This window comes from Peromyscus eremicus, unplaced genomic scaffold (assembly GCF_949786415.1).
Source record: "Peromyscus eremicus unplaced genomic scaffold, PerEre_H2_v1 PerEre#2#chr22_unloc_1, whole genome shotgun sequence".
Lineage (NCBI taxonomy): Eukaryota > Metazoa > Chordata > Mammalia > Rodentia > Cricetidae > Peromyscus > Peromyscus eremicus.
Window position 1 is genome coordinate 9,574,446 of NW_026734286.1, and position 72,089 is coordinate 9,646,534.

The 72,089-nt window shown below is 38.4% G+C and overlaps 1 protein-coding gene across 1 annotated transcript; it reads left to right on the forward strand.

Annotated features, from left to right (window-relative positions):
* The first annotated feature begins 5,720 nt into the window (after window positions 1-5,720).
* LOC131900453 (zinc finger protein 844-like) lies at window positions 5,721-48,685 on the forward strand. Its single transcript, XM_059251662.1, has 3 exons — window positions 5,721-5,846; window positions 45,837-45,963; window positions 47,384-48,685. Exons 1-3 carry the CDS (start codon window positions 5,721-5,723, stop codon window positions 48,568-48,570), a joined length of 1,440 nt encoding a protein of 479 aa, XP_059107645.1. The 3' UTR covers window positions 48,571-48,685.
* Window positions 48,686-72,089: the final 23,404 nt, after the last annotated feature.

Genomic DNA, 72,089 nt, shown 5'->3' on the forward strand with positions numbered 1-72,089 from the left:
CAATGTCTTTCAAATTTATAAACTTTATACCTCTTTAGTGCGTTTCTTTTCTGAATTTGTTAACAAGGAAATGTATAACCATAACCTTCTACTCTTCAGCTCCCTCAGAGACCTAAGAAGGAAATAAATAATATTACCTAGTTAAACAGGAAGTGCAAACAAGCAGCTTCTAAAAAAAATGTGAGTTATGACAGAAACAGCTAGCTGCCTGGATAGTCCCTGAGGTTTCTCTGCAATGTTGGGGCATCCATCTTTGGCCCACAGGCTTAGCATATCTGACAGACTCATCTGTAAAGCAGGATTTTTCTAAAGAGCTTTCCTACTTTGTCTTGGCAAGGATCAGCAGTTCTTTCTTTTCTGTCCTGCTTGTCCATTTTGGATGGCATACTGTCAGCAGTCAAAGCAAGGGCATTTTCTTGCCCAGTGGTTAACTTTTACCACAGTGAAAGTTAACTCCATAAGGAGTTTCTTTGGTGCCCATCATCTTCTCTGAAGTAGATTGGTGCTGCCAGGAACAGACATGTCTCATTGTCATAAAAAAAGAAAAAAAAATCCATGTTACTAAAACATCTTAAATGCCATATTCTGCCAATCTCTGAAATGTTTGAAGATGACCCGTCTATCTAAAATATATCTCTGCTTGACCTTGAAAACATACCTAATATGACTGACTACAAGTTTGATTGTAATGACTAACTACTAACCTGCATTTCTTTATTATCCTAAATAGTTGGTAATAACTTTCAAGGATTAGAAAATTGCATTATATTGTTAAATGAACTGTATAGGCACAATACCTTGAACAATATTAGAAATATTTGTTTAGTATTTTCTGACAAAAATCAATCTCAAATTTATATCAATATATATATAATTTGTATGCAATATACAAAAATACAATCCAATGTAAAATATTTAAAACTAGTAGTTGCATATTAAATGTAGGTTCTACCTTTTTACCTTATATCTGTATCTTCCCCTTTTTCCTTTTCAGAATAGATTCAATTTATTCTTTTAATTTATAATTTCTATATCTTTTTTTTTCAGAGTAGATTTAATAATCTACCTCTCATCTATATCCTCTTTTTTCTTTTCTTTCAGACAAGAACCTTAATCTATTCTTCTTTGTAATCAAATACCCTAAACAATAACAATTATCCACAACCCATTGAATGACCAAAAAAGCCACCCACTCCACCTCTTGAGAATGTGGGCTTCATTTTCTTAAAAGTACTTCCTGCTCTTTGGAGGTGACGGCATCTTTAGGGGATCCTGAAAAGAAAAATTTGGGGTTAGTTGTCAAGTCTTGGGAGAGTTAGCTGTATCATTTTTTGTCCATTCTATGCATAATTCGAAAGTGCAGAGCTTGTCTCAAGTCCTTGCTCAAGTAGTCTGTGAAGCTGGATCATCTCAGCTAGCCATCTCAAAATTGTTCTGAGTGGCTTGTATTCCACAGCCAATCTTTGGGTGTTGTTTTTCGGCTTGGTGGTATTATCATCATCCTGAGAGGATCATCATTGTGGGGCCCCATCATCTTTTTGGAGACTTCAAAGTTGTTGCTGTTAGGGGTGGTTATGGTTCTCTGCAGAAAAATGATAAAAACTCCTACATGAAATCATGTACAGGCAGCTAGATGAAGCCTTTTTTCTAGGATTAGTTAGTACTCTATATGACTAGTCATATCATTATCAAAGTTTAAAATATATATATATATAAATCTTATAAATTTTAATATAAAATTTATACCTTAAGAAAAGTTTTAAAGAGTCAAAATGAAACCAAAGAATTATGAGATTAGTGGCAATAGAATAGTCCCTAAATTTTGGTTTTCTTCTGTCCCATATCAGATGGCTCTTCTGACATGATACAGAGATTTTGGGTTTTCCTTTTAACAAGCATGCTTGGGTTTAGGGAAGGAGACAGCCATGCTCCAACTCCAAAGCCAGCTTTAACTTTTAATTGAACTGGGACTACATAAAGACCATTTATTTGTGTATGTGTCTGTAGAGAACAGCAAAAACAAACATGTAGGAAAACTTATGAAATTTTATCCTATTAGATATGTGATATACCAATAGGCCAACTTACTCTATTTTTTGGGACATTTTTTTTTCTTGGGTGATTTGTCCTTTTTCTTCAGCTTTCGTTCCCAGGGACCTCACTGACCTTGTCTGGAAACGGGAGAATATTCTCCCCTTCTGTCCATCTAAACACATTAGAATAGCCTCCAAGAATGATTAAACCACTTAGATGATCAGTTTATACCAGCTTGGTACTTTTAACTACTACATATTATTTCAATAGCCAGACATAACACAATAAAATTTGCTTGACATTTTTAGCCAGTCCTTGAAGTAGTTGATATCTGATCTTGCCAACTTTAATAAATACATTATCTCTAAATCTCATCCTTTATGTACCTTAAACAACTTGCTCAGACCTTCATAACTTGCAAAACCTTTCCAGTCTTCTTTTTGCTGGAGATTTCCATGCATTATCATCTTCATATAACTACATTCTTCTTTACTAAGGTCATTTCCACATTTATATTCTTTTAACATTTTCTTTTATGTATTGCTTCTTTTTTAAAATACCATGAGACATAGGAACATTAAAAAATATGTTTACAATCTGTTGTGTGAATTTTCTCCCCTGTGGAGGGGGAAGAAACCATGTCTATCCCATCCCTATAAGTGCCAATGATGATGCAAAGTACAATTTCACCATCCTAGGGAACCAATGAGTTTATTGAGCTTACTTACTGAACATTGTTGAAAAGGTACTTACAAAAGTTTTAATACTGTAGTGGTTTAAATCAAAATGGCTCCCAAAGTCCCATAGGGAGTAGCACTAAAGAGGTGGGGCCTTGTTGGAGGAAGTATGTCAAGTCACTTTTTCTTTTCTTTTTTTTTTTTTTCCTTTTTGGTTTTTCGAGACAGGGTTTCTCTGTGTAGCTTTGCACCTTTCCTGGAACTTGCTTTGTAGACCAGGCTAGCCTTGAACTCACAGAGATCCACCTGCCTCTGCCTCCTGAGTGCTTGGATTAAAGGCATGCCCCATGACCGCCGGCCACAGTCACTTTCTGATGCCTGCTGATCTAGATGTAGAACTTTCAGCTCTTTCTCTAGCACTGTGTCTGCCTACATGATGCTGTGTTTTCTGCCATGATGATAATGGACTAAACCCTCTTAAACTGTAAGCCAGCCCCAATGAAATGTTTTCCTTTATAAGTGTTACTGTAGTCATGGTGTCTCTTCACAGCAATAGAAACTCTAAGTAAAATACCCAAAAGCAGCCACCCCAGGAATGTCTCCACCAGTATGTACAATGGCTCTCCCATAGCTGCGAATGTGGAGCTCACCTTCTCTCTACTCTTCCACTGCCCATATACTGTCCATCATATTACATTTCTTAGTGGACATGGCAAGTAAGCCTGATAGCACTCAAGGTAAATTCCCACTTTTAAATTTGGCTTCCTCATAGGTGCATATACAGAATCTACCTCCTCCCAAGACTTTCCCAGGCTATGCACTCTAGCTCCTCCCTAAAACCACAAGGTCCCATGTCATTAGGGATGCATTGCATGGAGTTGCCTGAAAAAGAGGCTGTATACTCAGAAGGAGGGACTCCCTCCTTCCATGATGGAATAGCAATAGTCAGCAAACCTGGTGGTGGTCATCCTTTAGTAAGCAGGCACAGTTGATCATAGGAAGGTGAGAATTGTGTGCTGTGGGATGGTCTGTATGTCAAATGTGTTGCTGATTGGTCAATAAATAAATCACTGATTGGCCAGTGGCCAGGCTGGAAGTATAGACGGGACAAGGAGGAGAATAAAGCTGGGAAGTAGAAGGCTGAGTCAGAGAGACACTGCCAGCCGCCATGATGACACACAGCATGTGAAGATGCCGGTAAGCCACGAGCCATGTGTCAAGGTATAGATTTATAGAAATGGATTAATTTAAGCTGTAAGAACAGTTAGCAAGAAGCCTGGTACGGTCATACAGTTTGTAACCAATATAAGTCTCTGTGTTTACTTGGTTGGGTCTGAGCAGCTGTGGGACTGGCAGGTAAGAGAGATTTGCCCTGACTGTGGGCCAGGCAGGAAAACTCTAGCTACAATTGTGTGCCTCAAGACAGTGCTGAGCAACAACAATTAAATAAAAGGATGCTTAATAGAAACTGTGTATAAGATAATGTGATAAATTCACATTTCTTAGGCACAATCTGTTAAACTAAACCTTAGAGAAGACACAAGACAGTCTTTATATAATACATGGCATCAGTAATATAGCCATGCTCTTGGATTTTAATACAAGTATGTAGTCGATACTAAGAAACAGCAAATAGATAACAAAATATCATGAAATTGGTGTTTGCAGCATCCTGTACAACACAACTAAGAAATTCCTCCTAAAAGTATGATGACCCACCAGGCGGTGGTGGCACACGCCTTTAATCCCAGCACTTGAGTTCGAAGCAAGCCTGCTCTATAGAGTGAGTTCCAGGAAAAGCACAAAACTACACAGAGAAACAATGTCTCGAAAAACAAAACAAAAAAAAATATATATGATGACCCAGCTTACTATAGAGAGATCTTTACACAGATGGTCTCTTTATCCTCTCTGTGGATGAGCAACCCATTCACTGTTTTTACTACAGACATATGACCATACATAAAAGGTGAATAAATATTTCCAACCTAGCATCCAAATCTCTAACAGCCCTGGTTAACATACTATTTATCTTTGGGATATTTTAGAGGCAACCGTCCCTTAGCCAAATTCTACTTTGTGTGAATTACTATTTCCTAAGCATTGGTAAATCCTTTATATCACCAATTGCAGTTTAGTAGTGGAGTGTTACCCAGTACATGAGATGCCATTTACAACCTCCACAAATTAACTCTAAATGGATCTTACACCTAAATGTCAAATGAAAAATGTAGAACTTCAAGAAGATATTTGAGGGCTGGAGAGATGGCTCAGAGGTTAAAAGCACTGGCTGCTCTTCCAGAGATCCTGAGCTCAATTCCCAGCAACTACATGGTGGCTCACAATCATCTGTAATGAGATCTTGTGCCCTCTTCTGGCATGCATATATGCATGCAGGCAAAACACTGTATATATAATAAATAAATTTAAAAAAAGAGGCATTGATAAGAAAGAAAGAAGGAAAGAAAAGAAAGAAAAAAAGAAAGAAGATACTTAAAACTAGGTCTCTCTGAGTTTGGCAACCGGCATGAGCTTTGAGAGGTTTCTTTAAGAACCTGATGTATAGAGCAAAAACTGAGCTCCATCTCCAATACTAGGAATATGCTTGGAAGAGCTGGTGATAATGTGGGCAAGGGCCTTTTGAAAGGGTTTCTTCAGATCCTCAGAACCCAACACTTTCCACACAAGGGTCTGTGGTTATCAGTCCCAACACTAATGTGGATTTTGTTTATAATGTTCTTCAGTTACCCCATGTTCCTCTTGTGCAACGTTGTCTGATCAGCTTCCTTCTGAATTTTGTACACTTCCTTTTAAAACTGAATCCATTGATTTACACTACAAGAGACTTGCTGTTGAATTTGGCACAAATCTCCAGGCAATCTGGAATAGGTCTGTCCTTAGATTGGAAGCCAGGGCTGGGAACCACTGTGCTTTGTCCCTTCTGTTCACCTGGTCCTGTCACTCAGACCTCACTAGCCAATCAGAGCCTCCAAAAGACCCGCCAGTCAGATGGGTGGGTTCTTCCGGGAGCCAGGCTCCTGGCTCAGCTCTTCTCCAGAGGAAGTCGGAAGTTGCCAGGAGTTCTGTGCCTTGGCCTCCGCTGTGAAGAGAGCAAGTCAGCTCAGCAGCACCATGGTGAGTGAGGGGTTGCTCTCCAAATATGAGGAGAAGCAGTGAGCCAAGATGAGTGAGGGGCTGCTGTCCCCATGCAGGGAGGAGTGGCTGGTCTTGGTGAGTGGGGTGCCGCTTTCTGCAGACTAGGTGGAGCTGCCGACTGAGGCTGAGGAGCTGGTTTGGTGGGTCCTCCCTTAGCTGGGTGGGAGCCAGGCACAGAGTTCAGCTGGGCAGTGGTGGCGCACGCCTTTAATCCCAGCACTCGGGAGGCAGAGCCAGGCGGATCTCTGTGAGTTCCAGGCCAGCCTGGGCTACAGCGTGAGATCCAGGTCAGGCACCAAAACAACACAGAGAAACCCTGTCTCGAAAAAACTAAGACAGAGTTCATCGTTTTCCTGCCTGGTCCAGCCTGGTCCTATGTGGTCCTTGCAAGTCCCTGGGCTGAATTGGCATCCTCTGAATAACTTCACTCCCAGGGCTGTATCTTCACAGAGCATTGGGAGCAGATCTGTGCTTAAAACTCTCTTTGTTGTTAACATCACTGTGAAATTCTGGTGCCTGTGTTGCTTATATTGCATGTGGAGAAACATCACCAGATTTGCCAAACTCAGAGAATACTGGTCTCTCTAATACCTTCCAAAAGTTCTGAACTTTTATTTCTTAACTATTAGGCTTAGGATTCATCTGGAGTTAATGTTGTGGATCTTGTGAATGGTATCTCCTGTGTAGAGTAGCATTCCACGGCTAAACTGTGATGTAGAAGGGTAGAATTGATGGTAGTAGAATTGATGGTATAAGGATTTACCAGTTCTTAGGAGACATTAAGTCACACAAAGTAGAATGTAGGTAAGGGAGGACTGGATCCCAAATACCCCAAAGATAAGTAGTATGCTGACCATGCCTGTTAGAAATTAGTGTGATAAGATGTAAATGTTTGTTCACTGGGATTAATCATCTGTTAAGCTACACTCTGGTAACAAATGAACAACCCTGTTTTACAACTAGCCAAAAGGCCCACCTCCCCATCTAAGGGCTCTAACATGCTGCTCAAGGGGCCATTACAGGGTCACAACCAACATTAAATCCCCGTGTGCCATGAAGATATAATAATTAATTCTACAACAGCTGCATCTCCAGCCTTTTAAAAAGGAGTTTTGAGTCAAGGACTTCCATATTGACAGAGGTGAACTTGGACCCTGTCGGCAGCCTCATAGGACATAGCCCCTGACTAACAATCCTAAATTCTTGGATTACAGGCCAGCAATACCACAGAGCTCTAAAATACAAGTTTGAGTCATATAGTGGGCTGTCCATATCAGTAATAGAAAAAGGATTTGTGTGTGCAGCATGGCTTCTCCCTTCTGACCAGAAGAATAGGAACAGTGTACTTTGTACACTTCAGGGGGAAACAAACTAGTCAATACCTAGCTCAGAGAGTGATGTTTAAGGCAGTGAGCTGCAGGGGTCTCCTGTACAGAGGACTCATGGGGCATGGTGAGTGACTTTCTCTGTAATTTCCCTGCATGTATTAATTCCTTCCATGTGAATGAAGACAGACAGAATTGGTTGGTGTACGGTTTAGGGAGAATAGCTTGAACTACTGGTAGAAAGGAGGTGATGGGCATCATCCTTCAGCAATACATGATTAGAATGTATTCAACTTTCTGCTACTCCCAACCACCAAGGTGTGATTCTGTGAAATTCAGTTCCAGGGCACAAATGCTACAGAGGAATCTCAGGGTTACGTGATATTGGGCAGGTGAATAGGGCAGATGCCACACATCTAGTGACATAATCTATGTGTCAGGAAGCAGACATTATGTTAAATTATTGTTCAACATTGTTTTGTGATTGGGAATCACTGGGGCTGGGTTTGCCCGAAACCACAGCATCTTGAGGGCTGTGGAGCCATAGCAGACTCTGGAGGAGATCAGCGCCATCTGCAGAGTGGGCTCTGGAGGAGGTCAGCGCCGTCTGCAGAGTGGGCTCTGGAGGAGGTCAGCGCCGTCTACAGAGTGGGCTCTGGAGGAGATCAGCGCCGTCTGCAGAGTGGGCTCTGGAGCTTGGGGCCTATCTGGAAGAAATCTCCATAGCTGGAAGGTCAGAAAGTTAACAGTTTAAGGGTCACTTTGAGTTAATCTATTGGAGTTGTGAAATCAGTGTTCATTTAATATCTGTACACATAGAATCGTAGGTAGCTGGGTGATACTGGTCAAGAGCACACTTTTTCTTAGCTGAGTTTCCTTTGGTCTTTTGAATAAAAGTTAGTACTGTTTTCCTGCTTTTGTTCTTAGCATTTTCTCTCCATCCTCTTTATTCTTTCACAAATATTGTACATTCTATTGATGGCTGAAGTTTGTGGTAAGTACAGAAGTCACAATTTGTCAATATGTGTACTGTTTTTTCGTAATCCTATTGAGCTTTCTGAGAGTTACCACTTTGCATGTGGCTTTGGAATCAGGTATCCTATTATAAACTGTTGGAAATTTTCTTTGGGTTATATTGAATTCATGCTGCAAATTTACATACTATTATCTTAATATTGATGCATCATATTCCCAAAGATCATTTATTAACTTTTGTATTTATTCATGTTTTGTTGTTCTTGTTGTTAATGTGTGAAAGACTTTTAGTTTATTAGTTAAAAGGTACTATGGGGCTTGGCCAGGGACTCAACACATATTCTTCTTGGGGATGATGTGAGTTCATATCATAACACCCAAGTTGGGAGGTTCATAAGCATCTGCTGCTCCAGATCCAAGGGGTCTGACATTCTCTTCTCTGGTGTGTCACCTGTACATGATTGGAAGATATTCTTTCTTTCACATATAAGCATACATATAAACATGGGGATAAACTTGTTTTCAAAAGTTCTTGTGACTTATAAAGCAATTAGAGCAAAACAACTTACTTGAAGTGTATAATAGAAATCATACACTGTTTATTTAAAAGTCTGTTACCTTGCATTTGGTTTGGATAAGTTTGCATTTCCTCGCTGATTCAGACTTACATCTAATCATCAATCAAAGGAACTAAATTGGTGTCTCCCTGCAAATATCCTTTTCTTTATCATAAGACAATGAGATCTTCTTAGTAGTCAAAACTGTTTCCAAAAGTTAAAATATCAGAAGGTTTCAAGCAAATCTCTCCAATTTTGGTGGAACAGCCCTCCTCACCTAACCCATTTTTCTATTATTAGTAAAGGAGAGAACTGGGATGCACAGGAGGAGTGATGGGCTGTGATTTCTTGGAGTTTGACTTTGGTATAATCTTGTAGGTCTTGTTAAAGGACTATGATATATATTTGTAAATATGTCTTTGTGTCTTATTTTTTTTCTAGTGGTTCCATCAATGTTGCTTGTTTTACTGCCATCTCTTTATATTGTTGTTTCTCTGGAAAATGATAAACCTTCACCAATTTTGTAGTCAGAAAATTTCTTGTTAGGAGTTCCTTGAGTTTTTGTTGGTTTTGAAAGCTTCTGTGGAGAGACCGTTTTAAATTTCTTTTCTTGATCTTACAGGCTTGCCTGTCCTTAATTCTGGACATATCTGTGTTTTCCCATTGTTGCTACTTCGTGTTATTTTTTTCTGCTTACGTGATTGATGTTGTAAATACTTTGTTTTTGAGTTTCTAAAACCTTCTGATATATTATTGCCTCTTTGTCTTAATTATCTTCAACTGTCAACATGATGTGGCCTAGAGTCATATGAAGGAATATAAATTGAGGGTTTGCTCAATTCAGAATTGCCTGTTACTATGTCTGTGAGAGATTGTGTTGATTGATGATTAATGTGGGAAGGCTCTTCCACTGAGCATGGCAGTATCCCTACGCAAGTATGACTGGGCTGGATAAGAAAGCTAACTGAGCACAAGACAGTGACCAAGCAAGAAAAAAAGCCAGTAATAAAGTTTCTGCATGGATTTTGCCTTCAGTTGCTAGCTTGAGTTTATCCTAAGCTCTCACAATGATGGGTTGAGATACAGCAATATCAGCAAATAAACCTGTTTGTTTATGTTCATTTATAATGCAGATAGTGGAGTTCAAGGTCATAGGATTTCAGCAGGAAATAGACTCCATGAGAAATTTATTTAGCCTGATGTCATAGTGTAATGGCCCCAAATCATTCTTACTTTCTCCATTCCCTGAGAGATTGAGTAAGGCAGAATTAAAAGGTAATGGGCTGATTTCTTAGACAATACATTGATTTTGTTGGATGGTTATTACTGATTACTCATTTAGGTCTCCAGTGAAAACAAACAAGAAAAAAATGAAAAAAGAAATCTGTTTTGTAGAGAAAAGCACTACGGAGATTCTGATGGCAGTCCAATGTTGAAAAAGGCAGGAACTTTTTAGGAGATTGTCAACAATAAAGAGAAGCACTTGATCTACAATAGAAGCCTATAAAGGTGTCCTAAGGGTAAGACACCTCCCATATAAACCTTCAATTTGTTGAAGGAGTAAGCAAAGCAATTCCTAGTCTCAGGAATAAACTTCATACAGAACCTGCTGCAACTTTGGTCCAAGCATTGTAGGATCCATCACAACTTAGAATTTAGGAGCCAAATGGGGGAGTTTGAGGGGATCACCCTTTTTGTCCTTGTTCTCTAAATAAAAAAGATGCAAAATGTAAAGGTCATGGATTCTTTCTCTGTGGTTTCAGTTCAGCACTCTTTAGCATCAGTCAGAAACCCAGTGAGGAGACTCTTGAGAGTCCATTGCATGAAGATGTGAAGATGAAACCTGTGTGTATTTTGAGACCATTTGATATTAAGATGCACAAGCTATGAGACATCTGCCATGGATAACTGAATATAGCAGTGGAAGCAAAGGAGAAAAAATGTATGAAAATTTTCAGGGATAGCGCCAGCTAAGCTCTTTGCAAATGAAGGCCCACATGTCTGAGGCAGAGCTATAGGATTTGCTGTTTGCTCTGCTGAGTTTTCTTTTGCCTTGGTCCAATTTTCCCTCACTGTGTCTACATTCCCCTCTTTTCTTTTTTTAAAATTTATTATTCTTTCATATAATATATCCTCTCATATAATAAAGTTTTCTCTCCCTCTACGCCACCTAGTCCCCATCACTGCTCCCTTCTCCACCAGATCCACTCCTTCATTTCCCTTCAGAAAAGAGCAGGTTTTCCAAGGATATCAACCAAACATGACATAACAACTTACAATAAGACTAGGCACAGACCATCATAATCAAGGCTGAATAAGGCAACCCGGTCAGAGGAAAAGGGTCCCAAGATCAGGCAAAAGATTCAGGAACACTCCCTCATACACACTGTTGGGAGTCCTAAAAAACACCAAGCTACACAACCATAACATATGTGCAGAGGACCTGGCCAGGACCCATAGGGGCTCCATGATTCCTGCTTCAGTGAGCCCCAATGATCCCTGCCAGGTTGATTCTATGGGCTGTGTTCTCCTGGTGTCCTTATTTCAGTTAGGAAAAATTTTGACCATGATTGTTTTTCAAATATTTCCTGGGCCTACAATCTGGGATTCTTTTCCTTCTAGTCCTCTTATTCCTAGGATTGGTCTTTTCATAGTGTTCCAGGATTCCTGGATTTTATGTTTCAGGAATTTTTAGATTTAATATTTTCTTTCACTAACCTATCTATTTCTTCTAACATATATTAAATTCCTGAGATTCTCTCTTCCATCTCTTTTATTCTTTTGGTGAATCTTGCCTCTGTAGTTCCTGTTGCCTTTATTTCCAGAATTCCTTTGGCTTGTGCTTTTTTTTTTTTTATTGCTTTCATTTCCAGTTTCAAATTCTTGAAGCATTCTTCAACTGGTTGTTTTTATTTTCTTGGCTTTCCTTAAGGGATTTATTCATTTCCTATACTATATTGTTTATTCTTTCTCTGATTTCTTTAAGGGATTTATTCGCTTCCTCTTTAAGAACCTCTATCATTTTCATAACATTGGTATTAAGGTCTTTTGCTTGTGCTTAAGCTGTATTGGAATATTCAGAGTCTGCTAGAGTAGGGTAGGTGAGCTCTGGTGGTGACATGTTAACCTGGCTGTTGTTGATTGTGTTCTGAAGCTGATGTCTAGATATCTATCTAGGTTGGTAGTGATTATGGGTCTAGGTGCCTATTTCTCAGTTTGTGTTTGTTGAATGGGTGCTTTGTTCCTTGGTTTATATTTGCTCTCTGATATTCTGCTCTGTGTGGCCTATGGTTGAACAGAGGTTCCCCAACCCCCAAATTGGGGATTAGAAATCTAGTGGCAGGTGTGGCCTCTGTTCTATCAGGGAGTCTCCATCCAAGTTGGGGGCTGAGAGGAGCCAAAGTTGGGAGGAGAAACTGGATTGTGCAGTGGGGCATTTTGAGAGTGGGGAATGTCTGTGGGCAGGTGACCTACATGGACTTCTGGCAGCTGGTGTGTCTTTTGTTCCAGCAGGGCCTATCTGCACAAACTGGGGCCTAGGACATTATGAGGAGGAAAGAAGTGGGGTTGGGTATAGTGTTGGGGAGTCCTGATGGAGTGGAGGAGGTCCGTGTGTGAGCAACCTACCTGGATTTCTGATGGCTGCCATGGCCTCTAGTCCAGCAGAGAGTCTTTACCTGAGTTTTCCTACCTGTTCTTCTGGCTGTTATGTCCTGCACTTAAGCAGAGGATGTCCAGTGAGTTGGAGGCAGGGACATGGCTACGGGGATGGTAGCTGGAGAGTTGGTGGGGAATTGTGTCTATGGGAACTGAAGGAATGGGGAAGTTCCATGGACTGGTGACCTACCTATACTTCTAGCTGGTGTGGCCTACACATGAGCATGAGGTGTCTCTGTATAGGCTGGAGGCTGGAACATAGTCATATTCCTCTCTATCTGGATGATTACATATATTGTGCTATTGTTATGTTGGAAGGTTTAATTTGTTTCTTGATTTTACAAGATGTCACAGTCAAAAGATTGTCTGAGTCTTAGAAGAGACATTGGATATCTGAACAGTGTTGTGGCTGTTACAGGCTATGAGGATTGTTGAAGTTAGACTAAATGCATTTTCATTTCATTGTTATCTTTTTATTTATTCTTATCTCATACAATACATCCTGACCACAACCTCCCTTCTCTCTACTCCAAGTCCACCCTCCCTGCCACCTTCACACTCACCCAGAGCCACTGCTCCTCTGTTTCCTTTCAGGAAAGGGCAGGTCTCTCAGGGATATCAACTGAACACACCATTACAAGGTACAATAAGACTAGCACAAACCCTCATGTTAAGGCTGGATTAAGCAATGCAGTAGGAGGAAAAGGGTCTGAAGAGTAGGCAAAGGGGTCATAGACACTCCCACTCCTACTGTTAGGCCTTGTGTGGTTACCGAAGCTGGCCAACTCAGGTTCTCTTTTCTCAATTACTTGGATTCCTCACTTTTGTCACACTCATAGCTTCTAGGTTTCCGCTGCACTAGGTTTCCACATTGCCCCCTAAAATATCCCCTATTCCAATCTCTCCCAGTATTCTCTCCCTCTGTCCTTACCTTCCTTACCTGATCATTCCTGTTCCTGTCCCCAGTCTGTCCACAAAATCTATTTCCTCTTCCTAGGGAAAGAATCTGTGCCACTGCCCCCCGGCCCCCCAGCTGATCTTGTTACTTAGTCTTTCTGGGTATGTGGATTTTACTGTGATTATTCTTTACTTAACAGCTAATATCTACTATTAAGTGAGTAAATATGTTTTTTTATGTGGCTCTTGGTTGCCTCACTAAGGGTAATAAAGAACTCAATAAACTAGACATCAACAAACCAAATAATCCAATAAAAATGAGGTACAGTTCTAAACAGAGGATTCTCAACAGAGGAATCTAAAATGGCTGAAAAACACTTAAAAATGTTCAAACCCATAGCCATCAAAGATGTGCAAATCAAAAATACTTTGAGACTTCATCTTACACATGTCATAATGGCTAAGATCAATAACACAAGTAACAGCTCATGTTGGCAAGGATGTGGAGTAACTCTTCCATTGCTGGTGGGAGTGCAAACTTGTACAACGTGGAAATCAATACAGTGGTTCCTCAGAAAATTGAGAATTCATCTATCTCAAGACCCAGCTGTACCACTCTTGGGCATATGCTTCTCCATCCTACAATAAGAATACTTGCTCAACTATATTCACAGCCAAAAACTGCAGTGTTTGTGAGCAATTGTTCCTGGTTTTAGTTTTCATAATTTCACAAATTCCCTTGAGAAGGTGTTTGTTATTCTGCCTGGCATGGATATCAGTAATTAGTCAGGGATATATTGAACACATGATCCATGGTCAGCGTCCAGGGTAGATGATTTATTCTAAATGTGTACTTTTTTGCCAACACATTTCAACAATGTTAATGTTAAAATGCTTAGTAGAAGAAAATATTAGAAACATTAAATACCCCTGTGTGTATCCAAAGCATCGTATTCATCTGTCTAGCAGAGGTGTAGTAATGTAGGGTAACCAGAAATTAATTGTATATTTTGCCAAAGACTTGCATGGGGAGGGGGTTCAGGTCCCAAAGATGATGTGTGGAGTTGGTAAAGGTGAGAGAAGAGGAGACTGACAGGATCTGAGAGTGAAATGGATGGCTACCAGCCATGTTTAATTGAAAAAAAGACACACCTTTTATACTCTGTAGTTCCATGGATGATTAAACAGGAGAAAAGGCAGCATGTGAGCTGGGGTGTGCCTTGAAGTCATGGGTTGAGGAAGATAGCCTTGACCTTGACAACAGGCACCAGTCATATGTTAATGAAAGGGACACAAGTTCCTCCTGCCAGAGATAAGGAGAATGACTGTGTTAGCAAGCTGGAACTCTCCTCTAGCTCCCAAGGGAATGGAGAACCTTATCCAAATGCCTGACCTTGGGAAAATGACTTCTTCTGGGGAGCAGACACTATACTACAATTTCTTAGTCTTACTATATGGGCCTGTTCTCCTCATTTTGCTTCCCAAAGGGAAGGTCCTGATGTCTTACTCTTTTCCCATTATACCACACCATTCTAATTTCTCTATATTCATTAAGTGAACTCTTGCCCTTAATTGCCTCAGGCTCTGGTTTTGAATAGTAGGCATTTCATCCTTGGGATCAGGTGTGCCTAGTGAATCTCTAATTTTCCTGTTTTTGGTGCAATTTGGAGGTCACAATGAAATTCCTGGTTCCACAGTGGCAGGAATTTTTTCCAAACAATTATTTTGTTTAGAGAGGCTTCCAGTGTACACATTTTTCCAAAGGGAAAGGCATTAATAGAGAGAATCATTAAAAATAAAAGTAAAATGGTGCTGAAGAAGTGTGGTCTGCAGTGTCAAAATGCTGCAACTTTATCAAGCAGCAGTGGTGGCCATGCCTTCCACACCAGTATTTCACAACATAGTTTGATGTGCTAAGGATATGTACGTCTTATTTGAAGTTCCATGTTTCTTCATAACCCCATTAGCTGTCCATTTGGCACTTCATCATGAAGTACTGCCTTCTAAGGAGATTATCCAGAGATGCCAGAGATGTAATGTCAGTGAGACTTATTAAAACAAATAGGCAAAAAATAATTGATTTCTGATAAGTGTGTGTAATGTGGCTATGGGTTTTTAGGCCATGGCAGATAAATGGAGACCAGAAGACAGCTTTGTGGAGTCTCCTTTTGTCCCTCTTCATATGGTTATCAAGGTCAAGTCCCAGCCTTGCAGAGGCATTGCCCAATTAGCTGTCTCACTGGTGCTCAAATAAGAATAGTTGAAACGTTCCATCAGTACAATATTGTCCTCTTTTGTGATTGAAAACACACTGTCATCTAAGGATAGAGGAAGACGGGACAATTTGAGTAATAGATCCTATTTGCAAATGAAAATAATATACTGCTGTCTCTTGTTTTCTTTTTCCTTTTTTGGCTTGTGTTAGCTTATTCTTAGAACTAAACACTTGTTCATAACACTTTCTTAGAAGCACAAATGAGTGCCGTGGAATTGTCTTAGTGGGTAATGTTGGAAGCTGCTAAACCTAACAACCTGAGTTCAGTCACTGGAAGACTCAAATAACTACTACAGATTTTCCCTTTATTTCTGCATTTGGGCTTTGGCATATGCACACTCCCATACTGGCACATACATAAATTATTTATAAACCCAAATAAGTGTCATTGAGGTCACTTGCAGCCAGACGACTCCCTGAGTTTCATCTCTAGAACTCACATAGTAGATAAGAGACACCTATAAGTTGTCCACTCACTGCCCCATACACACAATGGCAAAGTTCTGTATGCACAAACATAGTTCAGACATTTTTAAATGGATGAAATTAACAAAACATATATCCCAGTTATTGAGAGTATATGAAAATGATTTGCCAGTTTACATTATTATTACAGAATTTCAAGAGGTAGTACTGTTCATGAAAACATTGATGGTTTCTTTTAAAATCTTATTGTATCCTTTAATTCTCTCATTCAAAGTTAGATCACCTATCTGAGCTGGGCTTAGAGGTGCACGCACACCTGTAACACCAGCACTTGGGAGACAGTGGCAGGCTGATCTCTCTGAGTTTGAAGTCAGCTTGGTTCACATAGTGAGTTCCAGGGCAGCCATGGCTATGTAGAGGTATCCTGTCTAAAAAAAAATTCCAAAAAAGACATATCTCAAATTATGGATCTTTTCATTATATAATGTGACTGGACCCTGACTGGTTTCAGCCAATGGGGTTTGTTTTCTTTTGTTATCTTTACTCACATGAAGAGAATTGTGTTAACAATGAAAATAAAAAGCATAGTGGAGAGACCATTCAGAGAGGCTAGAAAGCCATTGAATCCTTTGACAACCATCTAGAGGGAACTTTCATCACCTTCAAGTGATAGGAGCCAGAAAGAGTAATTGTGCACCTTCATCTACACTTTAATGACATATTTGGAAGATAGAGAGTACACTGAATATGCATGCTCCTCTTGGGTACCCAACTGTTCCTAACCCCCATCAGATGGCTCAGAACTACATGTATTTCCAGGTCCAAGAGAGCTAATGCATTCCTCTGGCCTCCTATGGTACCAGACATACCAATGGTGAAAAGATATATATGTGATTCCATACTTTAAAAAAGGTTTTCTTCATGTATACATTATTTTCAAAATGTATAAAATTTAATTTAGGTGTAAAAGTTTTGCCAGTGTATATATTAAATACATGCCAGGTAACAGTGGATGTCACAAGGGAGTGTCTGATCCCCAGTGCCATTTAGTTACAGATAATTGTGAGTTGTCGTCTTCATGCTAAGAATCAAAGTCAGACCCTGCGGATGAGTAGCCAGTGCTCTCTGGTGTTGAACAATCTATTCAGCCCCATGAACATGTCATTATAGCAATAAGGTGTGATGGATGAACCTGATTTCATCTTTACCTCAGCCCTGATCACCCAAAAGAAATACAAGATTGACAGCATCCAAACCTAACTTAGACATGATTCTTAAAGAAGTTCCCAAGCCCAAATCTCCAGAAAATGAGGGAAGAGTACAAAAAATGATCATGAGAGACACTGATAAGTCTTTAAAGTGTCTGATGGCTTGACCAAAGCCAGAAGACTGAGTTATCTCCAATGCCAAAAAATGAGCAGCAGTGTAAGCCTGCAAGGACAATTGTCAGGTGGACCCATGCTGGAGTAATAATTCCTGTAAGGAGAGAAGAGGAAATAGCAGGCATGAAGACTGACTTGTCTGAATGGGATGGTATTCTGCTTTCTTGATGCTTGTAAAACTTTCAGTTAGGAGCCCTGAATGGTGGTGACTCCAAATAACATCTGGGTTGTCAGGAAATCCTGAGACAAACAGAAGTCCCTCTAAGGCTGGGACAATCAGACCTTTTCAAAGAGTTACATAGTATGGAGGAATTATAAGGAAGGGAATTTTGGGTGAAAGGCCAGGATCAAATGACCAGAGAGGAATGCTTGGGGTTTACCTGAGGAGAAGCTGGCTTCTATTGTGCTCTCTGTATCCACTCAGCTGTGGTAAATCAGTGCACTCCAGGTCTTGCACTCTTTCCTGTTTTTGAAAACAACATGTAGCTGTCAGTGACAATTTCCTGCAGGCCCCAACTTTGTGATCCTCACTTGGGCCTTAAAGCTCCTCAGTCCCCACCCTGTCAGTCCCTGTAACCTAAATTCCTGGTAGGAATAAAGATATTATAAGGAGTTATCTCTTTCTTTGGCTAACAACTAGTGAAGCAGTAGACCCCATGAAATTCTAATTTCCCTGGGAATCTCGTTGTGGGAAAAGACTGAATCCTCTAGATGAGAATGTTATACTGAAGAAACATTTCATCCTTATTTGACCACCTTGTAGGAAAGACAGAAGCTGAGAATGCAGAGGAGATGGGAAAAATTCATTATATGGCTTCACCAGATTACTTACTTTTCATATCGTTTTCCTTCTATCTAAACCTGTTAGGATCTCAATGATAGATTAGTTACCATATATTTTCTTAATTGTTACAAATTAGTCAAATTGAATAAATACCATGTTTAAATTTTTCATTAATAATTTGCTTTTTTCCCTTTTCTATTTTCTTTTCTCCTTTTTTTAAAATAAAATAATATTACTATGACTCCCTGGCTGGCCTGGAACTCACAGTACAGACTAGGCTGTTCTAGGACATCAGAGAGATCTGTCCACCTTGCCTCCAGAGTGCCTGCATTATAGGTGTGCATGTCACTCGCTAGATGACTTGGTTCACTTAATTGGCTTACTGAGGATGAGTGGCTGAGCCTGCCTATTTAGGGTAGCCAGGGCACAGGTTCTGGTCCTAACTCTAGTAACAGATGAAGGTTCCCATCAAATGCAGCTTTCCTGCCTTAATGTTCCGTGTCTTCCAGCTATGAGCAATTTTTTTTTAATCATTGAGTCTGTTATAACTCATCAAAGGACCTAGGAAAAGTTTTGTCCTTATTCTGCAGATGGTGAAACCAGGCTCACAGGGATAAGTAGTTTTTGAATATAGTTAAGTGTACTTACTGCTCATGTTACTCATCTGTCATTCTAATGCCTCACTAAATGCAGTTGAAGCCACCTAACCCAGGCATGGTGGCACAGGCCTGTAATCATGTTACTTAGAATGTGGAGGTAGGTATTTCAGGATTTCAAAGTCATGCAAAATGATAATCATCAATGGTGTATGGTGAGAGGACCACAGAACCAAGGAAGACTGTGATTTGCTCAGGAAAAGGTCCATACTCTTCCCTGCAGCCCCAGAAATTCAGAGCCATGGCACCAGCAATTGTTAGCTGAGGTATTTACCACCCTAAGTTTTCTATTCTTGATAATGTTTTCTATTCTTGATAATGTTTCCTGTCCAAGGCAGCCTAGATCACTTTGGGGTCATACTTCTGTTGCTCATTAAAGAGTAGAGTTCTGCAGGTGGGAGAATTAACCTCAGCAGGGATGAGATCCCTTATTGCATATCCAGTACAATGTGTTCAGTCCTGAAACCCTATAAACACAACCAACATAAATGGACTCAGCAGTTTTTATTTATATATTTGTGCATATGTATTCACACATGCTTAACAAGGAGGATATTAGAAGGGAAGAGTTTTGGAAGGGATGGAGAGAGGACAAGGAAGGGGGAAACTGAGGAAGGAAGGAATTTTGAATAAAGAAGCTGCGTAGAGTGATAGCTTAGCAGTTAAGAGCACTGGGTGTTGTTACAGAGGACACAGGTTCCATTCCCAGAAACCACTGTTAGCTAGCCATCTCCTGTAACTCCACTTCCATGCAATCTGATACCCTCTTCTGGCCCCTTCAGATACTGAGCACAGATGCCTGGAAGCAAACACCCATATACATAGAATAAAATAAAGCTTAAAATAGAATTCTGTACAGTGATGTCACAGCCCTTAGGCAGACAGCAGGTATGGCTAAAGTGAACTCTTTCCAGTCCTGCATGGAAGCAACTGTCTGCTTCCTTTGAGGCAGAATGATCAGAGGGAAAATGCAGCCTTACGCTGAGGTTAATATAGCTCACCTTAGAACAGCATCCACAGTGCTGATATGTGACTTTTCCTTGATGTATTTTGTACCTGTGTTCTCTGCCCTTTGTATGTGTGAGAATGAAAGGTATGATATATCTTTTAAATGTATTGATACATCTTTTAACTGTAGATCATGATATCTGATCTAAAAGATAGATTTTCTCTGTAAATCTTCATCGGTCAAAGTGGCTAGACTTGTAGTCTCCTGTCCCTATTTAAATTGTTCACAGTGTAACCTGGGTTCTGCTACTAAAAGAGATGTAACAATGATACCATATATGGAAAGCAAATTCTGTTCTAGGCCAACTCCTCTTTGAGCATTAGCCAAAGTTTGATTCTGCTGTTATTAAACAGATTTTTGTTTATTAGTCATTTAAGTGTGTGGAGTAAATTCTCTGTGGGAGAGCATTTGAATTCTAGAACAGCTGTACATCCTGCCATTCAGAAAATGTTTCTGATACAAGCTCTCCTATGTTGACTCAGGTGGCTTTTATTCTAGCCTACTGCTCTCCAGGGCAATGAATGACCTTACTTTCCTCTTGATTAAACCAACTAAATTCTTAAATTAAACCAGCTGTTCCACCACTGAGGTTTAAAATTACTTTTGTGAGTCCTGTGGTCAACTATTCATTACAGTCACAGGAAAAAAAATTGTGTGTGGAGCATGGCTTCTACCTTCAGACCAGAATAGGACAAATAGTTTATTGTATATACTGCATGGAATAAATAATGTAAGTCAATCCATTGCTGGAGTTACAGTTATGGAAGATGACCTGATTGTGGCAGGGTTAATGATTTTTTAATTTCCCTTCAGATATTAATCATGTCATGGGAATGAAGGCAGACCAGACTGGTAGATGTACAATTGGTAGGTTAATGAACATTAAGTTTCCAGGCAGGTGGCTCTCATCTGCAGATCTGTCAGGGTTGAGACAAGTCATTGGCTGCAGCTGTGTGTGTCGGGTTATAGAGCTCAGCAGCTAACGTTTCACATAGGGGCAAAGTCAAAGAGTATTTTATTAATGCAGTTTGCTCTACCAGAGTATGTCAATTATTGGTTTCACTTTTCAAAATTTTCTTCAAGTGCATCACTGTCTAATCTCTTATTTGTTTTATTCTCTGGTGTTTCCCAGTTATTGAAAATTTCTTTCCGTTTTTCTCAGATGCTGTTGGTTACTTATTTCTGTTTAGAGAAGTTTCTCCTGTGGCTCTGGCTTGCCTCACACTTTGTAATTGGGAATTACAAATATATACAATATATACAAGTGAATATACTTGTGAATGAGAATCCTCCAATCTCTCTAGCTTTTATTGGGAATGTTTAAATGAAGAGGGACTCATGCAATAATTATGTTCACTGACCAACTTTAAAGCAGGTATAGTCACAGCACAGAAAGGGATGGGCAAGAAAGAATTGAAAGCTTTCCTGTTGTGACAGTAGTTGACATTAGCAATAAGTACTGAATTTATCAATCTTAGAAGACGCATAAGTGTCCTGAGTGCCCACAGACTGGGCAATCAAGAATCTTGGTAAAGAAGTGAACTTTCATGAAACCAAATTAGTGTACTTACTCAATCAAAATAGAAGATCTGGATAAATTGTGGCCCTGCCTAACAGGACTGTTATTTTCCATGTTTAAGATTTGTACAGCCTGAAAGAAATGGTGTGATTATTCTTTAGTGTGTTCTAATAGGAGTCACTAGTCTCTTGAGCACATGGGTCATAAATTTTGTTTCAACTTTTAACATAATTTTTGGGGATTATAATTGCATCACTTCCACCTTCTCTTTCCTGCCTCCAAATCCAAGTGCGTCAGTCATTCCAGGCTGGGCCTTGACTGGTCACTGACAAAGAAAAAGAGACGGGGAATGAATGTGCTATGCAGCCCTGGCTTTTGGTGGCGAGTGACTGTGCAGAAGCTCTTGTGTGAGAACGTGCATTTGTTGTCCACGCATTACAAGCCGGTTACAGTACAGTAAGTGAGGGGTTGGAAGAAGCCTTAAAATTTTTCAGTTTTGTCTACATTTGGTGTTACCAATATGCAATCAGTTAATCACTTGTAGGTGATCTATAAATGTCCCAAGTTGCTGTTTCTTGGGCTCCATAGATCAGGTTCTTTAACCAGGATATTTATATGTCCCTATTGAAATGTTAGGTCTGTACCCAGGACAGAGATTCTATTCTCTTGACCAAGGGCCTTTTTCTCTAACAGGCCTTCTTTCCTTCATTTAACTGTCCTCCTTCTTAGCCCTTAGGATCACTTAGCAGCATAGATCAGAACTCCCAAACCCTTGGAACTCCTCAGAGTCCCAGTGACACTTCTGGCTTTTAGTCAAGAAAACTAATTAATTTTCTTTGGGGTCTTTTTACCCTAAACTGACTAGTTGAATTCTACCTCCTGTTCTTATCCCATCTCCCTCTGCTTAGGTAACACTAACTGACATTATGGGATTGGAGCAATGATTGATCTGGCTTATTCCAGTTGAATTTGGGTTACCAGGTGGCTGTATTGGGATACCCTTCCATTGGTCCTCTTGTAAAGTCCAAACTCTCAGATGTACACAGGAAAGGAATTCCTTTACTGGTAATCCAGAAAGAATTAAACTTTCCAAAGTCTATAAGACATTCTTTTTTTAAAATTTATTTATTCTATTATCAGCTTGATACAGTACAAATTCTTATCTTTTTTTTTTTTTTTTTTTTTTTGGTTTTTCGAGACAGGGTTTCTCTGTGTAGCTTTGCGCCTTTCCTGGAACTCGCTTTGGAGACCAGGCTGGCCTCAAACTCACAGAGATCCGCCTGGCTCTGCCTCCCAAGTGCTGGGATTAAAGGCGTGCGCCGCCACCACCCGGCTCAAATTCTTATCTTAATAGTGAAATGTTTCACTGAGGCTTGCCCAGTGATTGAGTAATACCAAAACCTATTATAAGCCACAGTCATCCTAGGGTCCCCCCTGCTATGTAGCCTCCCTGGTTCTATGGGTTGCAGTCTGATTGTTCTTTGCTTTATATCTAGAATCTACTTATGAGTGAGTACATACCATGTTTGTCCTTCTGGGTTTGGGGTACCTTACTCAGGATGATATTTTCTAGTTCCATCCATTTGCCTGCAAATTTTATGCTGTCATTGTTTTTCTCTGCTGAGTAGTACTCCATTGTGTATATGTACCACATTTTCTTAATCCATTCTTCAGTTGACAGGCATCTAGGTTGTTTCCAGGTTCTGACTATTACGAATAGTGCTGCTATGAACATAGTTGAGCATGTATCTTTGTGGTATGATTGAGCATTCCTTGGGTATATGCCCAAGAGTGGTATGGCTGGGTCTTGAGGTAGATTGATTCCCAATTTTCTGAGAAACCACGATACTGATTTCCACAGTGGTTGTATAAGTTTGCACTCCCACCAACAGTGAAAGAGTGTTCCCTTTGCTCCACATCCTCTCCAACATAGACTGTCATTAGTGTTTTTGACATAAGACATTCTTGATGGGATCACAGTAGCCCCCATCTGTTAGATGTTGCCCTTTGACCTCTAGTGTTGGTCTCCAGAGTGATGAAGCCACTATCAGCTTTCATACCCCTTCATAGCTGTTTCATCAGCCAAAAGTCAGCATGATGGCTCTTCCCATTTGGCTTCTGTATAGGGAAAGAAAAAGTATTTGGCGTCATTTGGAACCAAAGTCTGATGTCTCACATCTGTGCAACATCATTTTATGAAGAAAATATAAGTGATATTGGTTATCTAAATAGCACCTCAAGTAGACTTACATCTAATGTCTGTGGAGTGTGATCCCTTGGGTTGTTACCAATTTTCTTAGTCTTTAGTTAAACTTTCTGTGACCTACTATCTCCTAAGCATTGGTAAATCCTTTATATCACCAGTTCTATTCTTGTACATCACAGTGTAGTAGTGAAGTGCTACCCAACACAGGAGATGCTATTTGCAACCTCCACAAATTAGCTCCAAATGGATCGATAACCTAATTATCAAATGCAAAGTATAGAACTTCTAGAAGATACTTGAGAAATTAGGCCTTTGAGTTTTGCAATGTGCCTAGGCCTTGGGTGATTTCTCTAAGGCACTGATGTATAGATAAGAAACAGAGCTCCTCCTCTAAATCCAGGAATATGCTTGGGAGAGGTGGAGGGCTAGGACCTTTGGGGAGTGGTTAATGTGTTATAAATGTAAATGAATTAACTAAGGCAAGCTGTTGTATTGTTAGGGGATCAGTTAGAAATTTTGAAGGAGCAGATAAAATTAAAATGTGATTGGAATATTTCTTGTTATTGTATCACACCCTTAAGATTTAATGAAACAAGTATGATTGAGATAAGGTTAGGATGCATTTGTTGAGTCACCTTAAGTAACTTTTGCAAAAAAGTTACCTGATACGACAAGATAGATATTATGGAAAATCTAGCAGATATTATAGCCTCATTCAATCCTCCAAATCACTTTAATAGACTTCTTATCCTAGCAGGTGTTGCCGTTGTTCTTACAATAGTAACTTTATTGGCTTTAAAATATGTTTTGTTATACTTGTGTAAGATTGTAAGACAAATAGATAGAAAGAAGGCTATATTTGCTGTAAGGCTGCATAACCTACAAGATAGTTGAATTTTTTTAAATAAAAGGGGGGATGTGTGGCAGCATTCCTGCTGAGCTGTACCTGGCCTGGCTCCAGAGTAGCACCTAGCCCTAATCCATCTTTTGGTTAGCAGACACCTTTTGTTTCTCTTGTTGTCCTATGTGAATCTTGTCTCAGAGTTTCCCAAGGATACAAAGGCCTATGTGAAACTTGGTTCAGGAAATCCGGAAAACCATGGTACCTGACAAATTGAGGAATTTGCACTTGGCATTGTATTGTTGGAAGCCTTTTTCAGGTTGTTTTGAGCATATGGAAATTAACTGGCTGAACAGTAATAGAGAGAAATAAAATTCATTTCCTTTAAATGAATTACTGCTCTAATACCTATTTGTTTCTATTTTTCAATATTTTCCAGTCATCAAGAATTTCATTCTATTTTTCATTAAGTGCAAGTTAATTAATAAATTAGCTAATTAATGTCAGCTGAGGTTAGTAAGCTGGGGGGTGTGGGTCATGGGAATCTATGGAATGAAGACTCAGAGGCATCTTAAGAATGAATCTTAGTCTTTCATGTCTGCAGGGGGTCCAGCCTCAAAGGACTGAAACACTATCCCTTCACCTTAGGCAGCTATTCATTGTCTTGGGCTGTTTAAATCTGAGTCACCTTGCAAAATCTGAAACAAATTAGTTAATTCTTGAGCAGACAATCCAATAGTAGGCCACAACCAGTTAATATCACCCAATAATTTTTGAAAATCATTAAGCGTATGTAGTTGGTCCCTCCTAATCTGTACCTTCTGCAGCTGAATTCTCGGTTTACTTAAATTTATAGTCTAAATAGCTAAAAGAATCTCCTCTGTATTTTTTCAGGAGAAATTTGTAATCCCCAACGGGGTAAATTTTTCTGTATTACATTGAACATTTTTTTCTAAGGTATCTGTATCAGAAGCAGCCAATAAAATATCATCCATATAATAATTGGATCCATAAATAAATTGTTTATGAGTTATTTCCAGTGGTTGATTTACAAAATATTGACATAAAGTTAGGCTACTGGTAGTGGCCCCTACTCTAAATTTGGATAGCCAAATCTTGTCCTATTTTGTCTTTGTACAACCTGAATAGCCTGTGACCTATCCTTATAATTTTTTTCAATGCTCTTTCCAGGAATATATCCCAATTTAAACATCAATTTATTAGTTGTTTTTGAAATTGTAGGAATATTAATTTGAGATTCCCCATTGTTGTAACAAATATCTTTCCCATAAATTTATGGCTATATCAGCCATATAAAGCTTTAACATTTTATCTGTTCTATAGGCTCTATACATATAATCCATTTTATATTTTGTCTTACTTGAGATAAGGTTTAAATGTCTACAAATTGAGTGGAAACTTCTTGTAAGGGCCTGTTGGGATTGCAGGATACTTGTGAAATAATAGATACATCCAGCATCAGAATCCAATAATCCTTTAACCTTAATTTTAATTAATTTTATTTTTAATTTAGGCTTTTTATCATTGATAACTGTTTGCCAGAACACCTTTTCTCCTGTACATTCAAAGCCTCCAGTTCTACATATAGGTGCCATTTTGTATTTAAGATATGGAAGCAATAATAATCGAGCAATTTTATCATCAGTTTTTATTTTTATGGTCCTTTTTACATATGCCATCTATAAAAGCATTAAATATAATCTTTAAGATTTTAAGAGGTAACTTTAGACAATAAAACCTTAAAAAGAGGATCTTTTTATAGATTCTAAGCAACATATTAATGCAAACCGTCAATTATTAACAATGTGGATTAAACAATTTACCTGTATTTTATTTACTGGAAAAAAATTTTGTAATCTCTTTATTAGTAACATATTATTTGTTATGAGTTTTTATCCTAGCAATCACATTATTTAATAAGCTAACAACCTGACCTGTTTCATGTGTTACATTTCTATAGATTTAACCAAGAATTTCTAGAAAGCAACTTAAAGAACAGAGCCAAATTTTCAGTAATGAGCAACAGACAAGTGCATACCTAATATATAGTTCAAAATTATGAATCCTGTTCCTTTAGTTTATCTACCATGAAAATCAAGCATTGATCCAAACATTTAATAGACAATCAAAACAAAAGAACATCCTCTATACACTGATTGATTAATATCTCTGGAAGTTCAAACAGCATTGACTTAGCATTCCATGTCCTGACCAAAACCGTTCTTCACCAGAAGTTGGGCCCATTTAGACTTCCTCTTTCTCCCTTGAGGAACTATTAATAATGAGTTATTCCCACCATTAGGGAAAAACACAGAACATTTTCCACAAAGGGATCTTTAATAGTGAATTATTCCACTCTGAGGGAAAAATAAAAAACATTTAAACCAAAGTTAAGCAAACCAACAACACAATTCTGAACTCTGGGCTTGTTTACTTGTTCAGCCAGCAGCAGTGAGCCCCACCTGTTGATTCTTTGTAATTCAGATGCTGCAGCTCTGTGGTGGCAGGCAGAAAGAACTCAGAGTTTTAGCTATCCTGAAATTTCTTAGATAGGAAAGAGCCTTGTCTTCCTCTATTTTTATTGGGAAGAGGCTTTTTTATATATTTTTAATGAGGTCTTTAAATTTTTAGGCCTAGTTTTAATACTTTTCTGCTTTTTACTGGGAAAATCTTTTTTTCTTGATTAAAATTTTTACCCTTTTTTATCAGGAAATTTCCTTCCCTCTTCTCTATTGGGAAGATCTTTTTTTTTTTTTCATTTATTTTCTTTCCTTTTTCTCTATTGATAAAGGTCTTTTTCCTTTATTTCCTGTCTCAGGATCCATTGTATTTCTATCTTTAAAAATTGTGCAGTTACCACTTTTTGTTTTGACAAGCATTTTAGCAACTGTACATTTTGTTGCTCCTGAGATGGGGAGTTTAAATTCTCCATGACCCCACTGATCCTGGAGTTCTCTTACCCTGAGAGCACTTCCCTCCATTTCTTAAGATGGCCAGCTCCTCTGTCCTTCCTCAGGGGATTCTTTTCCTTCTTCAAACCCCATGTTGGGCATCAAATGTCATTGAGTGTCATGGCCCAGGTGTTCATGCAGATCCCTGGAATCAAGACTCAGAGGCATCTTAAGAATGAATCTTAGCCTTTCATAGGTGCAGGTGGTCCAGCCTCAAATAACTGAAGCATTATCCCTTCACCCCGGGTGGCTTTATTTCTCTTCCTTATAGTTCAGCCAGTTAATTTCCATATGCTCAAAACAACCTGAAAGGAGCTTCCAACAATACAATGCCAAGTGCAAATTACTCGATATGTTAGGTACCTCAGTTTTCCTGGTTTCCTGAACCAAGTTTTGCATAAGCCTTTGTATCCTTGGGAAACTCTAAGACAAGATTCACATAGGACAAGAGAAACAAAAGGTGTCTGCTAAACAGAAGATGGATTAGGGCTAGGTGCCACTCTCTGGAGCCAGGCCAGGTACAGCTCAGCAGGAATGCTGTCACAGCTCCCTCTGGGAGGGGGGGGTCAAACAAACCTATCACAGGGGTTGCCTAAGACCATGAGAAAACACAGATATTTATATTATGATTCATAATGTTGTGCCCAGATCGCGACCCCCAGAGAGACCACCAAAGACGAGCATGCCGGAATGCAAAAGCAAGGTTTAATTCTGGATATCCAAAAGCAATACAAGCCTAGGCAGGGACTTCATCCAATACATCCAACGCAGTGGAGGCTGGAGGAAGTGCCCGCCTGTCTGCAAGCTCAGTTTTTAAAGGGAAAAATCACAAGGTTACATCATTTAGGGGTGCTACTATGGGTACAATTCTGATTGGCTTGCTTCTAGGGGCTTTCTAGAAATCATGGCTTAATCTTACTTCTAAGGGAGTGGTGGCCCGCCACCATTTCTCATTGGCTGCCCTCAGGTGGGGGCATTTTTATGGTCCATTACCCTGGAAACCAGGGAGAGGACATTCCATAGTCTGGCAGGCATTACCTCATGACTATCTTGTGACTCTGTACTTTTACACTTCCTGGTTTCTGGAATCCGAACTGACTGGTTTCAGTAACTAATGGCCTATTCCCAAAAGGAAAAATCTTAGGCCTTAATTTTAGGGTGAAAGCATTTTGGTCTTATTTCTAAGATGGCTCATTTTGGTCTCACAATAACAGTAGCAAAATTATAGTTTATGAAGTAGTAGTGAAAAGAATTTTATAGTCAGGGGTTCACTACAATGTGAAGAATGTATTAAAGGGTGATAGTATTAGAAAGCTTGAGAACCACTGCTTCAAATCAATGTCTCTTGCAGCTCAGGCTTATACCACACTACATGGTTGAGAATTGATTTACAATTTAATGCTGACTCTGCTGCCTAGTCCTGGAAAGACAGCCCTGCAACTGCTCCCAGGCTGGGCCTAGACTGGTATGTGAGAACAAAGGTTAAAACAGTGAATGAGTGTCCTCCAATCTCTCTGACTTTTATTGGGAACTTAAAATGAAGAGGGATCTGTGTAAGAATTGAGTTCACTGATGAGCAGTAAAGCCGTATTTATTCACAGCACAGAAAGGGAGGAACAAGAAGGAGTTTTACTTTCCTGCTTCAACAGTAGTTGATACTAGCATTGAGTAGTGAGGTATCCATTTTTTCATGATGTTATTGCTTTAACAGTTGAGTAATATTGTGTTGTGTAAATGTCCCACATTTTCTTTATACATTCTTTCTTTATAATTCTTCAGTTTAGGGACATCTTGGCTATTTTCCAGTTTCTGGCTATTATGAATAAAGTGAACACAGTTGAGCAAGAAGAGTTCATATGGTATATGCCCAAGAATGGTATAGCTGGGTCTTGAGGTAGATAGATGCCCAGTTTTCTCAGGAACCATGATATTGATTTCCATGGTGGCTGTGTTTGCACTCCTACAAACAGTGGAGGCGTGTTGTCCTTGCTCCACTTCCTCACCAGCATGAATTGTCACTTGGGTTTTTGACATTAGCCATTCTGACAGGTATAAGATGGAATCTAAAAGTAGTTTTGATTCAGATTTCCCTGGTGGCTAAGGATGTTGAACATTTCTTGAAGTGTTTCTCAGCTATTTGAGATTCCTCTGTTGAGAATTCTCTGCTAAGATTCATACCCCATTTTTTATTTGAATTATTTAGATTTTCAACTGTAAGTGGATGTATCTTTCCTGGCTGCAGCTTTCAAATAAACACACTGATGCTTATATTAATTGGAAATGCTCAGACAGTAGCTCAGACTTAATCTATGTGCAGCCCCGAGGCATGTGGCTTTTACCTTTCTGGCATGTCTTGATTCCTCTCTGTCTGTCTGGTGACTCCCGTCTCTGAACTTCTTTTTCCCAGAATTCTCCTCATCTGGTTCTCCCTCCCAATCTCTTCCTGCCCAGCTTTAGGCCAGTCAGTTTGTAATTAACCAATGGGAGTAATATATATTCACATGTACAGAAGGGTTATTCCACAACATTCAACATCTTGTTTTTTGAGTTCTTTATATATTTTGGATATTTAGCCTCTATAGGATGTGAAATTGTTAAAAATGTTTCTGCATTCCCATTTATTAATTGTTGACCTTAATTGGTGCCTGCACCCTTGGTGTTCTGTTCAGAAAGTTGTCTCCTGTGCCAGTGCAATCAAAGCCTTCCCCCACTTAGTTTTTTATCAGTTTCAATGTGTCTGGTTTTATGTTGGGGTCGTTGACATTTTGTGCAGGGTGATGAATGTGGATCTATTTGAATTCTTCTATATCCAGAAATTCAGATTAACAGGCACCATTTGTTGAAGCTGCTGTTTTTTTTACCATTTACATTTCTGAATTTCCTTATCAGAAGTCAGCTGTCCACATGTGTTTGGATTTATCTCTGGGTCTTTAATTTGATTCCATTTTCAATGTATCTGTGTTACTGTCAGTGCCAGGCTGTTCTTTTATTGTTCATGGTTGCTTATCTATCCTCTTTTCTGTTATTCATATCAAACTGCACACTGTCCTTTCAAGGTCTTCAAACAAATGTGTTAGAATTTTGATAGGGATTGTGCTGAATCTTTAGATTGCTGTTGGTTGGATGGCCTTTTTACTGTGTTAATCCTACTGATTTATGAGCATGAGAGATCTTTCCATGTCCTGGTATCTTCAATTTCTTTCTTCAAATACTTAAAGTTTTTAATCACACAAGTATCTCATTTGCTATGTTAGAGTTACTCGAAGATATTTTTATTATTTGAGGCTACTGGGAAGGGTGTTTCCCTTATTTATTTCTCATTTTATATAGGAGGGCTACTGATTTTTTGAGTTCCTCTTGTATCAAGCCACTTTGCTGAAAATGTTTATCATCTGTACTTTCCTTGTCAAATTTTTAGAGTCACTTATGTATACGATCATATCATCTACAAATAACAATACTTTGACTTCTTCTTTTACAAATTATATCCCACTGATGTCCTTCAGTGTTTTATTGGTCTATCTAGAACTTCAAGTACTATATTGGGTAGATATAGAGAGAGTTCACAGCCTTATCTTGTTCCAGATATTATTGAAATTCTCTCCATCTCATTTGTTGTTAGCTATAGGCTTGCTGTACTTTTCCTTTATTTTGTTTATGTATGTACCTTGTATCCCTAAACTCTTCAAGACTTTTATGATGTATGATCTTGTCAAAGACTTTTTTAGCATCTAATAGGATGATACTGTGTTTCTTTTACAGCTTATTTTTGCATTGGATTACATTTACTGATTTTTGTATGTTGAACCATCACTGCCTCTCTGGGATGAAGCCTACTTGTTTAGTTTGATCTTTTGATGTGTTCAAGTTACAATATATTTAAAAAATGTGTAGGTTTGGGAAAGAGAAGAAAATGGATAGAGTAAATAATGGTAAAGTCCTTACAAGAGAAATAGAGTAATAAAAAATAAAATAAACTACATAAAAATGGGAAATACACAGAGTCTAGATTTTATTTTTTATTGTATTTTCTTTGGATTTTTCACTGGTAATGAGCTAACTGCTAAAAGACATTTGGTTATAAAAGCTGCTAAATTAGATATGTTTCTTTGGGAAAGAGGTTCTGCTTTTATTTCCACAGAAAATGAGATGCTATGGATTCATTCCAGGTTTAAGAAAAATCAGGTTTGATCAAGGAAGATGCCCTGAAAATCCTGAATACACACATGGGAAAATAAACCTAAAGTATCTACAAGACATGTGACATGTTTTACTTGCTCAAATATAAAACAAAAAATTATCTTTGGCTGGCTTGTATAAATACAGTTTATATTTATATTAATACAGATATATATGTTACCTTTAAAGGTTTATATATTTTCAGAACAAGGAGACCAGTCTCTAATAAAAACAGATGGCCCAGATGATCCAGCATTTCAATACACCTCTGTTACAGTTTCCTCTGAGTTCTGCATACAAAACAGCTTCAAGGCTGCTGCTTGAGATGGACCAACCACACAAAATACTCCAATCAGGACTTGACTTATTTCTAAAGTTTCTCAGGGTTCCCATAAGATTACCAGTACACACAATGAGCAGGAAGTGGTCTAGAGAACTATACCCAAATTTCCAAAATATTGTTTATGAATGTTTGTTTTCATCTAAGGGTGGTTGGTTCTAAATTGTTATTGGTCATACTCAATCTCTTTCTAAGGAAAAAGGGGGATATGATATAAAAATGATGTAAAAAAGGTTAGATTGTTGAATCTACTTTAATCCAAAAACCTACTGTTAATCTCAAAATATTTTACATTGGTATGGATTTTAGTTTATTGATACAAATTAAAGTCATGTTTGCTATACTCTCTATATATTTCTACTCTTGTTTAGGCATTATGTTTATATATCTCAATTAAATCTATAATTAAAAATTCAGATTAATAGTCATAAATCAGACTTCTAGTCATTTTAGTTAGATTTTCTAGATATACAATGTTATATTTCACATAGGTAATCTTCAGACACTTCAAAGACCTACAGATATGGCATTTATAATGTTTAATAATTTAGGCTTTTCATGACACATCGGCTCCTGGCAGAAACATACTCCAAAAAGGTGATGGACATTGAAAAAACTCCATATGAGGTTCATTTTCTTTATGGCAAAAGCTAGCCATGTGGGCAAAGAAATTTCTCTTGCCTCAGTTACTGACAGTTATTGTCCAAACTGGAGCAACAGGATGCAAGAAAACTGACTACCAAACCTTGCCAAGACAAGGTAGGATAGTCCTTAAAAATTCTGTGCTTTACAGAAAAGTCTATCAGATATGCTAAGCCTGTAGGCCAAAATTGGATGCCTCAATGTTGCAAAGGAAACTTGAGTGACTGTCTAGGCAGCCAGCTGCTTCTGTCATTTCTTACATTATTTGTAAGTCACTTGCTTGCACTTCCTGCATACTCAGCTATTATAATTTCCTTTTAAGGTCTTTGATGGAGTTGAAGACAAGATAGTTATAGTTTCATTAATTGAGATAAAGAATAAACTAGACAAAAATTTAGACTCACCAAGCTAGGATAGATAATTAAATGTTTTCTTTGATTTTGTCAAAATACAAATAGAGTAGATATTGTAACTGTAATTCTTATTTGGTAACTATTTTGTTATTTGTAATTTTAGTATGTTAAAATTAAAAACCTTCCTCTTTGATTAGACAGAAAAGGAGAAATGCTGTGGGAGGATCCTTCTGTATGTTGTAAATGTTTGTTGCTCTCATTGGTTGATAATAAAAGATGATTTGGCCTAAAGTCAGGTAGTATAAGGCTGTGTGGGAAAGACAGATATAGACACAAGGAAAAGAAAGGACAGAGTCAGGAGACTTTGTCCAGTTGCCCATGAAACAAGATGCCAGAGAACAGATAAGCCACAAGCCACATAGCAATACATAGATCAAAAGAAATGTGTTAATTAAAATGTAAGAGCTAGGAAGTAATAAGCCTGAGCCATCAGCCAAGCATTTATATTTAATGTAAGCTGCTGTGTGGTAATTTGGGAAGTGACTGCTAAATATAATCAAGTAGACAATAGAGAAAGCTCTACCTCCATTTACAATCCATTGAATACCTCAAATTGGAATCCCCAGAGTCTGTCTACCTCTATAGTCTTGCAATCTCCAGATTGTTAAGGCAAGTCCAGAAACCCAATTTTCCACTGTCTGCTGTCTCAGATTCAACATATCTGATGTAACAGCATCTGATATAAATTATCTATGATCATTTAAAAACAAGAGCCTGAATTTATGGATATCTGTATAACTGTGGCATCATGAAATGAATAGGGTAGTGTTCCTTCTGTTTAAGTTTTGTGGAATAATTTGCAGAGTATTGGTTTCAACTCTTCTTTGAAAGTCTGGTAAAATTTTGTGCTAAAACCATCTGGCCCTTGGTTTGTTTTTTGCTTGCTTGTTTGTTTGTTTGTTTTGTTTTGTTTTTTGTTGTTGTTGGGAGACTTGTAATGACTTGTTTTATTTTACTAGGTGCTATAGGTTTATTTAAATTGTTTGTGTGATGTTGATTGAACTTTGGTAAGTGGTACCTACCAAGAAATTTATCCCTTTTAAAATTTCCAATTTGGTGGAGTACAGGTTTTTAAAGTATTTCCTTGTGATTCTCTGACTTTCCTCATTCTCTGTTGTTATGGGCTCCCTTTCATTTTTTATTTTATTAATTAGGATATTCTCTCTGTGTCTCTTAGGTAGTTTGGATAAGAGTTTGCTTATCTTGTTGATTTTTCTCAAAGAACTGACTCTGTTTTTCTTTCATTGATTCCTTTTATTTTTCTTTGTTTCTATTTTGTTAATTATAGCCCTCAACTTGATAGTTTCTTTCTGTCTCCTCTTCTGGGATATATTTACTTCTTTTTGTTCTATGCTTTCATGTGGGCTGTTAAGTTGCTAGTATGAGATCTTTTCATTTTTTTCCTGGGTTTTTTTTGGGGGGGGTTGAGAAAGGGTTTCTCTGTGTAGTGTTGGTTCCTGTCCTGGATCTCGCTCTGTAGATCAGGCTGGCCTCAAACTCAGAGATCCACCTGGCTCTGCCTCCCAAGTGTTGGGATTAAAGGTGTGCACCACTGCCACCTGGCTTTTTTCCCTTTTTTTATGTAGACACTCAACTCTATGTAGTTTCCTCATATCACTCCTTTCGTTGTATCCTCTAAATTTGGATATGTTGTATAATTATTTTCATTGAATTCTAGAAATTCTTTAATTTCCTTCTTTATTTCTGCCTTGACCCATTTTCTTCAGTAGAGTGTTGTTCAGTTTCCATGAGTTTTTAAGCTTTCTGTTTTTTTGTTTTTGTTTTTTTAAATATCCAGCTATAATCCATGGTGGTCTGATAGGATGCAAGGACTTATTTCAATTATCTTGTATCTGTTGACTTGAATTGTGTCCAAGTGTGTCATCATCCTTGGAGAAAATTCCATGTCATACTGAGAAGAAAGTGTATTCTTTTTCTTTGGGTGGAATGTTCTGCAATATCTGTTAGGTTCATTTGCCTTATAAATTCTGTTAGCTCCAATATTTCTCCATTTGGTTTTCATCTGTATAACCTGTCCATTGGTGAAGATGGGGTATTGAAGTCTACCACTATCAAACACTGTGTGAGACTCATTGTGTCATTTAATCTGTAGAAGTATTTTTTTTTACAAATGTGAGTGACCTTGTATTTGGGACATAGATATTAATAATTGAAATGTCATATTGGTAGAGTTTTCCTTTGGTGAATAAAGAGTGTTCTTCCCCATCAGTTTTGATTAATTTTTGTTTGAAGTCTATTTTTGTACATAAGAAAATGGCTACAGAAGCCTGCTTCTTAGTTCCAATTGCTTTAAATGTGTTTTTCCCAGCCTTCACCTTTTAGTAATCTCTATCCTTGACGTTGAAGTGTGTTTCTTGTATGCAGTGGAAGGATGGATATTGTTTTTGAATCCATAGTGTTAATTTGTGTCTTCATTGGGCAATTATGGCCATTGATTGTAGCTAGAGTTTTCCTGCCTGGCCCACAGTCAGGGCAAATCTCTTTCACCTGCCAGTCCCACAGCCTCTCAGACCCGACCAAGTAAACACAGAGACTTATGTTGCTTTCAAACTGTATGGCCGTGGCAGGCTTCTTGCTAACTGTTCTTATAGCTTAAATTAATCCACTTCTATAAATCTATACCTTGCCACGTGACTCGTGGCTTACCGGCATCTTCACAAGCTGTTTCTCATCGTGGCAGCTGGCAGTGTCTCTGACTCAACCTTCCACTTCCCAGCTTTATTCTCCTCCTTGCCCCGCCTATACTTCCTGCCTAGCCAACAGCCAATCAGTGTTTTATTGATTAATCAGCAACACATTTGCCATACATCCCACAGCACTTCCCCTTTTTTTTTTTTTTTTCAAAAAGGAAGGTTTTAACCTTAACAAAGTAAAATTACATATCATTTGGGAATTTGGGCGTAGCTTCTCTTACTACTTCCTGCTGGAAGGGGGCGCTGTATCTTATGGGGAAACAAAGAAAATTTTAGAATTATGGAATAGTCCATGAGGCTGTGTCGTTTGAGCCAGATGCCTTCAAACCATTCTGGATGTTGGATCATCTGGGCCATGGTGTCATTGGAGACCTTCAGGGGGTCTTGGCTGGTTAAACCTGATGTATCTTAATCTGGAACAATTCCATAGCCTCTGGCTTTCTGTGGGAACAAAAGCAGAGACTCTTTTCCAAAGCAACATATCCTTATATCCAAATTTTGAAGTCAAGGTATCTTTAAAATATACATTTTGGCATAACTCAACAGCTTTTACAATCAAATGTTTTTCTGCAGTTAAAAATCCCAAAGACAACACAATCCAGATTCTCTGTGTAATATCCATTTTTACATGGCTTATTTTTTATACTACCTTTACTGTCTCTTTAATGACTTTATTTTTTAAAAACTATGTATTTGTTTCTATAACTCTATATATCACCTTTTTTGTCTCTTTCAAGCCTACATATCTTTTACACACATTGTAAACTATTACATCTGAATCTGTCTTATTGTGAATCTCTTGCCTTAAACTGCAGCAGCTGTGGCTGCTGGCTCTGCCCACCTCAGCTTCCCAACATGGCCGTGATACTTTACCACCGGCTCTGGGAGCTATCGTGGGTCTATGCTTTTATCCAAGCAGCGTGTAGCCCAAAAACCTCTTTTTTTGTTTTGTACCTGCAAAGGCTAAATCCACCACGCAGCTTAATGTGCCACTTACAGAGGCCTGATTCCCGCCAAACTACAGGTCGAGCGCACACGCCAGGAACCCACCAGTAGCTGAAACCAGCAGCTGCCGCTCATTTGAGAAAGACAATTAGGAAGCTGTTTTTAGCTCCGTTTTAGAATCTTTTTTTCTCAGTTTTTAGGTGGAAACTCTTGCCCCACGTTGGGCGCCATTTGTAGCTAGAGTTTTCCTGCCTGGCCCACAGTCAGGGCAAATCTCTTTCACCTGCCAGTCCCACAGCCTCTCAGACCCGACCAAGTAAACACAGAGACTTATGTTGCTTTCAAACTGTATGGCCGTGGCAGGCTTCTTGCTAACTGTTCTTATAGCTTAAATTAATCCACTTCTATAAATCTATACCTTGCCACATGACTCGTGGCTTACCGGCATCTTCACAAGCTGTTTCTCATCGTGGCAGCTGGCAGTGTCTCTGACTCAACCTTCCACTTCCCAGCTTTATTCTCCTCCTTGCCCCGCCTATACTTCCTGCCTAGCCAACAGCCAATCAGTGTTTTATTGATTAATCAGCAACACATTTGCCATACATCCCACAGCAATTGATATTGAGAGATATCAGGAATAATGATTATTAATTCCTGTTATTTTGTTATTGTTATTAGTGGTGGTGGTGGTATGTGTATGAGAGTATGTTTGTTTGTGTTTGTATGTATGTGTTTCCCTTCTTTTGGTTTTACTGATGTGATATTATTTATTTACTGTGTTTTCATGTGTGTAGTTATCATCTGTAGCTTGAGTTTTCCTGCCTGGCCCACAGTCAGGGCAAATCTCTCTCACCTGCCAGTCCCCCAGCCACTCAGACCCGACCAAGTAAACACAGAGACTTATGTTGCTTTCAAACTGTATGGCTGTGGCAGGCTTCTTGCTAACTGTTCTTATGTCTTAAATTAATCCATTTCCTTTAATCTATACCTTGCCACATGGCTCGTGGCTTACCGGCATCTTCACATGCTGTTTGTCATCATGGTGGCTGGCAGTGTCTCTCTGACTCAGCCTTCCACTTCCCAGCTTTATTCTCCTCCTTGCCCCGCCTATACTTCCTGCCTAGCCAACGGCCAATCAGTGTTTTATTGATTAATCAGCAACACATTTGCCACACATCCCACAGCACTTCCCCCCCCTTTTTTTTTTTTCAAAAAGGAAGGTTTTAACCTTAACAAAGTAAAATTACATATAATTTGGGAATTTGGGCGTAGCTTCTCTTACTACTTCCTGCTGGAAAGGGGCGCTGTATCTTATGGGGAAACAAAGAAAATTTTAGAATTATGGAATAGTCCATGAGGCTGTATTGTCTGAGCCAGATGCCTTCAAACCATTCTGGATGTTGGAACATCTGGGCCATGGTGTCATCAAAGACCTTTCAGGGGGTCTTGGCTGGTCAAACCTGATGTATCTTAATCTGGAACAATTCCATAGCCTTTGGCTTTCTGTGGGAACAAAAGCAGAGACTCCTTTCCAAAGCAACATATCCTTATATCCAAATTTTGAAGTCAAGGTACCTTTAAAATATACATTTTGGCATAACTCAACAGCTTTTACAATCAAATGTTTTTCTGCAGTTAAAAATCCCAAAGACAACACAATCCAGATTCTCTGTGTAATATCCATTTTTACGTGGCTTATTTTTTATACTACCTTTACTGTCTCTTTAATGACTTTATTTTTTAAAACTATGTATTTGTTTCTATAACTCTATATATCACCTTTTTTGTCTCTTTCAAGCCTACGTATCTTTTACACACATTGTAAACTATTACATCTGAATCTGTCTTATTGTGAATCTCTTGCCTTAAACTGCAGCAGCTGTGGCTGCTGGCTCCACCCACCTCAGCTTCCCAACATGGCTATGTTTACCGCCAGCTCTGGGAGCTATCGTGGGTCTATGCTTTTATCCAAGCAGTGTGTAGCCCAAAAACCTCTTTTTTTGTTTTGTACCTGCAAAGTCTAAATCCACCATGCAGCTTAATGTGCCACTTGCAAAGGCCTCATTCCCACCATACTGCAGGTCGAGCGTGCACACCAGAAACCCACAAGTAGCTTAAATCAGCAGCTGCCGCTCATTTGAGAGAGACAATTAGGAAGCTGTTTTTAGCTCCGTTTTAGAATCTTTTCTCAGTTTTTAGGTGGGAACTCTTGCCACCACGTTGGACGCCATTTGTAGCTTGAGTTTTCCTGCCTGGCCCACAGTCAGGGCAAATCTCTCTCACCTGCCAGTCCCCCAGCCACTCAGACCCGACCAAGTAAACACAGAGACTTATGTTGCTTTCAAACTGTATGGCCGTGGCAGGCTTCTTGCTAACTGTTCTTATGTCTTAAATTAATCCATTTCCTTTAATCTATACCTTGCCACATGGCTCGTGGCTTACCGGCATCTTCACATGCTGTTTGTCATCATGGTGGCTGGCAGTGTCTCTCCGACTCAGCCTTCCACTTCCCAGCTTTATTCTCCTCCTTGCCCCGCCTATACTTCCTGCCTAGCCAACGGCCAATCAGTGTTTTATTGATTATTCAGCAACACATTTGCCACACATCCCACAGCAATCATCCTTGGGTTGGATTATTCCTTCTAGTACCTTCTGTAGGGCTGGATTTGGATGTAGATACTATTTGAATTTGACTTTATCGTGGAATATCTTATTTTCCCCATTTATGGCGATTGAAAATTTTCTGGATATAGTAATCTGGACTGGCATCTATGGTTACACGTGTCCAAGCCCTTATGGCTTTTAGAATCTTCATTGAGAAGTGAGGTGTAATTCTCACAGGTCTGCCTTTATATGTTACTTAGTCTTTTTCCTTTGCAACTTTTAATATTCTTTCTTTTTCTATATGTTTAGTGATTTGATTACTATGTGACAAGGGGACTTTCTTTTCTGGCCCAATCTATTTGATGTTTTGCTTGCTTCTTTGTACCTTCATCAGTACCTCCTTTAAATTAGGAAAAATTTATTATATAATTGTATTGAAAATATTTTCTGCCGGGCGTTGGTGGCGCACGCCTTTAATCCCAGCACTCGGGAGGCAGAGCCAGGCGGATCTCTGTGAGTTCGAGGCCAGCCTGGACTACCAAGTGAGTTCCAGGAGAGGCGCAAAGCTACACAGAGAAACCCTGTCTCGAAAAACCAAAAAAAAAAAGAAAATATTTTCTGGTCATTGGAGCTGGGTTTTTTCTCTTTCCTCTATTCCTGTCATTCATAGGTTTGGTCTCTGCATAGTGTTCCAGATTTCCCGGTTGTTTTGCATCAGGAAATTTTTATATTTAACATTTTCCTTAACTGATGTATCATTTCTTCTATTATATCTCCTGTACCTGAGAGTCTCTATTCTATTGGTGAGCCTTGCCACTGTACTTCCTGTTTGTAGTCCTAAATTTTTCATTTCTGGAATTCCCTCAGTTTCTGTTTTCTTTATTGTTTCTATTTCCATTTTCAGGTCTTAAACAATTTTATTTGTGTCCTTCAACTATTTGTTTTATCTTGGCTTTATTTAAATTGCTTATTGGTTTACTCCAATTGTTTGTGTTTTCCTCACTTTCTTGGAAGAATTTATTGATTCCCTCCAATTGTTTGTTTGTGCTTTCATAGATTTATGTAAGGGAATTTATTTGTTTTCTTTTTAAGGCCCTCTATCATCTCCATGTAGTTTGTTTTAAGCTCTTTTTCTTATATTTCAGCTATGTTAGAATACTCAGGGCCTGCTGTGATAGTATAGCTGAGCTCTGGGGGTGACATATTGCCCTGACTGTTATAATGTTCCTATGCTCAGCATCTGGGTTTGGGGTGATGCTAGTTCTAGGTGCTGGTTTCTGACTTGGTTGGATGGGAGTTTTGTTTCCTGGGTTCTTTTTGTTCTCTGGAGTTTCAGAGTATGTGTTGACTGAGTGTTCCTGTTCTTCTTGGCTGGTGTGTTCAAGGGCAAATGCTTGGTGGTGTTGAAAACTGGGGGAAGAGGAAGGTGGGAGAGATGATCTTAGGGATCCTTAGGAGGCATGGAAAGGGAAGAGAGGAAGCTACCTCTGGTGTTCTACTCCAGTGATAGGGGCAACTTTTAAAATCAGGTCTGGGGTAAGAGACAATGTGGTAGATCTGCGGACATCCTAACTGGTCTTCTGGAAGGTGTGGCAAGTAATTGTGCAGGGAGCGTCTACCCCAGTTGGGAGATAGGACTCAGATATGAGCTGAGTAGGGAAGAGTAGGTGAGGATGGTCTTTGGAATCTATAGGAGACATGGAAAGGAAGAGGAGTAACTGCAGCTGGAGTTCTCTTTCAGCCCTAGGGGCAACCTTGAATATTGGGTCTTGGGTAACAGAGAGTGGGGAAGGTCTGTGGGTAGCCTACCTGGTCCCATACCCAACATCTTAATACTGATTCATTAGGTTCCCAGAGATCATTTATTTACTTATTTCTTTATTTAGATTTCTTTTGTGGTTAATCTGTGAAAGACTTTTAGTTTATTGGATAAAAAGTACTATGTGGGCTGCGCATGTCACTCAATAAGTATTCTCCTTGGGAGAGGTCAGATACCAGCACACAAGCTGGGAGGCTTCTAACCACCTGCTATTCCTGATCCAGGGGATCTGGCATACTCTTTGGTGTGTCACCTATACACACATGGAAAACATTCTGTCTCACTCATACAAATATACACATAAAAATGGAGCTAAACTTGTTTTCAAAAGCCCTTATGACATAAAGCAATTAGAGGAAATCAGATTGCTTTAGGTATATAATACAAATCATACAATATTTATTTTAAAAACTATTATCTTTCATTTTGTTTGAAAATTTTTCATTTCCTCTGATGCAGACATACATTCAATCTTCAATCATAGGCAACAAAATTTTTTCTAAATGATCTAACAAACATCCTATTCCTTATTAAAAGAGAATGACATAGTATTAGTAGCTAAAACTATTTTCTACAGTGTAGAAATTTCTACAATGGAAGTACTTTAAGTGAACCTATCCAATTTTGGTGGGACAGTCCTCCTCACCCAAGTCATTTTTTATTATCGGCAAAGGAGTGAGTAGTGGTCAGTGATTTCTATGATATTGATTTTCATTAGAATCTTATAGTTCTTGTTTAAGAGACAATGCTATATTTGTAGGTCTGTCTTTCTGTCTCCTTTTATCAGTGGTACCACCTATATTGTTTGATTTCTTTTATTAGTTATAACCTAATTATATTGTTTCTCTGGAAAATGATGAGCCTTCACCTATTTTTATTTTCTGGTAAATTACTATATTATGTTAGGAGTTCCTTGAGTTTCTTGGTTTGGAGATTTTCTGTGGAGAAACAATTTTAGTTTTCTCTTCTTGATCTTAGAAGCTTGTATTTCCTCATTTCTTGGCATATCTGTGTTTCCAGTTGTTATTATCATCAATGTTTATATTTTTGCAATTTATGTTACTGATGTAGTTGATACATTGGTTTTTGGTTTGTAAAATCTTCTCATATATTATTGTCTCTGTGTCCTAGTTAATTCCAGATGTCAACATTTCAGAGCCCACAGTCACCATGGATAAGTCTTTGAGAGATTTTGATGATTGATGATTGATGACAGATCTTCCACTGAGTATACAATATCCCTAAGAAAGTTGTCCTGCACTAGATAAGACAGCAACCTGGGCATGAGACAATGACCATGTCAGAGAGAAAGCCTAGAAACAAAGATTCCTCATGGTTTTGCCTTCAGTTGCTAGATTGAATTTCTGTCCTAAGCTCCCACAATGATGGATTGTGATCTGGCAGAATCAGCCAAAAAACACATTCATTACCTGAGGTGCATTTGTTTAGATAATTTAATCAGAGCAAGAAAAAAGCAAGTTATAACAGAATGTGGTACACCAAAAGTGATTTTGTTACTGCAAAGAACCTGGGAATGATGACTTTTGGAGGAATGTTGGGGTTCTCAAGATTTAGACAGCAAAGGACATAGAAAGCTCCACACAGAGCTTAATTGGTTATTCTTGTAGGATTTGGAATAAAGTACTGTTGAGGGTACTGCAAACAGTGGAGCTAGAGGTCACAGGATTTCATTCAGAATTAAAATAGAACTCATTTGTGTGGTACTTTGGCCCCTAATCTTTCTTATGCCCATGCCCCCAAGAAATTGAGTAAGGCAGAATTAAAAAATAATGGGGCTGATTTCTTAGATGGAATATTGACTCTCTTGGATGGCTATTACTTATTCATTCAAGACTACAGTGGAAAAAAATCAATAAGTGGATCATAAATAAATGAAAAGTCTACGGGTTGTAGAGAAAAACAACGTTATGTATTTTCAGATGGCAGTCAAATGCTGAACAGAGGCAGGAATTTTCAGGGAGATTGTCACCATTAAAAAGAAGGCCCTTACTCTACATTGGAAGCCTAGCAAGGTGCCCTAAGTGTAAGAATCCATCCTTCTATGCCTCAGTTAATGGAGGGATTAGGCAAAGTGATTTCCAGTCCCAGGAAGCAACTTCATACAAAGCCTGCTGCAGTTCTGGTCCAAGCATGACAGGGGTCATTCATATCTTAGAAGCCAAACTTGGGGGAATCATTGATGTTGAACTGGTTCTGGAAACCAGAATGATACAAAATTTAAAATCATTCATTCTTAGTCTGTTTTCAGTCCAGCACTATTGTAGGCATCTGTGTTTGGTATGGTAAGAGCTCCAGTGAGGAGACTGTGAGAGTTTATTGCATGATGTTATGAGGATGAAGCCTGGGTTGTATTTTGAGAACATAAGATGCTGAGATACTTAAGCTATGAGACATCTTCCATGGAAAGCTGCATATATGGAGTAGAAGTAACCAAAGAGAAAGATGTATGGGAAATTGTGGGGAGAGAGCCATCTAAGCCCTTTGAAAATGAAGCCCCAAGTGTCTGACACATGACTACTAAATTTGATGGTTGCCCTGCTGGGTTTCAGTCTTCCCTTTGTCCAACCTTTCTTCACTATGTCTCAATTCCTCTCCTTTGGAATGGGAATGGGTTTTCTGTGCTGTTTGTATGTTGGAAAGATTTAATGTGTTTTCTGATTTTATAATATGACACAGTGAAGAATTTGTCTTGAGTGCCAAAAGATACTTTGGACATTTGGACAGTGTAGGGGGCTGTTGCAGACTATGAGGATCATTGATGTGACTAAGTACATTTTCTACATGGATGATCATGAGCCTATAGTAACCTGGGTCAGAATGTAGTCAACTGAATGAGAAGTTCCCAGACAGGATGAGGTATTTGAACATGTGTCTCTCCTTGGCATCTTATTTGGGGTGCTTGTGGAACCTTTAGTAGGAGGAATCTCTCTGGAAGAAATTTCTCACTGGGGGGTGTGATATGTGTCTCTATAGCCTTAACCCATTTCCTTTTCTATGTTTCCACTATGTTGTAGTTGAAACAAATCAGCCAGCTTCCTTCTTGTGCTGTCTTGACTTCACCATCATTATAGATGGTATCACTAAATCACATAAGATACAATTGAAGGAATTGGTATCCAATGCTAAGCCATTTTGCTAACCTGACTTTTTAAAATTTTGTCTTTTTATTTTTGTTTCTGACAAAACAAGCTTTGGCTGAGTAATCCTTCTGCCCTAAAAGTAGCTCTGTAGACCAGGCTGGCCTTGAACTCAGAGAGTCACCTGACTCCTTATCACACATACTGAGATTAAAGGTTGACCAACATTCCAGGTTTTTTCATATCTGTTATTGGGTGATGGGCCTAGAGTATATGTTTTTGTACATGTCAAGCATATGCTATTTTACTGAGCTTTACCCCCAGCTTGAATTTTGAAATTAGGATATCATTCTCTTTCCCAGGAGGCAGTATTCATGACATTAATACTGCCTGGGCCTTCTGAGTCATTAGATTGCAGGTGTGTGACATTCTTCCTGCTTGTTGTGTTTGTTTTGATTTTTTTATGAATATGATTCTTTTGCCTGTATACATGGATATGCACTACAGATATGCCTGGTCCTCACAGTAGTCAAAAGATGGTCTTAGAACCCATGAACTTGGTATATGAACAGTTGTGGGATTCCCCCATGTAAGTACTGGCAATTGAGCCCATCTATATACAAGACCAGCAAGAGCTCTTAACTTCTCTGCCATCTCTCCTTCCCTGTGTTAATTATTTATGATCAACATTGATATTGCTAATGCTATCATCTGACTATGTGTAACTGTTTAAATGCACAGTTCCCTTTAGTAAGATTTATTGCTGTGGGATGTTCTGTATGGCAAATGTGTTGCTGATTGGTCAATAAATAAAACACTGTTTGGCCATTGGCTAGGCAGGAAGTATAGGCGGGACAAGGAGGAGAATAAAGCTGGGAAGTGGAAGGCTGAGTCAGAGAGACACCGCCAGCTGCCAAGATGACAAACAGCATGTGAAGATGCTGGTAAGCCACGAGCCACGTGGCAAGGTATAGATTTATGGAAATGGATTAATTTAAGCTGTAAGAAGAGTTAGCAAGAAGCCTGCCACGGCCATACAGTTTGTAAGCAATATAAGTCTCTGTATTTACTTGGTCGGGTCTGAGCAGCTGTGGAACTGGCAGGTGAGAGAGATTTGTCCTGACTGTGGGCCAGGCAGGAAAACTCTAGCAACAATTTATTAAAGTACAATTTAAACTGGAGCAAGTCAGGTTTCTGAAAGATAAATACAGAACTGGAGTTAATGCCTGAGTTCATCCTATCTTTTTTGTTTGTTTGATTGATGTTTGCAGTGCAGACAGATTCTTAATATTTACTTCTTGCTGTCCTGAACTGAATGCATAGACTACGCTAGCTTTCAACTCAGAAGCACATATTCCTGCTTCTGCCTTCTGAATACTGGGATTAAATGCATGAGCCAATACACCCAGCTTACTCATCTTTTTTGTAGTTAGTAATTGTTCATACAATTTCTCTGATGTGTTCTCAGTACTGTTGATATGTTTGCTTATCTCTATGTTTGCTAGTAGGCATTTCTCTTGCAAGATGTTAGCCCATTAAAAGCATTCAGAAATAATAGAGGTAAACCTATTTCAGTTTCTTCTAAAGTAACTTGATGATTATATTTTTAATCTCTGAGTTATAGAATAAATGTAGAAAGCACCAGATTTATGTGACTCTTGTCAAAGAAGTATACATTTACATTGTTGTGAGTATCATGCTTTTTGTTTTAGACTTATGTATGGCATATTTTAGGATGCAGTGACGTATAATGATGTGCATGTCGACTTCACTCAGGAGGAGTGGGCATTGCTGGATCCTTCACAGAAGAATCTCTACAACAATGTGATGCTGGAGACCTATCTGAACCTCAGTGCTATAGGTAATACTGTAAAATTTTCCTTCACATTTTAAAATAAGGGGACAACTATTTCTTGGCTATTGATGCTCTTCTCTAATTCTGATTGAGAAAGAGAAAGAATGAGGTGAATACATTAGGCATGGTTCTAAGGATCACTGAAAATAGTAACTGAAATTTTGCACAGTTTCCAGTTATATTTCATACATTTCCTCATACTATATTTTAGGCTACAATTGGGAAGATCATAAAGTTGAAGAGCATTGTCAAAGTTCTCAAAGACATGGAAGGTAATTTTCATGTGCAAGCTGATACAAATGTGCCTCTGGATGTATTTTAATGTATCTGGAAGTTTTAAAGAAATACAGCAGTGTAAATGATCATAGCTTAAAGTGAATTCATGATCATTAAATACAACCCATATACCTCAAAGGCAGGTAAGTAAATTGTGTTTGAAAGTCATTCTTTTTAGAAGGAAGACAAGGAATCAATGCCTTAAGAGATATCAGCATTTGAATCATAGCTCCATCAGAGCTATGCTGTAGAACTGCCAATCCATCTAGTTTCATACCACTCATATTACAAAAGGTATACACATTGAGTATGTGATAAGTGTATGTCCAAAACCTTCTAATAAGCAAAGAGTCCATAGTAAAGCTAGTGCTACTCATATAGTTGTTCTGTCTCTGCTAAGTTTAGTGAGATGGGTAGTTAGAATCAAGAGTTAAGAGGAGTTTGTTGTGGAGAAACCTTAAACTCTATACCACATATCTGTGAGAAACAAAAAGTTAAGCTGTGTGGAGGCAATGTAGAAACTTTTTATTTGTTATTCTTTCTTTGCTACATATATCATATGTCACTCTGGATACAAACCATATGAACATAGGGATATGGAAAGAAGCAATGTATCCCTCTTCATCTCAGACCAATTAGAAGATATGTAGTAGCCCCATATTGAGTAGACTTCTTGAATGTGATTCAAATAAAAGTAATTAGTTTTCCAACTTCATTTGGAATATGTCAACAAACACACTGAAGGAAAGCCCTATGAGCACTAGGAATGTGTAAATACTTCTGTTTGTCCCTATTCACTTTGCAAATGTAGTAGGATTCACAGTATAGGAAAATCTATCAATGAAATTAGGGGGTAAAATTCTGAATTCTTCCAGTTCTCTACAAATATATTAAAAGCTTCATAGAGAAAAAAAAAAGCCATAAGTGTGAGCCATGTAATCAAGGCTCATATCATCACAGTCATCTTCAAAAACAAAATAATCCTTAATTTTGGGGGGGAACAACATGAGTGTAAGCAAAGTGATAAAACCTTAAGATCTGATTCCTTTTTACATTTACACCAAATTGTAAAATTAATTCATACAGAAATAAAAGTTTAACAGTGTAATGAATGTGGTAAAGCTTTCACATTTGCAAATTATTCTTGCAGGCATGAAAGAAGTTATACAGGAGACCAATCTTCTCAATGGACTCTATGTGTTAATGCATTTGCATGTCAGAGTCATCTTCAAAGGTATGAAAGAATTCATACTGGAAAGAAACTCTATGAAGGTATTCATTATAGTGAAGACTTTGCATGTCATAGTAGTCTCCAAATACATCAAGGAACATGTACTAGAGGGAAACCATATGAATGTAAGCAATGTGGTAAAGCCTTTGCTCGTCCCAGTCATCTTCAAATGCATGAAAGAACACATACTGGAGAGAAACCCTATGAATGTAATCAGTGTGGTAAAGGCTTTGCACAACACAGTCATCTTCGAATGCATGAAAGAATACATACTGGAGAGAAACCTTATGAATGTAATCAGTGTGGTAAAGCCTTTGCTTGTCATAGTTCTCTTCAGTTGCATAAAAGAGGACATACTGGCGAGAAACCCTATGAATGTAATCATTGTGGTAAAGCCTTTCCTCGTCTTGGTGATCTTAAATTGCATAAAAGAATACATACTGGAGAGAGACCCTATGAATGTAATCAATGTGGTAAAGCCTTTGTGCAATACAGTCATCTTCGAATGCATGAAAGAACACATACTGGAGAGAAACCCTATGAATGCAATCAGTGTGGTAAAGCCTTTCCCCGTTACAGTCATCTTCAAAGACATGAAAGAACACATACTAGAGAGAAGCCCTATGAATGTAATCAGTGTGGTAAAGCCTTTGGTTGTTACAATCATCTTCAAAGACATGAAAGAACACATACTGGAGAGAAGCCCTATGGATGTAATCAATGTGGTAAAGCCTTTGTTTGTCTTGGTGATCTTCAATTGCATAAAAGAACACACACTGGAGAGAAACCCTATGAATGTAATCATTGTAGTAAAGCCTTTGCACAACACAGTCATCTTCAAAGGCATAAAAGAATACATACTGGAGAGAAGCCCTATGAATGTAATCTGTGTGGTAAAGCCTTTGCATGTAACAATGGTCTTCAAAGACATGAAAGAACACATACTGGAGAGAAGCCCTATGAATGTAATCTGTGTGGTAAAGCCTTTGCATGTAACAATGGTCTTCAAAGACATGAAAGAACACATACTGGAGAGAGACCCTATGAATGTAATCAATGTGGGAAAGCCTTTTCTCGTCTTAGTACTCTTAAATTGCATAAAATAACACATACTGGAGAGAAACCCTATGAATGTAATCAATGTGGTAAAACCTTTGCCCATTACAGTTATCGTCAAAAACATGAAAGAAGACATACTGGGGAGAAAACCTATGAATGCAATGAGTGTGGTAAAGCCTTTGTTTGTCACAACCATCTTCAAAGACATGAAAGAATGCATATAGCCGAGAAGCCCTATGGATGTAATCAATGTGGTAAAGCCTTTGCTTTTCTTGGTGATCTTCAGTTGCATGAAAGAACACATAATAGACAGAAACCCTATGAATGTAATCAGTGTGGTAAAGCCTTTGCATGTAACAGTGATCTTCAAAGACATGAAAGAACACATACTGGAGAGAAACCCTATGAATGCAATCAGTGTGGTAAAGCCTTTGCCTGTTACGGTCATCTTCAAAGACATGGAAGAATGCATACTGGAGAGAAGCCCTATGAATGTAATCAGTGTGGTAAAGCCTTTGCTTGTCGTAGTGTTCTTCAAACACATGAAAGAATACATACTGGAGAGAAACCCTATGAATGTAATCAGTGTAGTAAAGCCTTTGCCCGTTACAATGATCTTAAAAGACATGAAAGAACACATACTGGAGAGAAGCCCTATGAATGTAATCAATGTGGTAAAGCCTTTCCTCGCCTTAGTAGTCTTCAATTGCATAAAAGAACACATACTGGAGAGAAGCCCTATGAATGTAATCAGTGTGGTAAAGCCTATTCACAGCACAGTTATCTTAAAATACATAAAAAAAAACATGCTGGAGAGGAACCCTATAAGAGTAATACTATTAGTGTGGAATTGGTTTGTTAAAGCCTGTGAATATATTAGACTTTGAGGATCTGAAAAACTACATACCAAAGAAAATCTGATAATAAAGGATTTGGTAAGATCTTCAGCCAACACACTTATATTCAATTACACAAGATTATTCTTGAGAAAATAATCTCACAGGTGTCAGCAAACTGTTCAAGCATTATAGTGTCCCTCTGTATTTGGTTTACACCTGCAAACTCACATGGAAAACAGCCTAAATGATATAGTGACTCTTTTAGATTTCATACTTCTCTTTAATTACATGAGATAATGAATCCAGGTGTAATAGTGCCTTTTCTGTTGCTGTGATATAACATAATGTCAATGTGAACTTATGAAAGTGTTTAATTTGGCCCATGGTTCCAGAGCAATACAAGATCACCATGAAAGTGACATAGAAACAAGTGTCAGACATAGCAGCTAAAGTAGGAAGCTAAGAATTCACATCCTTATTCTGCAGCATAAAGTGTAAATGGGAAATGGTACGCAGATATAAACTCTCAGGACAATCCCCAGTGACATATTCCAGCATGGCAGCATTTCCTAAATCTTCCCAGATGATACCACAGTCTAAAAATGATTGATTTCTCTGACTTTAGGTCTACATGCTTGCTTTCTGTTACATGAACCAATTCATGATGGAGAAAAACTCTGTAAGCCTTCAGATGCCTCAATACCTATGATACAGGAATTATAAGAGATAAACATTCATGAGTGAATATTCGTTTAAGTATTTGTTTTAATTTCAATTATGCAATGTCAGTGTCTTTTTGTGGGTAGGTACATGTGCATTCTGGTTCTCAAAAAGATTAGACCCTTGGAGCTTTTTATAGCAAGAATTACTAGAAGTTGTCAAAAACCTGACCTTAGTCCTAGGAATGGCCTTGTATTAAGGGCTTGTCCATGTCTCTAGCCCTGTAGATATTCTAAAGCTTTTTTATATCATCTTGATATCAGAAAACAGGGAGGAACTCATACAAAAGAAAAACCTTGTGTACATAAATAATTTGGTAAAAACTTTAGACATCACAATTGTCTTCAGGTTCAAGAAAAGAAACTTTTTCATCATAGCCTTGAAGTAAGTAAATTAATAACAAAGTTCACTAAAGACATTGTGGCTTCTACTTTCCAACATTTATTATATTGTACTCTGTGTGTAGCAAATTCATTTATTGAAGTTTATTTTGTGGTCCATATATTCCTTCTGTGGCTTTTGTTCATCTATTGTGCTTTCAGTTAGTGAGAGATATTTTTCTGCTACAGTGTATAAAATGAGATGGCCATCATCTAAGTGGTACATCTTTATTTAAATATTAGGCAGTATGTGATCATATTTTCAAGCAAGTGTGTCTGTGAAAGGGTGATGGGTTTCTATTACTGGTTTTATTTTTTCGTATTTTTTCACAAATTCCCTTGAAATGTTTTTTGTTATCCAGCCCCACTTGGATGGTAGTAATTAGTCAAAGATAAAATTGAAATCATGATCCTCATGTGTGAATCTCCAAAGTACAAGTGTAAGGGTAGATAATGTACTCCCAATGTTTGCTGTTTTGTCAACACATATTAAGAATGTTAATGTTAAAATGATTAAAAAATAGATGAGAATATAAGAAACATTGATGTCTCCTGTGTATCCAAAGTAACATTTTCATCTGTGTGGAAGTGATGTAATAAAGTAGGATAATCAGTAATCAACTGTATATTTCACAATATAACTTGATGTACTATGGATATGTATATATTATTTGAAGTTCCATACATCTTCATGTCCTCATCAGTTATCCATTTGGCATAATATATTGAAGTATTGCCTTCTAAGGAAATTATCCAGAGATGCCAGGTAATGTAATGGCAATGAGATTTATTTTTTACAAAATTCTGTTGTATGTTTGTGTAACTATGGGGTTTTTTAGTCCATGACAGATGTGTGGAGAAAAGAAGACAACTTTGTGGTTTTGTTAACTTCATATGGCGATCAAGATGAGATTACAGTCTTGCACAAGACAGACATTTCCAACAGAGCTGTCTCGTTGATGCTCAAATAAGATTAGTTGAAACATTACATCAGTAAAATATTGTCTTCTTTTTGGATTGTAGAAATATTTTCATTTAAGCATAGTGAAAAACAGGAGAAATTGAATAATAAATCCTATTTCCAAATGAAGATGATATACTGCTATCTCTTGTTTTCTTTTTCCTTTTTGTGTATGGAATGTGTTAGTTTATTATGAAGACTAAACACTAGTTCATAACACTTTCTCAGAACCACAAATGAATGCCAGAGAATAGTTTCCACGAGTGAACTTGGTTGCTGCTAAGCCTTATGATCTGAGTCCAACCTCTAAGAAACCGATATCACTCCTACAAATTTTTCTCTTATATCTATACTTATGTTGTGGCATATGCACACTCCCACACTAGCACATACATAAATAATTTTAAAACCCAAATTAGTGTCATTGAGGTCACTTGCAGCCAAATGATTCCCCTGCTTTCATTTCTAGAACTTACATAGGGTAAGTAGATAATAGACACCAAAGGTTGTCCTCTCATTGCACATACACATTCTTGTATATTATTAAAAGGACCAGCCTTAATAATATATTTCCCAGGGGCTCAGAAGAGAAAGTATGAATGGTGAGAACTATTTTAGGGAAATGAATCTAAGTACACCATGCTCTTTGTCCATCTACTTTATTCCTCTGGGATAAAATCCTATCTGCACAGCTTCAGTTCTGTTCTCATGCCTAGCTCCATTCTTGCCTGATTTTTCTCTATATTTATCTACTGTTCTAAGTTCTATCTCAATTCTCTCATCGTAATTCTGCTTCATCTTGGTCCTTTTGATCTCATTCTTACCCAGCTAGTACTTCCCCATCTGGCTCTTCCTCATTCTCCATCTTGTCCACATGTTCTCTCTGATTGAAATCCTTATCCCTCTGTTTTCCATTCGCAACTTCTTATACCTCAGTCCTCTCAAGTCTCTGAGGTGTTCAGTTATAAATGCAAGCAATAGTAGTCCTCTGCCAGAGCAAGGTCATCAGGATTGAATTCTTACAGGGTCATAAAGGCAGGTAAGAATTTTCCTCAGGCAGTGACCATCAAGCTTTCTTTTACAACCCAAAATGGGAGTGGTAAAAGGAGGTCAACTGAGTGCTAATGACTAGTTAGTATATTAAAAAGGAGATCTGTGTGCTCAATCTACATTCCTAGAAGTGGTTAGGTAAGAAGTTAGGGGTCTATTTGTAAGGTTGTATAAGAAAGGAGGGTCTCACCCTAAATTGCACAAGAAATAAACTATCCACCTGACCTAGGAGACAGGTGTTTCATTTGGCCTTGGATGCTTGATAGGTACTTTAGGTAAATATGCTGTTAGGAGTTCTTGGGAGCACACAAGAAAATCATTTTAGGAACCAGCTAATATATATACAAAAGCCAAAATATCACCAAGACTTTTTGTTTTGGTTTGGTTTTGGTTTTTCAAGATAGGGTTTCTCTGTAGCTTTGTGCCTTTTCTGGAACTCACTCTGTAGACCAGGCTGGTCTCAAACTCACAGAGATCTGCCTGCCTCTGCCTCACGAGTGCTGGGATTAAAGGCATGCACCACCACCGGCCAGCTTTAAAAAGACTTCTTAAGCCATGGCTTGACCTTCAAAAAAAATTCTTCGCTTTTCCAAGTAGTAGCTCTTGTGATAGTAGCTGAATTCCATTATGTTCTCCTGTGGCTAGCAGCAGCACATCATGGCAAAGGTATGTACACACAAACAGTTCAAACACTTGCATGGATGTAAGTAACAAAGCAAAACAAAATTACCTACTTACTGAGAACAAATGAAATAAGATTTTCAATTTAAATTATTATAGAATTTCAAGAAGTATTACTGTTCATCAAAAACTGATGGTTCTTTTTTAAATCTTATTTAATCGTTAAATTCTCTGATCCAAAGATAGGTCATTTTAAAAACATTCCTCAGTTGAGCTTAGAGTTGGATGCCTGTAATCCCAGCATTTGGGATATAGTCTGCTTCCCTGATGCCTGCACAACCTTCAGTTAGGAGCCCAGAATTGTGGTGACTCCAGATGACATCCAGGTTATCAGGAAATCCTGAGACTTAAACTTAAGAAGGGTAGGGCACTCAGGAAATTACAAAGACCTGTGGAGTATGAAGAAATTTTTACGGAGGGAGCTTTGGGTGTAATAACCAAAAGATCAAATGTTCAGAGAGCAATGCTTGAGGAGTACCTGAGAACAAACTGACTCCTACTGTGCTCTCTATATCCACTCATCTGGTGGATTAGCCATGTCCAGGTCTTCCACTCTTTCGTTTTTTGGCAACTACATGTACCTATCAATGACAATACCCTGTAGCCCCCACATTTTGGCCCCCATTTGAACTTTAAGACTCCTCAGTTCCCAAACTGATATTCCCGTAACATGCCTGCATGGTAAAAATAAGGATAGTCTAGAGAGAGATTTATATCATTTCCTTTGCTAACACCTAGCAAAATAGTGCAACCCATGATATTCCAATTTCACTGGGAATCTCGTGGTAGAAAAAGACTTGAGTTTTCAGGATGAGAATGTCTCTACTGAAGAAACATTTACTCTTTACCTGACCACATAGCAAGAGAGACACAAGTTGAAAATTGGGGAGGGTTTTAGAGATGGGAAAAAATTATATAGTTTTATTAGATTACTTATTTTTGCTTATCTTTTGCCTTCTGTCTAAACCTCTTAGAACCCCAAGGATTAGTTACCTTATAATTCCATCACTGTTCCAAATTAGTAAAACTGAATAAATGTTTTCAGTGTTCATTAGTAATGTGCTTTCTTTTTCTTTCCAAATCTTTCGTTCTCTCTTCCTTTCTATCTATCTTCCTTTTTTGTTTTAAAGAATAGTCTTACTATAAATCCCTGGTTGACCTGGAACTCACTCTAAACATTAATTTGTCATAAAACATCAGATCTGCTCACCTTGCTTTCAAAGTGCCTGCATTATAGGTAGGCACATCACAACTGAATAACTTCATTCTTTTAAATGGCATAATAAGGATGAGAGCCTGAGCCTGGCTAGCTAGGGTACCAAGAACACTGTCTCTATTAGATAGTTATATATAGCTAGTTGAAGATTAGATAGTTATACTTTTTCTTGTTAAGAATTTCAGAAAAGAAACTCTCTAAAGAAGTGTAAAGTGTATAATTTAAAAGACATTATAAGATAGTTTCCTGTTGGTAATACAAGATAGGATAGAAAGTGAATCAGGTACACTTTGGACTTAACAAAATCGGATAGACAATGGAGTATTTTCTCTGAGATTGTCAAATATAAATGGACTACATATTGTTGAGGTATTTATTGCTTGTATATAGTATATAGTTACTGTACTTATGTATATAGTTTTTCTTATATTAATTATAACTTTTTCCTTTTTATTAGAATAAAAGGAGGAAATGTGATATTTTAATTGTGTTGAAATGTGATTTTATTTGTATGTTAATAAATAAAGTTTGGAGATCAGAGGTCACATAGCGAGGTCACATAGTGAGCCATAAGCAGAGTCAGGAGGTGGTGGCACACACCCTTTTTTATTTTATAATTTAATTTAATTTTATATATCAGCCACGGATTCCCCTGTCCTCCTTTCTCCGCCCTCCCACCCATCCTTCACCCAATCCACCCCCATTCCCATCTCCTCCAGGGCAAGGACTCCCCTGGGGATTCAGCTCAGCCTGGTAGATTCAGTTGAGGCAGGTCCAGTCCCCTCCTCCCTTCACTTAGGCTGAGGAAAGTGTCCCAGCATAGGCCCAAGGCTCCAAAAAGCCAGCTCATGCACTAAGGACAGGTCCCAGTCCCACTGCCTGGGGGCCTCCCAAACAGTTCAAGCTAATTGACTATCTCACTTATCCAGAGGGCTTGATCCAGTTGAGGGCTCCTCAGCTAATGGTTCATAGTTCATATGTTTCTACTAGTTTGTCTATTTGTCCCTGTGCTTTTTCCAATCATGGTCTCAACAACTCTCACTCATACAATCCCCCCTCTTTCTCACTGATTGGACTCCCAGAGCTCCACCTGGGGCCTGGCCATGGATCTCTACATCCGCTTACATCAGTCATTGGATGAGAGTTCTACCATGACAGTTACGGTGTTTGGCCATCTGATCACCAGAGTAGGTCAGTTCAGGCTTTCTCTCAACCATTGCCAGTAGTCTATTGTGGAGGTGTCTTTGTGGATTTCTGGAGACCTCTCTAGCACTTTGCTTCTTCCTATTCCCATGGGGTCTTGATTTATCATGGTCTCTCTTTCCTTGTTCTCCCTCTCTGTTCTTGATCCAGCTGGGATCTCCGGCTCCCCTAAGCTCTCTTTCCCTTGACCCTTACCCTTCATTACGACCCCTCATGTCCAGTTTGTTCATGTAGCTCTCATCCATTTCTATGTCGTTGGGCTATCCCTGGGTCTTTCTTAGGGTCCTCTTTACTAGGTAGCCTCCCTGGAGTTGTGAGTAGCAGTCTAGTCATCCTTTGTTTTACATCTAGTATCCACCTATGAGTGAGTACATACCATGTTTGTCTTTCTGAGTCTGGGTTATCTACCTCAGGATGATTTTTTTTCTAGATCTATCCATTTGCCTGCAAACCTCATGATGTCATTGTTTTTCTCTGCTGAGGAGTACCCCATTGTGTATATGTACCACATTTTATTTATCCATTCTTCAATTGAAGGGCATCTAGGATGTTTCCAGGTTCTGGCTATTACAAATAATGCTGCTATGAACATAGCTGAGCATATGCCCTTGTGGTATGATTGAGCATTCCTTGGGAATATGCCCAAGAGTGGTATAGCTGGGTCTTGGGGGAGATTGATTCCCAATTTTCTTTTTTTTTTTTTTTTTTTTTTTTGGAGACAGCGTTTCTCTGTGTAGCCTTGAGCCTTTTGTGGAACTCGCTTTGTAGACCAGGCTGGCCTCGAACTCACAGAGATCCGCCTGCCTCTGCCTCCTGAGTGCTGGGATTAAAGGCGTGCGCCACCACCGCCCAGCGATTCCCAATTTTCTAAGAAAGTGGCATATTGATTTCCAAAGTGGCTGTACAAGCTTGCATTCCCACCAACAGTGGAGGAGAGTTCCCCTTGGGACACATCCTCTCCAGCATAAGCTGTCTTCAGTGTTTTTGATCTTAGTCATTCTAACAGGTGTAAGATGGTACCTCAGATTCATTTTGATTTTCATTTCCCTGATGACTAAGGATGCTGAGCAATTCCTTAAATGTCTTTCAGCCATTTGAGCTTCCTCTGTTGAGAATTCTCTGTTTAGCTCTATAGCCCATTTCTTAATTGGACTGTTGGGCATTTTGATGTCTAATTTCTTGAGTTCTTTATATATTCTGGATATCAGCCCTCCGTCAGATGTAGGGTTGGTGAAGATCTTTTCCCATTCTGTAGGCTGTCGCTTTGTCTTGTTGACTATGTCCTTTGCGCTACAAAAGCCTCTCAGTTTCAAGAGGTCCCACTGATTAATTGTTTCTCTCAGTGTCTGTGCTACTGGTGTTATATTTAGGAAGTGATCTCCAGTGCCAATGTGTTTACGAGTACTTCCTACTTTCTCTTCTATCAGGTTCAGAGTAACTGGATTTATGCTGAGGTCTTTGATCCACTTGGACTTAAGTTTTGTGCATGGTGACAGATATGGATCTATTTGCAGCCTTCTACATGTTGACATCCAGTTATGCCAGCACCATTTGTTGAAGATGCTTTCTTTTTTCATTGTACAGTTTTGGCTTCTTTGTCAAAAATTATATGTTCATAGGTGTGCGGATTAATGTCAGGGTCTTCAGTTCGATTCCATTGGTCCATATGTCGGTTTTTATGCCAGTACCAAGCTGTTTTTATTACTGTAGCTCTATAGTAGAGCTTGAAGTCAGGGATCATGATGCCTCCAGAGGTTGTTTTATTGTACAGGATTCTTTTGACTATCCTGGGTTTTTTGTTTTTCCATATGAAGTTGAGTATTGTTCTTTCCAGGTCTGTGAAGAATTGTGTTGGGATTTTGATGGAGATTGCATTGAATCTGTAGATTGCTTTTGGTAAGATTGCCATTTTTACTATGTTAATCCTGCCTATCCATGAGCATGGGAGATCTTTCCATTTTATGATATCTTCTTTAATTTCTTTTTCAGGGACTTAAAGTTCTTGTCATATAAGTCCTTCACTTGCTTAGTTAGAGTTACCCCAAGATATTTTATATCATTTGTGGCTATTGTAAAGGGTGATGTATCTCTGATTTCCTTCTCAGCCTGTTTGTCAATTGTATATAGGAGGGCTACTGATTTTTTTTTTAGTTAATCTTGTATCCTGCTACATTGCTGAAGGTGTTTATAAGCTGTATAAGTTCCTTGGTCGAATTTTTGGGGTCACTCATGTATACTATCATGTCATCTACAAATAGCGAAAGCTTGACTTCTTCCTTTCCAATGTGTATCCCCTTGATCTCTTTATGTTGTTTTATTGCTCTGGCTAGAACTTCAAGTACTATATTGAATAAGTATGGGGATAGCGGACAGCCTTGCCTTGTTCCTGATTTTAGTGGAATCGTTTTGAGTTTCTCTCCATTTAATTTGATTTGGCTTTGGCTTGCTGTAAATTGCCTTTATTATGTTTAGGTATGTTTCCTGTATTCCTGATCTCTCCAAGACCTTTATCATGAAGGGGTGTTGGATTTTGTAAAATGCCTTTTCAGAATCTAGTGAGATGATCATGTGGTTTTTTTTCTTTCAGTTTGTTTATATGGTGTATTACATTGACGGACTTTGGTATGTTGAACCACCCTTGCATCTCTGGGATGAAGCCTACTTGATCATAGTGGATAATTGTTTTGATGTGTTCTTGGAGTCTGTTTGCAAGTATTTTATTGAGTATTTTTGCACCAATGTTCATGAGGGAGATTGGTCTGTAGTTCCCTTTCTTGAAGTTGCATCTTTGTTTGGCTTAGGAATTAGGGTAATTGTAGCCTCATAAAAAGAGTTTGGTAATGTTCCTTCTGTTTCTATTGTGTGAACAATTTAAAGAGTATTGGTATTAACTCTTCTTTGAAGATCTGGTAGAATTCTGCACTGAAATCATCTGGTCCTGGGCATTTTTTGGTTGGAAGACTTTTAATGACTGATTCTATTTCCTTAGGGGTTATTGGACTATTTAAATAGCTTATCTGGTCTTGATTTAACTTAGGTATGTGGTACCTATCCAGAAAATTATCTACTTCTCTTAGATTTTTCAGTTTTGTGGAGTAGAAGTTTTTGAAGTATGACCTGATGATTTTCTAGATTTCCTCAGTGTTAGTTGTTATGTCTCCCTTTTCATTTCTGATTTTTTTAATTTGGATGTTCTCTCTCTGCCTTTTGATTAGTGTGGATAAGGGCTTGTCTATCTTGTTGGTTTTCTCAAAGAACCAACTCTTTGTTTCATTAATTTTTTTGTATTGTTCTTGTTGTTTCTATTTTATTGATTTCAGCTCTCAATTTGATTATTTTCTGGTGTCTATTCTTCCTGGGTGACTCTGCTTCTTCTTGTTCTAGAGCTTTCAGGTGTGCTGTAAAGTCACTAGTGTGAGGTTTCTACAACTTCTTTATGTGGGCATTTAGTGCTATGAATTTTCCTCTTAGCACTGCTTTTCATAGTGTCCCATAAGTTTGAGTATGTGGTATATTCATTTTCATTGATCTCTAGTCTTTAATTTCTTTATGCATTTCTTCCTTAATCCATTGGTGATTCAGTTGAGCATTATTCAGTTTCCATGAGGTTGTAGGCTTTCTGTAGTTTTTGTTGTTGTTAAAATCTAACTTGAAACCATGGTGGTCTGATAGAACACAGGACGTTATTCCAATTGTTTTCTATCTGTTGAGATTTGCTTTGTGGCCAAGTATGTGGTCGATTTTAGAGAAGGTTCCATGGGATGCTGAGAAGAAGATATATTCTTTTTTGTTAGAATGGAATGTTCTGTAGATAGCGATTAAGTCCATTTGAGTCATAACATCAGTTAAGTTCTTTGTTTTTCTGTTAAGTTTCGATTTGGCAGATCTGTCCAGTGGTGAGAGTGCGGTGTTGAAGTCTCCTACTATTAATGTGTGGGGTTTTATATGTGGTTTAAGCTTTAGTAATGTTTCTTTTACATATGTGGGTGCCCTTGTGTTTGGGGCATAAATGTTCAGAATTGAAACTTCATCTTGGTGGATCTTTCCTGTGATGAGTATGTAATGCCCTTCTTAATCTCTTTTGATTGATTTTAGTTTGAAGTTTATTTTGCTGGCTACACCCGCTTGCTTCTTAAGACCATTTGATTGGAAAGACTTTTCCCAGCCTTTTATTCTTAGGTAGTGTCTATCTTTGAATTTGAGGTGTGTTTCTTGTATGCAACAGAAAGATGGGTCCTGCTTTCATATCCATTCTGTTAGCCTGTGTCTTTTTATAGGTGAATTAAGTCCATTGATATTAAGGGATATTAATGACCAGTGGTTGTTCATTCCTGTTATTTTTTGGTGGTAGTGTGTGTGTACTTGTCTTCTTTGGGGTTTACTGCTGTGGTGTTATCTATTGCCTGTGTTTTCATGGGTGTATCTGACTTCCTGAGGTTGGAATTTTCCTTCTAGTGCTTTCTGTAGGGTTGGGTTTGTGGATAAGTATTGTTTAAATCTGGCTTTGTCTTAGAATGTCTTGTTCACTTGTTCTATCTATAATGATTGAAAGTTTTGCTGGGTATATTAGTCTAGGCTGGCATCCATGGTCCTCTTAGTGTCGACATTACATCTGTCCAGGTCCTTCTGGCTTTCAAAGTCTCCATTGAGAAATCAGGTGTTATTCTGATGAGTTTGCCTTTATAAGTCACTTGGCCTTTTTCCTTTGCTGCTCTTAACATTCTTCTTTATTCTGTATGTTTACTTGTTTAATTATTATGTGGCAAAGGGACTTTTGGGGGGTGTCTAGTCTGTTTGGTGTTCTATAGGCTTCTTGTATCTTCATAGGCATTTCCTTCTTTAAGTTGGGAAAGTTTTCTTCTATGATCTTGTTGAATATTTTCTGTGCCTTTGAGTTGGTATTCTTCTCCTTCCTCTATCCCTATTATTCGTATGTTTAGTCTTTCCATGGTGTCCCAGAACTCTTGGTCATTTTGTGTTATAATTTTTTTTGGCATTGGTATTTTCTTTGACTGATTAATCCATTTCCTCTATTGTATCCTCTACACCAAAGATCCTCTCTTCCATCTCTTGTATTCTGTTAGTTATGCTTGCATCTGTGTTTCCTGTTCATTTACTCAGAATTTCTATTTCCAGCATTCCCTCTGTTTGTGTCTTCTTCATTGTTTCTATTTCCCTTTTCAAGTCTTGGACTGTTTCCCCCACCTGTTTCATTGCTTTTTCATGGTTTTCTTTTAGGAATTTATTGTTTTCTTCTGCTTTATTTGTCCTTTCCTCTAGTTTTTTATAGAATTCTTCCCATTTTTGTTTGACTTTTCATTTTCTTTATTGATTTCCTCCACTTTTTTGTTTATCTTTTCCTCAATTTCATTTTTGATTTTTTTCTTTAAAGGCCTCTAGCATCTTCATGATGCTATTCTTAAGGTTGCTTTCTTCTGCTTCTTCCACTTTGTGATGTTCATGTTTTCTGTTGAAGGAGGGCTAAGTTCTGGTGATGCTGTATTGCTCTTTATGTTGTTGTATGTACTTCTGCCTTGATGTCTGCCCATCTCCTCATGGATTCATTCTTGGTCTTATCAGAGCTCTTGGTCCAATCAGAGCTGACAGATTCAGTGTTTCAGGAAGCCTCTCTTGGTCCAGAGAGAGGTGGAAGATTCTACTTCTCAGAAGGCCACTCTTGGTCTAATCAGGGCTGGCAGATTCCCTGTCTCCTGAGTTTACTCTGGGTCCAATGATGGCTCTTTGTCCAATGAGAGTTCTCTCTTTCTCTGGGCTGGGTGGGAGCTCTCTGGGCCTGATGAGAGCTCTCTGGGCCAGATGGAAGCTCTCTGGGTCAGATGGGAGCTCTCTGGGCCGGATGGGAGCTCTCTGGGCCAGATGGGAGCTGGGGGCTGGTCTCTAAGTCTCAGAAAGTGGTGGGGGTCTTGGGCAGATGGGTGTGGGGGCAGGGTGTGTAGATTGCAGAGTCTGCTTGGGGGTCTTGGAGAAGGGGGAGCTTCCCAAAGGAGCCCTGCCCACTGGCTGGCAACTGGGGCCAGTTGGGAGGGTCTTACCTGGGAATGGCTGGGGCTCAGTGTAGATGTAACCAATCTTCTTATTAAATAAGAAACACAGAACCAATGCAAAGAAGAAAGCCAAGAGGTCAGAGCTAAGAGCTAAAACCTTACCCTTCCTCCTGCAGTGGTCCTACCTCTCTGAACCAGAGCTACCCCTGTGTTAAAGTCTTTATATAGTGTTCCTTTTCTGCCTTCTCATTGGTTGTAAACCCAACCACATGACCACCTCGTCACGGCCTGTCTGTATAGGCCTCCAGGTTTTCTATGATTGGTATTGAAATTAAAGGCATGTGTATCCAATAATGGCTATATCTCTGAACACACAGAGACTTACCTAGTTCTGTCTACCAAGTGCTGGGATTACAAGCGTACACCACCACTGCCCTGCTTTCCTATGGCTTGCTAATAGCTCTCACCGCCAGGCAACTTTATTTATTAACATACAAATAACATTTTAATACAAATAAAATATCACCATATTTCCCCTTTTCTATTTTAATAAAAAGAAAAAAGGAAAAAGCTTATAACTAACATAAGAAAAACTATATACAAAAGTACAATAACTATATACAATATATACAAGTAATAAACACCTAAACAATGTCTAGTTCATTTGTATTTGACAAATTCAGAGAAAATAATTCCATTATCTATTCTATTATATCTAATTCACTTTCTATCCTAATTAACCTTCAACTATAACTAACTAATCTTCAACTCCCTCAGAGACCCAAGAAGGAAATAATATTAGCTAACAAAAAAAATAAAAACAGGAAGTACATGCAAGCAACTTCCAAAAAATTATGAGTTGACAGAAACAGCCAGCTGCCTGGACAATCATCTGAGGTTTCTCCGCAGTATTGGGGCATCATCTTCAGCCTATAGGCTTAGCGTATCTGACAGACTCATTTGTGAAGTAGGGTGTACACAAGGTCAACAGTTCAATCTCACATTGGGTGAGAGCAGTCTATATACCAGAAACACCTGAATTCCACTAGTGTCATGTCATGATTCGGGATTTTAAATTCTGGAAATTGTTGATGTTTTTTTAATTCAGTTGTCCATTCTTCTTGGCTATGTGTGTATGTGGCTTCATCTCAGCATCCCATTCTTCTCCACATCCCTCTATTAAATGCCACTCTACTCTTGAGAGGCCTGAGCTTAATTACTCTTCAAGAATAACTGTTTCAGCTACTGTCCCATTGCACATCAGAAGCCATTGGCCCACTGCCTGTTCAGCTGCCTTCAAAGAAAAGGGCACTGTACCTTTCCCGGATTGCGAAGGCCACTTCAGGGATGGTGCCATATTGTCCTGGCCTCAGAAGATGCTTTTTGATAAAGCTATAACCACACTTGTTTTGACAAGAATCAGTGGTCCTTTATTTTGTGTCCTGTCTGTCATGTTTATCAGCAGTTGATTCGAGGATACTTTGTTGTCCAGTGGCTGACTTTTGCCGCAATGAAAGTTAACTCCAATTGCAGTTTTTTCAATGTCCATATTTTCTCTGAAGTAGATTGGTACTGTCAGGAGCCGACATGTCTCATAGTCATAACAAAAAAGAAAAATTTTCTAAGTTATTAAAACATTTTAAATGCCATATTCTGTAGATGTCTGAAGGGTTTGAAGATAACCTGTCTATCTAAAATATATCTACTCAATCTTGAAAACATACCTAATATGACTACAAGTTCTATTATAATGTCTAACTACTAACTTTCATTTCTTTATATCCTAATAGTTGGTAATAACTATTTCAAGGATCAGAAAATTGCATTACATTATTAAATGAATGGTATAAGTACAAGTAGACATATACATATAGCATTTTCTAACAATATCAATTTCAATATATATAATTTGTATACAATATAAAACGATCCAATCCAATGTAAAGTATTTTCATTTTTCTTTTTTTTCTTTTTTTTTAAACAAGAACCTTAAGTCTAATCTCCTTTGCTTAGCCCTTTTCCTAACTCTTGACAACAACTTGTAACCAACGCCCTAATCAATGAAAATTATCCCAGATCCAAAACCCATTAAAAGACCAAAAAAACCACCCACCCCACACCACCTCTTTGGGAATGTGGGCGTCTATTCTTGAAATTGCTTCCTGCTGGGTATGGGCGAAGGTATCTTTATCCTGAAAAGAAAAATTTTAGGTTAATTGTCAAATTCTAGGAAAGGTAACTATATCCTTCGTTATCCAGTCTGTGTATAATGCCAAAGTTCAGGGTTTATCTCAAATCCTTATTCAAGTAGTCTTTGAGACTGGATCATCTCAGCTGGCTCTCTCAAAATTGCTCTGAGCACTTTGTAGTTCAAAGCTGATCTGTAGATGATGTTTGTCAGCTTAGTGATGTTATTATTGTCCACGTGGAATTGTTGTTGTTATGGGGCCCCATCTTCTTCCTGGAGACTTCAGTTGATGTTAGGCCTGGCTGTGATTTCCTGCAGAAAACTGATAAGAGACTCGAACACAAAGACTATATATATATATGCGGCTTTTTAGAATTAGTTAGTACTCTATATGACCATTTATATCTTAACAAAGTTTAAAATGTGTGTGTGTGTGTATATATATATAGTATATTAATCTTGTAAATATTGATATAAAATTCATACTTTAAGAAAAGTTTAAAGAATCAGAATAGAATCAAAGAGTTGAGATTAGTAATAGAATAGTCCCTTAATTAATTTGGCTTTTCTCCTGTCCCATAGCAGAAGATGGCTCTTTTCTTCTGGCATGATACAGGGAGTTTGCATTTTCCTTTTAACAACATGCTTGAGTTTAAAGAAGGAGAGAGCCATTCTCCAACTCCAAAGTCAGCTTTAAATTTTAATTGAACTGGGACTACAAGAAGACCAATAGTGTTAAATTTCTTTAGAGAAGAACAGAAACAAACATTTAGGAAGACTTTTAAAAAGATGATTTGTCCCTTTTCTTCAGTTGTCTCATTTGTCCAGTGTTCTTCAAATTCCTTAACCTTCATTCTCCTAAAAGACAAAAACAAAAACCTTTCCCCAAGGTTTTTTGGGGATGTTCCTTTTTGGCAAGTTATTATCTGATTAAATGAAAAGGCATGTGTTACTGGTATAAATTAGTTTAAATTGGATGTTCATGATAGTTGATGAACTATCACCTCCTCTAATTAAGAGGTCTCTCTTGTTCAAATCGAACGTTTATCAATTTTGATGGTACCCACAGCTTATCTTCTCCTGTAGAAATAAAAGCAAAACCTCGTCCCCAATGTAACACATATCCTGGTTTCCATTCTGAGGTCAGCACATCCTTAAAGTATATAGGTTGATTTAATCCTGTAGTTTTTCCTATTATCCAATGTCTCTCTGTAGCTGTTGTTCCTTTCTCATTGGCATTGAGAAAATTCAAAGTTAATAGAGCATCATGTAGTCTATTTCTGGGGGTTTTTGTTACTCCTTTCTGTTTATTTAGCATATCCTTTAGAGTTCTGTTTGATCTTTCTATAACTGCCTGACCTGTAGGATTATGTGGTATACCTGTAACATGGTTTGCTGTGGGATGTTCTGTATGGCAAATGTGTTGCTAATTAGTCAATAAATAAAACACTGATTGGCCATTGGCTAGGCAGGAAGTGTAGGTGGGACAAGGAGGAGAATAAAGCTGGGAAGTGGAAGGCTGAGTCAGAGAGACACTGCCAGCCGCCACGATGACAAACAGCATGTGAAGATGCTGGTAAGCCACGAGCCATGTGGCAAGGTATAGATTAATAGAAATGGATTAATTTAAGCTGTAAGAACAGTTAGCAAGAAGCCTGCCACGGCCATACAGTTTGTAACCAATATAAGTCTCTGTGTTTACTTGGTTGGGTCTGAGGCTGTGGAACTGGCAGGTGAGAGAGATTTGTCCTGACTGTGGGCCAGGCAGGAAAACTCTAGCTACAATGGTTTATATTGTAATAAGCAAAAAACTGTTTCATTTTAACAGAGACATATGATGGAGCATTATCAGTTTTGATTTGTGAAGGTATACCCATGATGGCCATAACTTATAGCAAATGAGTGATTACAGAATCAGCTTTTTCAGAACTCAAAGCAGTTGCCCACTGAAATCCTGAATAAGTATCGATAGTGTGGTGTACATATTTCAATTTTCCAAATTCTGCAAAGTGAAACACATCCATCTGCCAGATTTCATTCCTCTGAGCACCCTTTGGGTTACATCCTGCTGGTAATGGCATTTGATTGTAGAAGGAACAAGTAGGACATTTCTTTACTATTTTTTTGGCTTGTTGCCAGGTTATGGAAAAATCCTTTTTTAAACCTTTACTATTTACATGATGTTTTTTTATGAAATTCTGAGGCCTCCAGCACATTTCCTATCAATAATTTATCAATCTCATCATTGCCTTGTGCTAGAGGGCCTGGCAGACCAGCATGGGATCGAATGTGAGTTATACATAAAGGATGACACCTTTTTCTGATTGTATCTTGTAATTGAATAAATAGTGAAGTTAATTCTGAAGCATCGTGGATAAATTCTGCAGTCTCAATATGTAATACTACTCTTTCAGCATACTGAGAGTCAGTTACTACATTGAGAGGTTCTGAAAAATCCATTAATACCAACAGAATAGCATACAATTCTGATTTTTGAACTGAATTATAAGGACTTTGAACCACTTTACTTCAATTTTCTGATTTGTAACCTGCCTTTCCTTGTTTGTTGGCATCTGTATAAAATGTACAAACTCCAGATATGGGGTTTTTCCTCACAATTCGAGGCAAGATCCAATCAGCTCTCTTTATAAGATCAATTCTATTGCTTTTGGGATATTTGCTGTTAATTTCTCCCAAAAAATTTCTGCAAGCTTTTTGCCAAGCTTCATTTTCTATCCATAATTTTTCAATATCCTCCTTAGTTAAAGGTACGACAATTTCTCCTGGGTCTATTCCTGCTAATTGACAAAGTCTCAATTTTCCTTTCCCAATCAAGTCAGAGATTTTTTCCACATAAGTTTTTAATTTTTTATTTGGTTTATTTAGTAAAAATATCCATTCTATTATAATATCTTCCCTTTGCATTAATATTCCTGTTGGGGAATGCCTAGAAGGTAAAATAACCAAAATGCAATCCAGCTTTGGATCAATATGATCTACGTGCCCTTCATGTACTTTCTTTTCTACCAAGGCCAATTCTTTCTCAGCTTCAGGTGATAATTCTCTTGGACTATTTAAGTCCTTGTCACCTTCTAAGGTTTCAAACAAATTATTCAGTTCATCATTTTTTTACCCCAACAATAGTTCTTAGATGAGAAATGTCTCCAAATAATCTTTGAAAGTCATTAAGAGTCTGTAGTCGATCTCTCCTAATTTGCACCTTTTTTTTTTAAAGATTTATTTATTTATTGTGTATACAGCATATGTGACTGCAGGCCAGAAGAGGGCACCAGATCTCATTACAGGTGGTTGTGAGGCACCATGTGGTTGCTGGGAATTGAACTCAGGACCTCTGGAAGAGCAGTCGGTGCTCTTAACCTCTGAGCCATCTCTCCAACCCAATTTGCACCTTTTGAGGTCTAATTTTTTGAAGTTCTATTTTATATCCTAAATAATTAATAGAATCTCCTCTTTGTATCTTTTCAGGAGCAATTTGTAATCCCCAGCAAAGCAAAATTTTCTTTACTTCTTCAAACATTCTTTCTAAAGTATCTGCATTTGAGTCAGCTAATAAAATATCATCCATATAATGATAAATTATAGATTTAGGAAATTTTTTATGTACCACTTCTAGTGGCTGTTTTACAAAATATTGGCACAAAGTTGGGCTATTCAACATTCCCTGTGGGAGAACCCTCCATTGAAATCTTTTAACCAGTTGAGAATTATTATAAGTAGGCACTGTGAAAGCAAGTCTTTCTCTGTCTTTTTCTTGTAAGAGTATTGAAAAGAAACAGTCTTTTAAATCAATAACTATGAGAAGCCATCCTTTTGGTAACAGAGTAGGCAAAGGAATTCCAGATTGTAGAGAGCCCATTGGCTGAATTACTTTGTTAATTGCTCTAAGGTCTGTTACCATTCTCCATTTACCAGATTTCTTTTTTATAACAAATACAGGAGAATTCCAAGGGCTGGTTGATTCTTCAACATACTGAGCATTTAACTGTTCTTCTACCAGCTCTTGTAAAGCCTGGAGTTTCTTTGTTGTTTAAGGCCATTGCTGAACCCATACAGGCTTGTCTGTTGACCATTTTAAAGGTAGAGCTGTTGGTGTTTTTGGAAGATTATCAGTTGTTGTGCCCTGTTCTTGTATGACATGGATGGCTGGTGAGCACTCATTAGAATAATATCTTCTAATATTTCTCTCAGAAACATGTACTAATTTATGATTTATTTCTGAGATTGGAGGGATATTAATCTGAGTATTCCATTGTTGTAACAAGTCTCGACCCCACAGGTTTATAGCTATGTTAGCCACAAATGGTTTTAATTTTCCTTTCTGTCCTTCTGGACCTGTACATTCAAGCCATCTTGCACTTTGTTTCACTTGAGATAATGTCCCAATTCCTAACAGTTGAACGTTTACCTCCTGAAGAGGCCAAGTTGGATGCCAAAATTCTGGTGCAATTATGGTAATGTCAGCACCTGTGTCTACCAGACCAGACAACAAAACACCATTTATTTTTATTGTTAGTTTTGGTCTTTGTTCATTAATAGAAGTTTGCCAAAAAATTTTCTTTATGTTTTTTCCTGAATTTCCTATTCTCTCTGTTTCATCCTCTCGACCAACATGATTTATTCCAATAGACATTTGGTTATTTAGTTGCTTTGAGTATGGGTTTCCTCTACAACTGCAGGAAAGGTTTGAACTGGATTTACTGTGGGGGCCTGCCTGAGGCCCCTCTGGGAGTTTCCCAAAGCTCGAGGCAGAGGATTACCCTGTCTGTCCCTTGTTGATCTACATTCATTGGTCCAGTGTTTTCCCTTACCACACCTTCTGCATACTCCAAAAGGAAGGGGCATTCTGTTGCCAGTGTTCCTTGAAGAAACATTATTTCTAGGAATGACCTGTTTACAATCCCTTTTCAAATGTCCTTGCTTTCCACATCCAAAACATCTAACATTTCTCAAACCTTTTGAAATTGCTTCTCCTACCCACATATCATCATGGTCATAAGACTCAACATTAACTGTGTCTCTAATCCAATCTCCCAAAGGTGCAGATCTTGCCTTTAACGGCCTGATTATTCTTTTACATGCTGCATTTGCATTCTCAAAGGCCAAAGATTCAATTATTATCTGACTAGCCTCTGAATTTGGGACCATTTTCTGTACTGCTGAAGTCAATCTTTGTAAGAAATCTGTGAAAGATTATTTTGGGCCCTGTATAACCTTTGTAAATGACTCAGTTTTTTTTCCTGGTTCTTCAACTCTGTCCCATGCATTCAAAGCTGCCGTTCGACATAGAACTAGGGTTTGGACATCATATAAACATTGTGTTTGTACTGAAGCATATTGGCCTTCTCCAATAAGCTGATCCTGGCAGACTTGTATTCCATTATTCCTCCATTGTTTTTCTATATTTTTAGCCTCATTATTGAACCACATTTTCCACTGGAGATTTTGTCCGGGTTCAAGAACAGCCTGTACCAAATCCCACCAGTCCTTTGGTATAATCCTATTACAAGTTGACCAGGTGTTTAATATTTGCTTTACATATGGGGAGTGCATGCCATAAGATGCTATTGCCTCCTTAAATCTTCATAAGTCTAACATTTTAACTGGAACCCAAGTATTTTGTTCATTCTCTTCATCAGGTAGCTGCTGTATGGCTACTGGATAAATTAAGGGTGATTGTGTGAAAACTGGCTTTCTTTCTGTAACCTTATGATCCAATTTTGAAACAACTTCACTGTTAATTTCTTCTGTCTGAATTTGGATTTCTCTATAATTCATTTTTACAGGTTTTCTAAGACTGTTATCCTGGCACTTAAATTGACTATCTTTTTAAATAGTAAAATGAGGATAAGAAAAGTAATAAACTGAATAATTCAATCAATATTAATCTTCTCATATAGTTGTTCCATTGTCAGAGTGCCTAAAATTTCAAATAAAGCCCAATTTTCTTCCAATGTACACATAAAGCCCATTTTTTTAATGTAGAAAAAAATATCTTTTAAATAGACATGTTAATTGACTTACCAAGTCTGTGTAGAACAGTAGAATCCAAGGGAATTTCAAAACAGCCACCTGGTGTTCGAGGTGTGAATCCAGAGAGATAGAGAAAGAGAGACAGAGAGAGAGAGAGAGAGAGAGAGAGAGAGAGAGAGAGAGAGAGAGAGAACAAGAAAGCGTAGCCGCTTGAGCTGAGTCAAGCCTTGGCTTTACAGGCAGGGGCCCTGTTCAGCAGGGCAGGTCTGAGTTGTTTGTAGCAGTTGCAAGTAGCTCCATCTACGGGTCAGTCGGGCCTGGGCCCAAGCTAGGGAGCCAGGCCGCCCAGGCCAGAAACCGGACCTTCCGCCAAGCCAAACCAAGCGGTTTTTAATGGGTTCTTGTCTCCGTTTGGGCACCAAATGTAGATGTAACTAATCTTCTTATTAAATAAGAAACACAGAACCAATGCAAAGAAGAAAGCCAAGAGGTCAGAGCTAAGAGCTAAAACCTTACCCACCATAGCTCAGGGATGGGACCTAGGGGCAGGCCTCCCTGGGTATGACCCCAGACACTCACCTCTGGTCTGGATGGGAGCTCTGGGCTGGATGGAAGCAGGTTTTCTACTCTTGATATTTCCTGACTAAAGCAGCCTAGGTCACTTTGAGGTCAAACTCTTGATGCTCATAAAAGAGTAGAATTCACTTGTAGGTGAGAGAATTAGCCTCAGGCAGGGATGCACTCTCTAATTGCTTATCCAGTGCTGTGTGTTCAGCTCTGAAACCATATACACACAAGCAACAGAAACGGACTCAGCAGGTCTTATTAATATATTTGTGAATACATAATCACACATGCTTAAAAATTAGCAAGGAAGAATTCGTGAAGGAATGGAGAGAGGACATGGAAGTGGGAAAATGATGCAATACATTTTAATAAAAAAAATTTTAAAGCAGCTAGAGAGATGGCTTAGAAGAGCACTGGGTGCTTTTAGAGAGAACAGAGCCTCCATTCCCAGAAATCACCTGGTAGCTAACCATCTCTTGTAACACCAGTTCCGAGGGATCTGATGCCCTCTTTTGGCCTCTGCAGGTATTGCACACAGACACTTGCAGGCAAACAGCTATATTCATAAAATAAAAATAAATCTTAAAAATATAGAATTCTCCGGGAGGTGGTGGCGCACGCCTTTAATCCCAGCACTCGGGAGGCAGAGGCAGGCAGATCTCTGTGAGTTTGAGGCCAGCCTGGTCTCCAAAGTGAGTTCCAGGAAAGGCGCAAAGCTACACAGAGAAACCCTGTCTCAAAAAACCAAAAAAAAAAAAAAAGATACATTAAAAATATAGAATTCTCTACAGTGTTTTCACAGCCCTGAGACAGACAGCAGGCAAGGCTAGTTAAAATGAACTCCTTCTGTTCCTGCATGGAAGTAACTATGTGACTCCTCTGAGGCAGCATGCTCAGAGAAAAAGTAGCCTTAGTCTGAGGTTAGAATAGCTCAGCAGGAAAGTTCATCTAAAAATAGCATCCACAGTACTGATTGTTGACTTTTCCTTGATTTTTTTTGTATTTGTGTTCTCTGCCCTTTGTATGTGTGAGAATTAAAGACAATGATGCATCTTTTTAATGTATTGATACATATTTTAAATGTAAATTATAATTTATGATCTAAAAGATAGATTTTTCTCTGTAAGTCTTCATCTGTCTAAGTGGTTAGACTTGCAGTCTCCTTTCCCTCTTTAAATTGTTCAAAATGATAACCTGAGTCCTGATCCTAAAAGAGACTTAAGGATTATATCATATATAGAATGCAAAATCTGTTCTAGTCTGGCTCCTCTTGTAGCCTTAGCCAGAAATGGATACATGCTGTTACTAAACAATTTTTTGTTTATGAATCATTCATTTAAGTATATGGAGTGATTTATTTCTGGGAAGACATTAATTGTAGGACAGCTACACCTCTGGCCATTAAGAAAATGTTTCTGAGCAAGCTCTCTTATGTTGATTCAGGTGACCTTGATCCCAGTCTGTTGCTTCTCAGGGTAATGATTTTACTGTCCTCCTGATTAAACAAACTAGATTCTTAAAGGGCGCTACCACCAGTGAGTTTTAAAATTACCCTTTGAGTCATGTAGTCAACTGTCTATTGCAGTAATTATGAGAGATTTACATGTGAAACATGGCTTCTGCCTTCAGAACAGAATAGGAAGAATAGTTTCTTATGTGCGCTGCAGGGGGATATAGAATAGGCAATCAGCTGCTGGAGTTACCATTATGAAATAGGATCTGATTGTGGCAGGGTTAGTGATTTGTAATTTCCCATCATGTATTA

Excerpts from the sequence above, each read along its gene's own strand:
- LOC131900453 (XM_059251662.1), top strand. The coding sequence starts at position 5,721 with ATGGGTGGGTTCTTCCGGGAGCCAGGCTCCTGGCTCAGCTCTTCTCCA. Across the intron at positions 5,847-45,836 it reads GTCAGCTCAGCAGCACCATG|GATGCAGTGACGTATAATGA; the intron begins GTGAGTGAGGGG and ends GGCATATTTTAG. Across the intron at positions 45,964-47,383 it reads TCTGAACCTCAGTGCTATAG|GCATGAAAGAAGTTATACAG; the intron begins GTAATACTGTAA and ends TTATTCTTGCAG.